Here is a 69,392-nt window from a genome sequence, read left to right on the forward strand (position 1 = left end):
CCCTCCGTCTCATGCAGGAATTCTAAAATGTTCCATTGGCTGGTAGTTATTTTTCTTGGCAGACAGATTAGTAAACAAACTTCTGTAATACCCATAGAAGAGAAACTAGGCTAGCTGCGAATATAACAAAACCAGGCCTAGGATGAGATTAAAATGTTTACGTTCCTATGGCAAAACATGCGCTGGGAAAACCAAAATGCAAGGGGAGAACGTGCGCCAACATTCATTAGAATTAATTATCTGAAATGTTTTTTTTTTTTAAATCAACACTATTTAAAAACGTTACCTCTCTTTAATCCACAATGATGTAAAATGTTCAAAGGTGAAATTACATCCTAGTGGTGCATCTATAAAGATACTGAAATGTTGTGGAAAGGATGAGAAAGCCCAGAGATTTCAGATATTTATTCCTCAGAATAAAAAATAAAGCTGTTTATTTGAAGAAGAAAAAAATGTAGACTTTTCATAAATATCCATCCTATCTCAACATAACCTCTAGCTTATACATAAGCCCCATGTTACTGAGACGTGGGTTTAAAACCAGAACAATGAAGAGAGAACCATCAGAGGAATGCAAGCCAGCATACGGTGAGCCTGGCTCTTCTGTGGGGTAGGTCCTCAGTGACTATCTCACTTAACTATAAACAGCAATTAAAAACACACCAGAAAAATAAAATACTTTTAGATCGGAGATGGAGATAATTACATGACATATCAACATCGTCACTATTCACACAGTTCTATATCTGACTACAGCTGAATCATATGTGATCCAGTTGAATCGGCGGGCTGACTCCAGGCCTGAAAGAGTAACGTTAGGTTCTGGGTTAGGGGTCAGGGCAGAGGTCGTTGTCCAATGTTCTAATGATGATGATCTGCTCTATATTTTCGGCGGGGGAGACTGGGGAAGAGAAGGAGAGGGAAGATGTATGCAGCTGCTCCACTAGAACACAGAGAGGGTTAGGGCTCAAGTTAGGTGTCTCGGGCTCAAGGTTGTCTGGCTCCTCGGGGTCTGTGTTGTCTGGTTCCTCAGGCACAGGGCTGGGCGCATCACGGGAGATCATTCCCTGGTGATCAATAGGAATGTTGTGGTGGAGAGCAACTTCTGGAACATCCACTGGAGAACACACACACACACACACACACACACACACACACACACACACACACACACACACACACACACACACACACACACACACACACACACACACACACACACACACACACACACACACACGTTAAAGAGATTGAACGAGATCTTAAGCACTTACAAACTTGTAACATATTGTACGCGTTGGAATCCGTAACATATCATGCGAATTGCAGAACGTAACATATCATACAAAATGGATGACGTACACAATAGTAAACCATTTTCAGGGGCCTGTTTTGGCTCGTGAGCACTACTTTCAAAACTACTAGCTGAAATGATACAACACCTTTATAACATAGATACAGTGCATTTGGAAAGTATTCAGACACCTCCACCTTTTCTACATTTTGTTAACCCCCCCTCACCAATCTACACACAACACCCCATAATGACGTATTATTGAACATGTACATTTAAAAAAACAAAATTTTACATAAGTATTCACACCCTTTACTCAGTACTTTGTTGAAGCAGTGATTACAGCTGAGTATTCTTGTATGACGCTACAAGCTTGGCACACCTGTATTTGGGGAGTTTCTCCCATTCTTCTCTGCAGATCCTCTCAAGCTCTGTCAGGTTGGATGAAGAGTGTCGCTGTACAGCTATTTTCAGGTCTCTCCAGAGATGATCAATCGGGTTCATGTCCGGGCTCTGGCTGGGCCACTCAAGGACATTCAGAGACTTGTCCCAAAGCCACTCCTGTGTTGTCTTGGCTGTGAGCTTAGGGTCATTTTCCTGTTGGAATGTGAACCGTCGCCCCCAGTCTGAGGTCCTGAACGCTCTGGAGCAGGTTTTCATCAAGGATCTCTCTCTTTCCCTCGATTCAGACTAGTCTCCCATTCCCTGCCGCTGAAAATCATCCACACAGCATGATGCTGCCACCGCCATGCCGTAGGGATGGTGCCATGTTTTCTCCAGACGTGACGCTTGGGATTCAGCCGAAATAGTTCAATCTTTGTTTCATCAGACCAGAGCATCTTGTTTCTCATAGTCTGAGAGCCCTTCGGGTGCCTTTTGGCAAACTCAAAGTGGGCTGTCATGTGACTTTTACTGAAGAGTGGCTTCCTTCTGGCCACTACCATAAAGGCCTGATTGGTGGAGTTCTGCAGAGATGGTTGTCCTTCAATTTTAGAACAAGGCTGTAAACGTAACAACATGTGGAAAAGGTCTGAATACTCTCTGAATGCACTGTATAGTGCCTTGCAAAAGTATTCAGAACCCTTGGATTTCTTCACATTTGAGGCAATATCTCTCGCTGCCAAATGTGCTTCTAACATGTACGTATTCAGCCCCTTCAGTCAAGAAGCGAATACTATATTTTAGCAATTACATTTTTAAATACATTTTTTTGAACAAAAGTATTGTGTAGATTTTGGACAATGTATTTATTTTTTAATCCCACTTTGTAACACAATAAAATAAAGAATAATTTTACAAGGCAGTGTAGATGGTAAAAAAAGATAGAAGACACAGACAGACAGAATCTCACCTAAGTGTTGTCTCTCTTGGTGTTTCTTCAGGCTGCTCATGCCAGCGTAGGTGTTTCCACACAGCTCACATGTCACACGCTGCTTAACAGCTGGATCTCCACCTACACACACCGCACATATCCCCTCATTCTCTACAACTAGGGCCAGGAGTCTTTCCTGGTCAAGTCACATAGTCATGAAAAGCAAAGGGCCATATCTATAAACTCCAAATAAGCTATCCCTCCTTCTTCATCCTGTTAAATACCTACACCCCTCTCTCCTCTTCCCTCTCTCTCCAACCTGTTTCCTCCTCACTCTCTCCAACCTGTGTTTCCTCCCCACTCTCTCCAACCTGTGTTTCCTCCCCACTCTCTCCAACCTGTGTTTCCTCCCCACTCTCTCCAACCTGTGTTTCCTCCCCACTCTCTCCAACCTGTGTTTCCTCCCCACTCTCTCCAACCTGTGTTTCCTCCCCACTCTCTCCAACCTGTGTTTCCTCCCCACTCTCTCCAACCTGTGTTTCCTCCTCACTCTCTCCAACCGGTGTTTCCTCCTCACTCTCTCCAACCTGCGTTTCCTCCTCACTCTCTCCAACCTGTGTTTCCTCCTCACTCTCTCCAACCTGTGTTTCCTCCTCACTCTCTCCACTCCAGGGCAGAAACCCTTCTAGAACACAGTAGATATACTAATAACTAACAGACAGTGATGTATTTGACAGCTGGACACTTCGTGCTTGTCACTCACTCCGTTGCTGTTACTATTTCTTTACCTAAGCTGCTCAACCATGTCACTCCCCACTTTAGCACATTCCATAGTCTATACTGTATACTCTTACTGTGATATATTGCAAACATTACTATTTTCTTCTTTTACTACTTTTTATAACTTGTATTTGTTTTATAAATGTGTATTGCACGGTTGAGGAGAGTTTGTAACTAAGCATTTCACTGTGCCATTTACACCCTGTATCCAGTGCACGTGACCAAAAACTTTGATTTGATCTTTTCCCTTGGATGAAGTCAACGTTGTCGGTTCTCACATGTGCGCGTTATGTAGACTCACCGGTGTGGGTGCGAGAGTGTTTGTTGAGTTCTCGTTTGGTAATGAAGGCCCTCTGACACACCAGACATTCGTGTGGCGCTTCACCTGGAAAACACACAGACAACCACAGGTCAGAGAAGACAGGGACCCCTGCTCGCTCACACACTTACACTCTCCTTGCCTCAGTGGGTTACCTGTGTGTTTGCGTTTGTGTGTGATGAGAGAAGAAGAGACGGAGAAGGCCACCCCACAGGTGTCACATTGGTAAGGTTTCTCTCCTGTGTGGACCCTAATGTGATAGGTCAGAGTGCTGGCCTGGGCAAAACCCTTCCCACACCGTTCACACACATACGGCTTCTCTCCACTGTGCTTCCTATATGGACACACACACACACACAGTTAGATAGTTGAACTCACATTCGGCTTCTCTCCACTGTGCTTCCTATATACACACACACACAGTTAGATAAGTCTCTCAGTGTTGCTGCTTGTTATAGACCCCCCTCAGCCCCCAGCTGTACCCTGGACACTATGTGTAAATTAATTGCCCCCCATTTATCTTCAGAGTTCATAGTGTTAGGTGACCTAAACTGGAATATGCTGAACATATTATGCCGTCCTACAATCTAAGCTAGATGCCCTCAATCTCACACAAATTATCAAGGAACCTACCAGGTACAACCCTAAATCTGTAAACAGGGACACCCTCATAGATATCATCCTGACTAACCTGCCCTCTAAATACACCTCTGCTGTCTTCAACCAGGATCTCAGCGATCACTGCCTGCGTCCGTAATGGGTCTGCGGTCAAACGACCACCCCTCATCATTGTCAAACGCTCCCTAAAACACTTCAGTGAGCAGGTCTTTCCAATCGACCTAGCCCGGGTATCCTGGAAGGATATTGATCTCATTCTGTCAGTAGAGGATGCCTGGTTATTCTTTAAAAAGTGCTTTTCTCACCATCTTCAATAAGCATGAAAAATGTTGAACTAAGAACAGATAAAGCCCTTGGTTCACTCCAGACTTGACTGCCCTTGACCAGCACAAAAACATCCTGTGGCGTACTTCATTAGCATCGAATAGCCCCCACGATATGCAACTTTTCAGGGAAGTTAGGAACCAATATACACAGGCAGTTAGGAAAGCAAAGGCTAGCTTTTTCAAACAGAAATTTGCATCCTGTAGCAAACTCCCCAAAATTCTGGGACACTAAAGTCCATGGCGAATAAGAGCACCCCCATCCAGCTGCCCACTGCACTGAGGCTAGGAAAGACCACCGATAAATCTATGATAATAGAGAATTTTCAATTAGCATTTTTCTACGGCTGGCCATGATTTCCACCTGGCTACCCCTACACAGGCCAACAGCTCTGCACCCCCCACAGCAACTTGCCCAAGCCTCCCCCACTTCTCCTTCACCCATATCCAGATTGCTGATGTTCTGAAAGAGCTTCAAAATCTGGACCCCTACAAATCAGCTGTGCTAGACAATCTGGACCCTCTCTTTCTAAAATTATCCGCCGCAATTGTTGCAACCCCAATTACTTGCCTGTTCAACATCTCGTTTGTATCGTCTGGAATCCCTAAAGATTGGAAAGCTGCCGTGGTCATCCCCCTCTTAAAAGGGGGAGACTCCAGACCCAGACTGTTACGGACCTATATCTATCCTACCCTGCCTTTCTAAAGTCTTCGAAAGCCAAGTTGACAAACAGATCACAGACCATTTCGAATCCCAATTCTCCGCTATGCAATCAGGTTTCTGAGCTAGTCATGGGTGCACCTCAGCCACGCTCAAGGTCCTAAACGATATCATAACCACCATCAATAAAAGACAATACTGTGCAGCTGTATTCAAAGACCTGGCCAAGGCTTTAGACTCTGTCAATCACTACATTCTTATCAGCAGACTCAACAGCCTTGGTTTCTCAAATGACTGCCTCGTCTGGTTCATCAAGTACTTCTAAGATAGAGTTCAGTGTGTCAAATCGGAGGGCCTGTTGTCCGGACCTCTGGCAGTCTCTATGGGGGTGCCACAGGGTTCAATTCACGGGCCGACTCTTTTCTCTGTATACATCAATGATGTCGCTCTTTCCGCTGGTGATTCTCTGATCCGCTTCTACGCAGATGACACCATTCTGTTGGAGGTCGGACGATTAATTAGGAGTGATTTCAAGTTTTCATAACAAATCTGTAATCAACATTTTTGGACGCCAATTACATTGTACTCCCCAAGGAGACTGCGTGGTAGGCTGACCATGTGTTACGCGAGTGCAGCAAGGAGCCAGGGTAAGTTGCTAGCTAGCATTAAACTTATCTTATAAAAAACAATCAATCAATCTTAACATAATCACTAGTTAACTACACATGGTTGATGATATTACTAGTTTATCTAGCTTGTCCTGCGTTGCATATAATCAATGCGGTGCCCGTTAATTTATCATTGAATCACAGCCTACTTCTCCAAACGGGTGATGATTTTACAAGAGCATTTGCCATAAAAACACTGTCATTGCACCAATGTACCGAACCATAAACATCAATGCCTTTCTAAAAAATCAATACGCAAGTATATTTTTTAAAACCTGTATATTTAGTTAGAAGAAATTCATGTTAGCAGGCAATATTAACTAAGGAAATTGTGTCACTTCTCTTGCGTTCTGTGCAAGCAGAGTCAGGGTATATGCAGCAGTTTGGGCTGCCATAATGTTGTAATTGTCATTATTACAAATACCGATTAATCGGTATCAGCTTTTTTTGGTCCTCCAATAATCATTTTCAGTGTTGAAAAATCACAATCGGTCGACTTCTACATTCTGTATACTTCTGGTCCTTCTTTGGACACTGTGTTAGCAAACCTCCTGACGAGCTTCAATGCCATACAACACTCCTTCCGTGGCCTCAAACTGCTCTTAAATGCAAGTAAAACTAAATGTATGCTCTTCAACCGATCGCTGCCCGTACCCGCCTGCCCGTCTAGCATCATTTAAAAAATAGCCTTCAACACTCTACTCAGTAAATTGGATGTAGTCTATCACAGTGCCATCTGTTTTGTCACCAAAGCCCCATATACTACCCACCACTGCGACCTATATGCTCTCGTTAGCTGACCCTCGCATCATATTCGTCGCCAAACCCACTGGCTCCAGGTCATCTATAAAAGTCTGTTCTCTGTAAAGCTCCACTTTATCTCAGCTCACTGGTCACCATAGCAACACCCACCTGTAGCTCACGCTCGAGCAGGTATATTTCACTGTTCATCCCCAAAGCATACTCCTCTTTGGCCGCCTTTCCTTCCAGTTCTCTGCTGCCAATGACTGGAATGAATTGCAAAAAACACTGAAGCTGGAGACTTATATCTCCCTCACTAACTTTAAGCATCAGCTGTCAGAACAGCCTATCAATCATTGCACCTGTACACAGCCCATCTGTAAATAGCCCACCCAACTACCTCATCCCCATATTGTTTTTTTTTTCTTTCTCCTTTGCACCCCAGTATCTCTATTTGCACATCATCTTCTGCACATCCATCACTCCACTGTTAATGCTAAATTATAATTATTTCACCACAATGGCCTATTTATTGCCTTACCTCCCTAATTTTACTACATTTGCACACACTGTATATAGATTTTTCTATTGTGTTATTAACTGTACGTTTGTTTATTCCATGTGTAACTCTGTGTTTGTGTTGGACTGCTTTACTTTATCTTGGCCAAGTTGCAGTTGTAAATCACAACTTGTTCTCAACTGGCCTACCTGGTTAAATAAAAGGTTTTTAAAAAAGGAAAAAGATAAACACAAATAGGCCATCTTTCCACACAGTCCTCCTACCTGCTGTGGATCTTGTAGTTAGATGAGGTAGTGAACTGCAGCCCACATTGTTCACAGGTGTAAGGCTTCTCTTCTCCATGGTACATTCTACAGTGAGCCACCAACTGACACTTCTGGGTAAAACCCTTGTCACACTGAGAACATGCAAAAGGCTTCTCTCCTAGAAAGGCAGAGAGACAGTTAGGGTCCCACCTGTGTGTATTTGTGTGTCTCACCTGTGTGTATGTGTATGTGTGTATCTCACCTGTGTGTATGTGTATGTGTGCATCTCACCTGTGTGTATGTGTATGTGTATGTGTGTATCTCACCTGTGTGTATGTGTATATCTCACCTGTGTGTGTGTGTATGTGTATGTGTGCATCTCACCTGTGTGTATGTGTATGTGTGCATCTCACCTGTGTGTATGTGTATATCTCACCTGTGTGTATGTGTATGTGTGTATCTCACCTGTGTGTATGTGTGTATCTCACCTGTGTGTATGTGTATATCTCACCTGTGTGTATGTGTATATCTCACCTGTGTGTATGTGTATGTGTGTATCTCACCTGTGTGTATGTGTATGTGTGTATCTCACCTGTGTGTATGTGTATGTGTGCATCTCACCTGTGTGTATGTGTGTATCTCACCTGTGTGTATGTGTATGTGTGTATCTCACCTGTGTGTATGTGTATGTGTGTATCTCACCTGTGTGTATGTGTATGTGTGTATCTCACCTGTGTGTATGTGTATATCTCACCTGTGTGTATGCGGAGGTGTGTATCTCACCTGTGTGTATGTGTGTATCTCACCTGTGTGTATGCGGAGGTGTGTATCTCACCTGTGTGTATGTGTGTATCTCACCTGTGTGTATGTGTATGTGTGTATCTCACCTGTGTGTATTCGGAGGTGAATCTTGAGCTGGTTTCCCTGTGTGAAGGCTCGGGAACAGAAGAGACACTGGAAAGGTTTCAGTCCTTTATGGATCCTCATGTGTCTCCTCAGACTACTGATCTCAGAGAACTCATTGTTACACTCCGCACACACCGGCTTCTCTTTCACTTTCACCTGTTGGTTCTTCAACCCAGCCTTTCCCTTATCATCATTTCGCTCATTCACCTCTCCATCGCTCGATCTGTTCTCCTTCAGTTTCCCTCTTCCTCTGCCCCTCCCTCTCTTTCCTCCTCTCCTCTCTCCACTACTCATCCTATTCCTCTTAACAAGTTTCAGTGACGATGGGCTGAGGTCAGTCTGGTTCTCCTCGACGATCTGAGGGTCTGATGCTTCTAACGACAGATCCCTTCCCCTGCCTCTCCCCCTGCCTCTCCCCCTGCCTCTCCCCCTCTGGGGCTGGGTGACTTTTGCGTCATCTGGGATGTCGTCATGGGTAGCTGATGTTTGGTTACTTGGCAAGGTTTGGTTTTCAGGTGAGGTCTGGTTTCTAGGTGTGGCCTTGGGCTTTCTTCCCTTCCTCTTCCTGGCTCCTCTCCGGGGGGATGTTGGGGGGCTTGGGGAGGGAGGGGTGTACTCTGGATCTTCCCTCTCTTCCTCTTCCCCCCTCATTCCTTCCCTCTCCTCATCCTTCTCTACAGAGCCCACTCCAGAAAGGCAGGACAGAGGTTCGATTACTTCTGGGCTGGGGGGTAAGAGAGGGGAGGAGGGTGAGGGAGCGGAGGGGGTGTGTGGGGCTGACTCTATCCTCGTCTTCTGTTGGCTGTCTGTTTTGTCTTTCAGGAGATGCTCCGCCTCCCTCATCCCCAGGAACACTGCTGCTCTCAGCACGGCCTCAGACTCCTCACTGTTATGGTCAACCACAGATAAACGAGCGCAATAACAACAGATGAACAACAATAATGTATTATACATAGTTATTGTGATACTAAAATTGTGGTGTAGTCATATTATTCAGGGGAATTGGTGAATAGGGGAGCTTACACACCTTTTGATTTGGTGAATAGTATTACCACACCTATTGCTAAATTAGCCTTGTACACACCAATGTAGTTATGTACTGACCTGTCAGTGTGTAGTTCTCCAGTATAGATGTATTTCAGCAGGGTGTCCAGGGCCTGCTCACTGACAAACTCAGGGTTAAGGGTCGTGACCCGGTGACCTCTGTCAGGCAGTGCCGAGAAGAACCCGCTGAATGCCGCCAGGACATTACGGTGCGCTCGGAACAGTGTGTCGCCCACAACGACCGTGATGTCACACAGAACGTTGCTTTCCCGCTGCCAACGCAGCTGCTCCAACAGGTGCTCGCTGTGGGCCTGCTGTGACATCACTGCTTCACGCCAGGGTCAAACTGCCTGGAGGATAATTCATTTCAATGGGGTTGTTTAACTATTAGTGCTTTACCTATACTAATAAAACTTTATGTCATAGGAGGTTGGGTGTAATTTTTCACTGACAGGGCCAACCTCTGGCAGTATTTAAAGCTTATTTAATGTATTTAATGCTATTTTAATATATTATTTAATGCTATATTTAATGCAGTATTTAATGCTAATTTAATATATTACTACCAGTCTTTTTACAACCTTGTCCCATGTTACTGTTTCACTTCATTTTAAAAATGTTTATTTAACTAGGCAAGTAGATTAAGAACAAATTCTTATTTAAAATACGGCCTACCAAAATGCCTCCTGCGGGGACAGGGACCAGGGATTAAAAATAAATACAATGAAAATATAGGACAAAACACACATCAAAACAAGAGACAACACAACACTACATAAAGAGAGACCTAAGACAACAACATAGCAAAGCAGCAACACAACATGGTAGCAGCACAAAACATGGTACAAACATTATTGGGCACAGACAACAACACAAAGGGTAAGAAGGTAGAGACAATAATACATCACACAAAGCAGCCACAACTGTTAGTAAGAGTGTCCATGATTGAGTCTTTGAATTAAGAGATTGAGATAAAACTGTCCAGTTTGAGTATTTGTTGCAGCTCGTTCCAGTCGCTAACTGCAGCGAACTGAATAGACGAGTGACCCAGGGATGTGTGTGCTTTTGGGGGGGGGGCTTAAGAGAGTTTTATAAATCAACCACTGGTTCTTGTGCCTGGTATACAGAGATGACCAGTTTACAGAGGAGCAGAGTGCAGTGATGTGTCCTATAAGGAACATTGGTGGCAAGCATTCATCAAGAATATTTAAAACATTTGTACATGTCCATCTTTTCTCTACCAAAATATTTGTTTTATCTATTCATCTAGCTATTGCCATTGTTCTTGTTGGTTGTTTACTTGTCTCTCCCCCAGCAGTATTATAGCGACATTTACATAAATACACATACTCACCCTTTATAATAGCGTTATTGTTTGGTTGAAAATACCAGGTGTTGTTCTGTTGGGATGAAATTAAGTGATTGAAATTAATACACATTACGGAAACACTCATCTCATTGTACTTTGTAGCAACACAGTAGATCCCAGAGTAACGTTAACGTTATGAAAATAAAAGTTCATCACGAATCCTACAATGGCTTACTGCACCCACAGGAATCTGCGCAAATCAGCTACATTTTATTTTACCATGATTATATCAAATGACATTGATTCAATAACTATTATTGTATACTGGGCAGATAAACGTTTACGGAGCTTGAAACCATTTACTTAATGTGACGTTTAGCTAGGTTAGGCCCACTTGGTTATCGAGGATGAGCGCGCTAACGTTAATAACAACGGGCTCTTATTTCGAAATGCGACGAGTACGCGGTAAACTACGTGGGGAAGTTTTAAAATAACCGGGCATTCGGTTGCGTAATCACACGGATACGTATACCATTGAAACATGTTAAATGTAGAAATTAAGCATAGAAACGTGTGTAAAATGACAATACCTTATAATCCCTTTGATTGAGTAGCCATTTTATGATGACGTCAAGGCACGACTAATCTCGCGAAGTTTGGAACGAGAGAGCAATAAGTATATTATTTATTTTATTTAACCTTTATTTAACTAAAACAAATTAATATTTACAGTGACGGCCTACCAATAGGCCCCCTGTGGGGACGGGGGGCTGGGATTAGAAATAAATATAGGACAAAACACACATCACGACAAAAGAGACCTAAAGCAACAATATAGCATGGTAGCAGTACAAAACATGGTATAAACGTTATTGGGCACAAACAGCACAAAGGGAAAGAAGGTAGAGACAACAATACATCACACAAAGCAGCCACGGCTGTCAGTAAGAGTGTCCATGATTGAGCCTTTGAATGAAGAGATTGAGATAAAAACTTGATTTACAGCTCATTCCAGTCGCTAGCTGCAGCACCATACTAAATGGCGTCTTTTTGTGAATTTTGAAGCATATTTGTAATTTTAAACAAACGCTTCATAATTCATGAAGGTGATTTTAATTTAATGATATCATAGAACAAAACGTATAAGATCTCCTAAGCCTGTGTTAACCTATAAACTTATTTTCTGCGTTTATCCCAAAACTATTCTTTCCCCTGAATGAACCAGAGGTAAATCATTTGCGGGATTTAAGATTATAAAGTGCCGAGCTCTAAATACATTCTCGTCACTTTTTTTGTTACATCAACATTTTGACATGAAATGGAAAGACAAACACGTTACCACCACATATAGAACAATGTTCCAAATATTTCACAAGATGTATAAATATTAAGCATCCGGATTGCGTTTCCACTCACTACCAAAGATGGTGATGAGAAGAAGCCCAGTGGGAGATGGAGCGAGATGAGATATTTTGGCCAACATTCTTCAAATTTTCTCATCAATGAAAAATTTGATCTCCATAGTTTTCTGTTTCCAAAACGGCCTTTTGTATACTTTACCAAAGTTTTAAAAATGTCTTTGTTTCGGAGTGCAAGGGCAATTTGAGTTATTGTACTTGCACTTCAAAGTAGGCGTCCCCTAACGGGCATATGCAAATAGATGCCAGAACACGCCAATAGAAACTCACGAGCTCGTGCTTAGCTCTGACCGCCTCCTTGCTTGTTCTACCCACTATGATTAATTTATTCCCATTGGAGACGACAGGCTCTAGTCTATCTTGGGTTAGTTATCAAAAATCTTTGACCTTACTGTACAAGTCTCTTTATTTAAATGTAAATAATATTTGAAATTCAAACCAGGGAAATCAAGAATGTTACGAATAAAATAATTAAATGACAGAGTAGACCATGACGTGGCAGTGAATTTCTGTACTGTACAGAACAAATTAGACAAAAAATAACAAAACAATAACAACATTGAGTCCAACCTTTAAAATGTCCATTTAAAATGTGCATAACAAATAAACAAATACACATGGTAAAATCTTCTCTACCTTTTCCATTTAAAATACAACTAGTTGTCCATGTATGATGCCGTATTCCAGTTTATTTAGTTTTATTTCACCTTTCACCTAGTTGACAGCAGCATAGCAGCCTGGAAGGGTTGATTATCAGGGTTTGAGTTGTATTATTGTGTGTGTGTGTGTGTGTGTGTATTCATGTTTACGTGTGCGTGTGTGTGAATGTTAGTAGTTATGTAGGTAGATATGCGTATAGGTTGATAAGTAGATAATAATTCCATTCCAGCCATTACAATAAGCCTCCTATAGCTCCCCCCACCAGCTCCCTCTGGTGTGTATTACAGCGGGGGGAGGCCTATGTGGTGCACATTGCAGTATGGCTGTATGAGGTATCTGGCTGTAGACCAGAAAGTGTTGGTGAAGCCAAGTCCTGTACAGTGGTCGTAGCAGCCGGGGACCATGGAGACCAGGACACCCAGAGGAACCAGGAAACCCAGGGTGAAACCTCCTGCTGCTCGGACACCTCTCACCATATCTGACCACACACCACTCTTCTCCTCTAGCATCTGTTTCTCCTCCTTAACCACCTCCTCTTTCTTCTCATCCGCCTGTCTTTCTACCCTCTCCTCCACTCTCTGCTCCTCCCCTATCTTCTCCTCCCTCTGCATCTCATCAGAGGAGTTCTCCTGGGGTAGGAAGTGAACACACGCATTTAGCAACAGTGTCTCTCCCCCAGGGTGTGTGTGTGTATGTGTGCAAAGCTGTAGGACAGGCTCATTGTGAAACTGGAAAGGAATTAATGGAACGGTATCAAACATGTGGAACCACATGTTTTAATCTGTTCCATAAATTCCATTCCAGCCATTACGGTCAGCCTGTCCTCATTCACTGGTGCGAAAACACTCTCCCAGCTAATTGATCAGCACACAGCGGAGACAAACTCAGCCATGATCAGTCGTGTGTGTGTGTGTGTATGTGACCCACCATCATGCATGGCAGTAGACCCAGTTCCTCTGCTAGAGAGATGGAGCGCTGAGTGGCTGCAGACAGAGTTCCATCTAACGCCATGTAACCCCCCTCTCCTCCATTACTACAGACAGAGAAAGACATGAGGAAAGAGAGAGAGGGTATGAGCGATTACAAACGTGACAAAATTAGAGTGTGTGAGGGATGATATGATTGTGTGTGTATGTATGTGTGTGTAGTGTGTGTAGTTACATTAGGGCCTCTGCCAGTTGGCTCTGCAGATCCTTCATCTTCTCCTTCAGATCCTGAGAACAGAGAAACACACACACATAAAGCCCCGAGTGTATATCAGGCATATGTAAAATGTCTGTGTGTGTGTGTGTGTGATGTACCTGTGCAATGGAGGAGTACTCTGTAAGGGACTGCCCCAGCTGCTCAACTACAAAGTCCTTCTGAAGGAGACACGTGCACAGAGAGTTATGTTGAGCAAAGGCTAGCCAGCTAATAGACTGCAACGGACCACATTTAAACTGGCAATCCATGTGGCATGCCTAAAGAAAAACTTGTACATTTATTGGGTATTTAGGGCATAATTCAAATGTAAACATCATCTTCAATACGTAGGTTTCGCCTACCTTACGTAGGACCTCATCCCTGTGATCCAAAGCGAGTCTGCTCTCCTCGAGTCGAAGCTGTTTCTCACACACACGTTACTAGTTACTAGTAGGGCTGGGAAAAGTCCTGCAGCCTCCCAGGACCAAAATACCCCCCCTCTGATCTGGTGGTAGGATACCCGAGTGTGTGTGTGAGAGTTACCTGTAAGGCTTGTAGAGCCTGGCTGAGGTTAACGATCTTCTTCTTGTCAGTGGCTCTGTCTGGTATAATACGGGACATCTAGGGGTGAGAAACAGACAGACAGAACGAGAGAATAGAATAGAAAAGTTCTGTTATGTTTTGACAACAATGTGTATTATGCCTCCATATTGGCTGGCCAGTGAAACGTTCCATTTGTCTTTTCTAACAGGGTCAAAGGTCAAGAGTTAGGTCATCATACCTCACCGCCGATGGTTTCGATCTGGTCCTCCAAAATCTCCTTCTCTTTCTCCTGCCGGAACGAGGGATGAAAACCGTTGTATTTCTCACCATCATTTTATCAATACTTTCTTCCCAAGTTACTTCACATTTACCAATTAGCTCAGTTGGTGAGGTGATTGGTCAAATCAGATGTGTTCACTTGGGTGGTTTATTTGTCATATACAGTGCCTTGCGAAAGTATTCGGCCCACTTGAACTTTGCGACCTTTTGCCACATTTCAGGCTTCAAACATAAAGATATAAAACTGTATTTTTTTTGTGAAGAATCAACAACAAGTGGGACACAGTCATGAAGTGGAACGACATTTATTGGATATTTCAAACTTTTTTAACAAATCAAAAACTGAAAAATTGGGCGTGCAAAATTATTCAGCCCCTTTATTTTCAGTGCAGCAAACTCTCTCCAGAAGTTCAGTGAGGATCTGTGAATGATCCAATGTTGACCTACATGGCTAATGATGATAAATACAATACAATACAATAAATACAAGTCCGTTAAAAGCGCAGAGCATCATGAAGAACAAGGAACACACCAGGCAGGTCCGAGATACTGTTGTGAAGAAGTTTAAAGCCAGATTTGTATACAAAAAGATTTCCCAAGCTTTAAACATCCCAAGGAGAACTGTGCAAGCGATAATATTGAAATGGAAGGAGTATCAGACCACTGCAAATCTACCAAGACCTGGCCGTACCTCTAAACTTTCAGCTCATACAAGGAGAAGACTGATCAGAGATGCAGCCAAGAGGCCCATGATCACTCTGGATGAACTGCAGAGATATACAGCTGAGGTGGGACACTCTGTCCATAGGACAACAATCAGTCGTATATTGCACAAATCTGGCCTTTATGGAAGAGTGGCAAGAAGAAAGCCATTTCTTAAAGATATCCATAAAAAGTGTTGTTTAAAGTTTGCCACAAGCCACCTGGGAGACACACCAAACATGTGGAAGAAGGTGCTCTGGTCAGATGAAACCAAAATTTAACTTTTTGGCAACAATGCAAAACGTTATGTTTGGCGTAAAAGCAACACAGCTCATCACCCTGAACACATCATCCCCACTGTCAAACATGGTGGTGGCAGCATCATGGTTTGGGCCTGCTTTTCTTCAGCAAGGACAGGGAAGATGGATGGAGCCAAATACAGGACCATTCTGGAAGAAAACCTGATGGAGTCTGCAAAAGACCTGAGACTGGGACGGAGATTTGTCTTCCAACAAGACAATGATCCAAAACATAAAGCAACATCTACAATGTAATGGTTCAAAAATAAACATATCCAGGTGTTAGAATGGCCAAGTCAAAGCCCAGACCTGAATCCAATCGAGAATCTGTGGAAAGAACTGAAAACTGCTGTTCACAAATGCTCTCCATCCAACCTCACTGAGCTCGAGCTGTTTTGCAAGGAGGAATGGGAAAAAATGTCAGTCTCTCGATGTGCAAAACTGATAGAGACATACCCCAAGCGACTTACAGCTGTAATCGCAGCAAAAGGTCGCGCTACAAAGTATTAACTTAAGGGGGTTGAATAATTTTGCACGCCCAATTTTTCAGTTTTTGATTTGTTAAAAAAGTTTGAAATATCCAATAAATGTCGTTCCACTTCATGATTGTGTCCCACTTGTTGTTGATTCTTCACAAAAAAATACAGTTTTATATCTTTATGTTTGAAGCCTGAAATGTGGCAAAAGGTCGCAAAGTTCAAGGGGGCCGAATACTTTCGCAAGGCACTGTATATACAGTTGAAGTCGGAAGTTTACATACACTTAGGTTGGAGTCATTAAAACTCGTTTTTCAACCACTCCACAAATTTCTTGCAAACAAACTATAGTTTTGACAAGTCGGTTAGGACATCTACTTTGTGCACGACACAAGTAATTTTTCCAACAATTGTTTACAGACTGATTATTTCACTTACTGTATCACAATTCCAGTGGGTCAGAAGTTTACATACACTAAGTTGACTGTGCCTTTAAACAGCTTGGAAAAATCCAGAAAATGATGTCATGGCCTTAGAAGCATCTGATAGGCTAATTGACATAATTTGAGTCAATTGGAGGTGTATCTGCGGATGTATTTCAAGGCCAACCTTCAAACTCAGTGCCTCTTTGCTTGACATCGTGGGAAAATCAAAAGAAATCAGCCAAGACCTCATAAAAAGTATTGTAGACCTCCACAAGTCTGGTTCATCCTTGGGAGCAATTTCCAAATGCCTAAAGGTACCACGTTTATCTGTACAAACAATAGTACGCAAGTATAAACACCAAGGGACCATGCAGCCGTCATACCGCTCAGGAAGGAGACGCGTTCTGTCTCCTAGAGATGAACGTACTTTGGTGTCGAAAAGTGCAAATCAATCCCAGAACAACAGCAAAGGACCTTGTGAAGATGCTGGAGGAAACCGGTTATCGACATAACCTGAAAGGCCGCTCAGCAAGGAAGAAGCCACTGCTCCAAAACCGCCATTAAAAAGCTAGACTACGGTTTGCAACTGCACATGGGGACAAAGATCGTACTTTTTGGAGAAATGTCCTCTGGTCTGATGAAACAAAAATAGAACTGTTTGGCCATAATGACCATCGTTATGTTTGGAGGAAAAAGGGGGAGGCTTGCAAGCCATGAACACCTTCAGAACATGGTACCGTGAAGCACAGGGGTGGCAGCATCATGTTGTGGGGGTGCTTTGCTGCAGGAGGGACTGGTGCACTTCACAAAATAGATGGCATCATGAGGTAGGAAAATGATGTGGGTATATTGAAGCAACATCTCAAGACATCAGTCAGGAAGTTAAAGCTTGGTTGCAAATGGGTCTTCCAAATGGACAATGACCTCAAGAATACTTCAAAGTTGTGACAAAATGGCTTAAGGACAACAAAGTCAAGGTATTGGACTGGCCATCACAAAGCCCTGACCTCAATCCTATAGAAAATGTGTGGGCAGAACTGAAAAAGCGTGTGCGAGCAAGGAGGCCTTACAAACCTGACTCAGTTACACCTGCTCTGTCAGGAGGGATGGGATAAAATTCACCCAACTTATTGTGGGAAGCTTGTGGAAGGCTACCCAAAACATTTGACCCAAGTTAAACTATTTAAAGGCAATGTTACCAAATACTAATTGTGTATGTAAACTTCTGACCCACTGGGAATGTGACAAAATAAATAAAAGCTGAAATAAATCATTCTCTCTACTATTATTCTGACATTTCACATTCTTAAAATAAAGTGATCCTCAGTGACCCAAGACAATGAATTTTTACTCAGATTAAATGTCAGGAATTGTAAAAAAACTCAGTTTAAATGTATTTGGCTAAGTTGTATGTAAACTTCCGACTTCAACTGTATATATAGGGACCTAGTCAGTTGTGAAATGTGTCTTCCGCATTTAACCCAACCCCTCAATCAGAGGTGAGTTGGGCTGCCTTAATCGAAATCCACATCTTCCGTGCCCAGGGAACAATGGGTTAACTGCCTTGCTTAGGGGCATAATGACAGATTTACCTTGTCAGCTCGGCGATTTGATCCAGCAACCTTTCAGTTACTGGCCCAATGCTCTAACCACTAGGCTACCTGCCGCCCCTTTAACATATATATATATATATATATATATATATATATATATATATATATATATATATATATATATATATATATATATATATATATATATACGTTTCCACAGGAGGTTGGTGGGACCTTAATTGGGAAGGATGGGCTCGTAGTAATGGCTGGAGCGGAATCAGTGGAATAGTATCAAATACATGGTTTCCATGTGTTTGATGCCATTCCATTTGCTCCGTTTCATACATTATTATGAGCCGTCCTCCCCTCAGCAGCCTCCACTGATGGTTTATTGTTTACTATTGCTGTACACCACTTCCTGGTTAACCACCAGTTGTTTGATGTAGGCCTCCAGATTGCCCGTAGCATCGTCTTTCTCAACCAATAGGCTCCGGATCTCCTCCAGCTCGTCCATCAGCTGCTCTGCATCATGGATCGACTGCTTCATCCTGACAAACACAAATAATGATGAACAGCCTGACTGATTGATGGTTACATTTGACTTGGTTGTGCAGGGCAGTGTGTGTGGTTGCTAATATGGTTACCCTTTGACTTGGTTGCGCAGGGCAGTGTTCTCGGTGCGTAGCAGTGTGTTGTTGTCATCGGCTACCTCTACTGTTCTCTGCAGCTCTGAGTTCAATTGCTTCAGTCTGCTTCGGGAATACACCAACTCTGCTAGAACATCACGCCTCTCCTCTGAACTCCTAGAAACACACAATTTAGAAAGTAGTAAGTACACAAACTGCTATCACAACAGCCTTGATAATCTGGACCTATCATGGTCTAAACACACCAACACAGTTTTGAAGAGGGCACGACAAAGCCTCTTCGCCCTCAGGAGGCTGAGAAAATTTGCCGTGAGCCATCAGATCCTCAAAAGGTTCTACAGCTGCAGCATTGAAAGAATCTTGACTGGCTGCATCACCTCTTGGTATTGCAACTGCTTGGCATCTGACCGCAAAGCGCTACAGAGGGTATTGCGTACAGACAAGTACATCCCTGGGGCCAAGCTCCCTGCCATCTATACCAGGCGGTGTCAGAGGAAGGCCCTAAAAATAGTGAAAGACTTTAACCACCCAAGTCATAGACTGTTCTCTCTGCTAGCGCACGGCAAGCGGTACCGGAGCGCCGAGTCTGGGACCAAAAGGCTCCTTAACAGCTTCTTTCCCCAAGCCATAAGACTGCTGAACAGTTCATCAAATTGCTTCCCGGACTATTTGCATTGACCCCCCCCCATTTGTACTGTCTCTATGCACACTGATTGAACTATACCCATTCTACACTCTCACACGCACACATATTGAAGCCACAGACACACTTTCACATACGCTGCTGCTACTCTGCTTATTATCTCTACTTTTTTATTTTATTTTTTTTATTTTTTACATCTATGCATAGTCACTTCACCCCTACCTACATGTACAAATTACCTCAACAAACCTGTACCCCCCCGCACACTGACTCGGTACCGGTTCCCCCTGTATATAGCCTCGTTATTGTTATTTTATTGTGTTACTTTTTATACTTTTTTACTTTAATTTGGTTTAAAAAATCTGGAACTCTTCTTGAACTGCACTGTTGGTCAAGGGCTTGTAAGTAAGCATTTAACGGTAAGGTCTACACTTGTTGTATTTGGCACATGTGAAAAATAAAGTTTGATTTGATTATTATATATCCTGATTGCCTAGTCATGTTTACCCCTACCTACATTTACATATTACATTACCTCACCTTTGCAACCTCGTAGCAAATTATTCTTTCTTTTTAACTGTGCATTGTTGGGAAAGGGCTCGTGAGTAAGATTTCACAGAAAAGTCTACACTTGTTGTATTCGGCACATGTGACAAATACAATTTGATTTGCTAAGAGTCGTCTGGGTGTAAGGCCCTTACAGGTCTGCAGAGTTGAGGATCCTCTCTTCCTCTGACACGTACAGCCTGACCGACTCATCATTCTGCTTCCCCTCTGAAACACACACAAAACATCAAAACAGACACCCACACCCCTCTGTCCCACACCCCAACACACACACACACCTTTTAATTGGTCGTAAAGAGCAGCCAATTACATTTACATTTAAGTCATTTAGCAGACGCTCTTGAAAAACTCACCTTCATAATCATAGCCATCATCTTCCACTGAGTCTGACCTAAAGACACACACACACAGAGCAGCGAAATGTGTGGACACACAGATTTGAGCAGATAGATGAAAGCTATGGCTATGGCTATAACTGTGTGTGTGTATGTTCACCTTAGCTGGTCTGAGCTGGTATATAAATCCCTCCATCTGGGTCCCCTGGTGCTACCTAGACAGGGGACAGAAAAGAGGAGGGACCATGTGTTACACACATACTTCCCTGATCTGTCAATGAATCTGACTACTACTGCATGGTTGACACCTCAAGAGCCCAGTTCCACCTCACTTCCCACTCTCTGAGCTGAGACCCCACTTCCACCCCACTTCCCACTCTCTGAGCTGAGACCCCAGTTCCACCCCATTTCCCATTCTCTGAGCTGAGACCCCAGTTCCACCTCACTTTCCACTCTCTGAGCTGAGACCCCAGTTCCACCCCACTTCCCACTCTCTGAGCTGAGACCCCAATTCCACCCCACTTCTCACTCTCACAACCGAGACCCAGTTCCACCCCACTTCCCACTCTCACAACCGAGAGCCCAGTTCCACCCCACTTCCCACTCTCACAACCGAGACCCCAGTTCCACCCTACTTCCCACTCTCTGAGCAGAGACCCCAGTTCCACCCCACTTCCCACTCTCACAACCGAGACTCCAGTTCCACCCCACATCCCACTCTCACAACCGAGAGTCCAGTTCCACCCCACTTCCCACTCTCACAACCGAGAGCCCAGTTCCACCCCACTTCACCACTCTCTGAGCTGAGACCCCAGTTCCACCCCACTTCCCACTCTCTGAGCTGAGACTCCAGTTCCACCCCACTTCCCACTCTCTGAGCTGAGACTCCAGTTCCACCCCACTTCCCACTCTCTGAGCTGAGACTCCAGTTCCACCCCACTTCCCACTCTCTGAGCTGAGACCCCAGTTCCACCCCACTTCCCACTCTCTGAGCTGAGACTCCAGTTCCACCCCACTTCCCACTCTCTGAGCTGAGAAGGTAAATAATACAAATTGGACAAAATTGTATATTGTCCTACGAGTCGGTACTCACCATTAGAAGAGGGTGTGACCACTAACCCACCGTCATCCTCCCATTGGCCAGCCTCGGCAGGACCACGATACCGGCCCTGCGGCTCATCCTCCCATTGGCCAGCCTTGGCAGGCCCCTGGTACCGGCCCTGCCACTCATCCCCCCGTTGTCGTGAACCCCGGTGACCTCGGTGGAGAGACGGGAGGTCGAGCACCGAGCATGATGTCACACCGTGGGAGGCACAATCCAATAGACCCAGCTGCTGCAGCCGCCCCGCCTACATTAGAACCACAACAACTTAATCTTGAAAGGCTTTATGTCTACACACACATCTCTGAACGTGCTAACAAATAAATGGTTGTTAAGATAAATGGCAGACTACTAGTACAGTATTCAGGTGAGCTTTATTGACATGAAACTGAAATAACCCAATGCTGCCAAAGCAATACACTATTTTTTATTTTTGTGTTGACACAATATGAACAAATTCTAGCTATAACTAGATATTACCTCAATGGGGAAGGAGACGGTCCTGCGCAGCATTCTCCCTCAAAGCCCCAATGCCGCTAGAAATCTCTGTCCCCCTTGAGAGATTCAGACTATTTCAGACTATTTATTTTTTTCAAATAAAATCAGTTCAAACAGTGTGCTGTTACAAATGACAAATCATGAAGTAAATACAGATCGGTAGCTATCTACTAGGAGAGCTAGATCATTCATGAGCTTGAAAAACAATTCCAAATAAATAGGTTCAGTTCATGTAGGCGTTTATGACGTCACAGTATAAACATCACCCATGCCGTCACACTGACAACCACGCCTCCAAAGACTAAGCTAAAAAATAGCAATCATTTAAAAAAAACTAAGTTAAGTAGTTACTGTAGATAGCTAACTGTCCGTCCTTTTCATCAGGAAAATGTGATCAGTTTTCAGCTCCTATTATAGCAATGTTGTTGCTTATCTTTCTTAGTTAGCGACCAAGCTAACTTAAGCTAAAGCGGGATCGCAAACTGACTAGCTACTGTAATAGCTAGCTAATTGATATTTTTCAATCAAGTAGCTAGCTAACAACAGTGACGTAATACATTATTGGCAGATTAAATTATTTGTTGACACATTTATTTGTTTTACCTATCTAGCTAGCTAATTATTGCAGTTTCATTTACCTACCCAACTACTCTCCTATGACCTCCGTCTCCCTCACCAAAGCAGTGCGCACGAGCAACTATAACTTCAGCCAATCAGTGATCGGTTTCCTTATCAATGCACTCACTGGACTGACCCCTATGTTTTCTGTTTTAGGAAGTCAATTGGGATGGCTGACGCTAGGTCAACGATTTTTATAACTAAACCAAGACATACGACAGCTTGTCGTTTCCAATGGGAACAAATTAGTCATAGTGGGCAGAACAAGTAAGGAGGCGGATAGAGCCAAGCACGCGCTAGCGAGATCCTATTGGCGCGTTCTAGTATACATGAAAATATTTCCGTTAAAAAACGTCTACTCTGTGAAGTGCGCGTGTTTTACAACTCAATTCGCATTTGCACTCCTGAACAGCGCGATTTTTTATCAAAGGGTAAAGTCTACAAAAGTCTACAAAACTTAGTCCACTCCGTACATAACATATTCTAGTTTTGGGAGCAGAAAACTGTATTGAGATAAAATGTTTAATCGATGAGAAAATGTGCAGTATGTATGGCCAAAATCCATCTCGTTCCCATCTTCTACCACTGTTCGCCAGTGGGTTTCCTCTCACTACTAGTGGCAACGCCAACCGGATGCTTCACATTTATACTTCCAGTGAAATATCTGTTTCATTGTTCTATCTGTGGCTTTATATTGTATTGAGAAGCCACCCACCCACCTGTTGGGCATATTGGCACTTCCCAGAAGGAGCAGTCCTCCATAGAAATAAATGGAATTCTACAGTATTTCAATTAAATGTTTCAAGGACAAAATTACATGTATTTAAGTATTTTTGTTGTTGTAATGGAGACAGTAATTTTAGTCATCAACAAATGTTTATATATATATTTTTTTGGGGGGGTTATATTTTAGGTCACATAATATCATTTAAAAGTATGCATTAAGGTGTCTGTAATATAATAAATGTGGCAAAAATGAATGTAGACATTAATAAATGCATTTCCGTAGCTTCCTAAATACATTTTACAATGGTGGGGGAGTCCCAATATGGAGGCTCGGTGTCTTCAATACAGAGCCTTCTGTTAGTCATTTAGCGTGTATATATATATATACAAACATCTCCAATCCAAAGTTAAATCTAGAATTGGCTTCCTATTTCGCAACAAAGCATCCTTCACTCATGCTGCCAAACATACCCTTGTAAAACTGACCATCCTACCAATCCTCGACTTTGGCGATGTCATTTACAAAATAGCCTCCAATACCCTACTCAACAAATTGGATGCAGTCTATCACAGTGCAATCCGTTTTGTCACCAAAGCCCCATATACTACCCACCATTGCGACCTGTACGCTCTCGTTGGCTGGCCCTCGCTTCATACTCGTCGCCAAACCCACTGGCTCCATGTCATCTACAAGACCCTGCTAGGTAAAGTCCCCCCTTATCTCAGCTCGCTGGTCACCATAGCATCTCCCACCTGTAGCACACGCTCCAGCAGGTATATCTATCTGGTCACCCCCAAAACCAATTCTTTCTTTGGCCGCCTCTCCTTCCAGTTCTCTGCTGCCAGTGACTGGAACGAACTGCAAAAATCTCTGAAACTGGAAACACTTATCTCCCTCACTAGCTTTAAGCACCAACTGTCAGAGCATCTTACAGATTACTGCACCTGTACATAGCCCACCTATAATTTAGCCCAAACAACTACCTCTTTCCCAACTGTATTTAATTTATTTATTTATTTTGCTCCTTTGCACCCCATTATTTTTATTTCTACTTTGCACATTCTTCCATTGCAAAACTACCATTCCAGTGTTTTACTTGCTATATTGTATTTACTTTGCCACCATGGCCTTTTTTGCCTTTACCTCCCTTCTCACCTCATTTGCTCACATTGTATATAGACTTGTTTATACTGTATTATTGACTGTATGTTTGTTTTACTCCATGTGTAACTCTGTGTCGTTGTATCTGTCGAACTGCTTTGCTTTATCTTGGCCAGGTCGCAATTGTAAATGAGAACTTGTTCTCAACTTGCCTACCTGGTTAAATAAAGGTGAAATAAAAATAAATAAAAAAAAACGAATCCTAACCTTTACCCCAAACCCCTAAACCTAACTCCTAACCATACACCTAACCCTAATTCTAACCTTAACTGTCACCCTAACCGTAGACTAACCCCTATGCCTTTAATAGCATTTTTCCTTGTGGGGACCTTGAATTTTCCTTGTTTTACTATCCTTGTGGACTTCTGGTTCCCACAAGGATAGTAAAACCAAACACACACACACACACACACACACACACACACACACACACACACACACACACACACACACACACACACACACACACACACACACACACACACACACACACACACACACACACACACACACACACACACACACACACACACACACACACACACACAGTAACTACAAGTACATTCTCTTATGAAATAATTAAGTTATATTCAATTTGTTTTATTTTATTTGTTAATTTGAAGACTATTGGGGCCTAACTCACTGTGATTTTCCAGTAACAGAACGATAAGAGGAGACGAAAGCCTGAATCAGGGGTTAAATGACAGGACAGGCATCTACTCTCTCTCTCTTTCTCTCCCTCTCTGCCCTATCCCTCCAGAATGCACCCAAAGAGGAAACCGTCTCATGACAACAATTTCGCTAATCACCTGCCTTGTGCTGGGTGCCTCTCAGTGATGACTCAGACAGACACACAGACACACACTCACTCTCTGTCATCCCAAGACCTAAGCATCGCTGCAACTTTAGGAAATATACTCTGTTGAATATACATACTTCTGCAGCTAATATTTTTCCCTCGGGTGTGTAAAAAGAGCACAGGTAAGAACCATTTCTCTTATAGGTCTCTAGGTGGTGAACAAGTATTGTTTAGAAATATATTATGTAACATATTTGGGAGTCTAGAAATTCATGAGATAAAGTTAATAGCATACTGGTAAGAACTTATTATGAACTGTTGAATATTCAAATAACTGTTCGTTTTTTAACTTAATCTAAAACATGATGCATGCTTGGAACATAGGAATGTAAAGTGACTGTGTGACATCATGGGATGACATTTGGCATAATTCCTTTGTCAATGTCACAAAAGTCAATGTAAACCAACCATATTGAAATAAAGACTAGACTAGCTTACAGTGGAGTAAGTAAGTGTTTATGTAGTCCTGTAAGGCATCTGTTTAATAAAATGTATTATTATTATTAAGTGTACAGTATAACACTATGTTTTGACCTGTATTTTTATACAAACCATCTAATAGATTTAGGAGAAAAGCTTTCTATTTAATTCACACAGGCATCTTTGAGATGTTGTTTTCAATGTAGGATGAAGGTCGTTGAGGCTGGTATGTTTTGTATTCTGAGGGTTGGTCACAGTTCCCATAGGGGAACACACACACACACACACACACACACACACACACACACACACACACACACACACACACACACACACACACACACACACACACACACACACACACACACACACACACACACACACACACACACACACACACACACACACACACACACACACACACACAGTATTCCCATCATAGAAACACGTTCACAAGGAAGGGAACTGGAGGAACAGTTGTAGCTGTACAGGTGTCATGTAGTCTGTCTGCAGACTTTAATCACTCAGATGGCATGTCAAGGTACAACAGATGGAATGTAAAGCAAAGCATTTCAGATAGTCACTCTAACCTATTGTTAAGGTTACCTGTACTTCATAGGCATACAGCTGTACTATACCTTACGGCTTTACCGTTCTTCCCCCATAAGAAAAATGTTTCCTATATTTTGGATCCTCCTCCTCCTCCCTCTGGTCTCCGCCCAGACATTCCATTGGGGTCCATGCCCCACACCCAGTGTCCAACCCAACTTCAGCTTGCAGCAGGTAAACACACACACAAACACATACATACACAGAGCTTTTTTGTGATTTAAAGCGTACATTTTTAACAACCCCTCTCCTACCCTTATCAGTACCTGGGCACGTGGTATGAGATAGCGAAACTCCCAGCATCCTTTGAGAGAGGAAAATGCATCCAGGCCGATTACACTCTGAGGGGAGACGGCACCATCAGAGTCCTCAACTCCCAGTTCTAGTCAGTATTTATATGCGTGTGTATGTGTGTTTAAGTGTGTCTCAACTATGTCAAACTTTACCTCATACATAGACATTTAGAAGTTGACTGTCCTCCCTGAACTGAAAGCTAGTGTCAGGACCCGGTTACGAACCCGGGTCTCCGGAGTGAGAAACAGTCACTAAACCAACTGAGCCACGAATAGTCAGCAGAACCCAGAAGATGAGGCAGACACAGCAGTACTTGAGACGGTGTATTTAATGAAGTAAAAAGTGAAGTACTTCAGGAAAACATGTAACTCCACAACCTCAAAAGGAATTCCAAAAGAACAAAGGCAATCCTCCAAGACAAAAAGGCAAATCCACAAGGTGGAAGGCACAGCACAAAAAGCCTCAAAAAATACTCAAAAACAAACAAACAAGAACAAAAAAACAGAACTCCACAAGAGAGTCCACCGGGATCAACAAGAGCTCACAGAGTACTAGGGTTGGGTGCTAACATACTAACACAGAGCAAAGAACTGAGAAAAACAAAGGGTTTAAATACAATCAGGGGAAACGAGGCACAGGTGCAAATAATAATGGGGATCAAGGGAAAACAAAAGGTCAAAAGGCACAATGGGGGCATCTAGTGACCAAAAAACGGAACAACCCTGGCCAAATCCTGATAGCTAGTACTGTTTTCTCATAGACATGTTTTTTCTACAAGTGGTGACAGTGCATATCTCTGCCTCCAGTAAAGGTAAGGTGCGGACTGTGGAGGGGACAGCAGTGGTCCAGGACCCAAAAAAACCAGCCAAACTGGGAGTCAGCTTCTCCTACTGTGAGTCTCTACTGTCTATAACTCTATTACCATGACTATATCGAGTCTCTACTGTCTATAACTCTATTACCATGACTATGTCGAGTCTCTACTGTCTATAACTATATTACCATGACTCTACTGAGTCTCTACTGTCTATAAGTCTATTACAATGACTTTATCGAGTCTCTACTGTCTGTAACTCTATTACCATGACATACATTTACATTTACATTTAAGTCATTTAGCAGACGCTCTTATCCAGAGCGACTTACAAATTGGTGCATTCACCTTATGACATCCAGTGGAACAGTCACTTTACAATAGTGCATCTAAATCTTAAAGGGGGGTGAGAGGGATTACTTATCCTATCCTAGGTATTCCTTAAAGAGGTGGGGTTTCAGGTGTCTCCGGAAGGTGGTGATTGACTCCGCTATCCTGGCGTCGTGAGGGAGTTTGTTCCACCATTGGGGGGCCAGAGCAGCGAACAGTTTTGACTGGGCTGAGCGGGAGCTGTACTTCCTCAGTGGTAGGGAGGCGAGCAGGCCAGAGGTGGATGAACGCAGTGCCCTTGTTTGGGTGTAGGGCCTGATCAGAGCCTGGAGGTACTGAGGTGCCGTTCCCCTCACAGCTCCGTAGGCAAGCACCATGGTCTTGTAGCGGATGCGAGCTTCAACTGGAAGCCAGTGGAGAGAACGGAGGAGCGGGGTGACGTGAGAGAACTTGGGAAGGTTGAACACCAGACGGGCTGCGGAGTTCTGGATGAGTTGAAGGGGTTTAATGGCACAGGCAGGGAGCCCAGCCAACAGCGAGTTGCAGTAATCCAGACGGGAGATGACAAGTGCCTGGATTAGGACCTGCGCCGCTTCCTGTGTGAGGCAGGGTCGTACTCTGCGGATGTTGTAGAGCATGAACCTACAGGAACGGGCCACCGCCTTGATGTTGGTTGAGAACGACAGGGTGTTGTCCAGGATCACGCCAAGGTTCTTAGCGCTCTGGGAGGAGGACACAATGGAGTTGTCAACCGTGATGGCGAGATCATGGAACGGGCAGTCCTTCCCCGGGAGGAAGAGCAGCTCCGTCTTGCCGAGGTTCAGCTTGAGGTGGTGATCCGTCATCCACACTGATATGTCTGCCAGACATGCAGAGATGCGATTCGCCACCTGGTCATCAGAAGGGGGAAAGGAGAAGATTAGTTGTGTGTCGTCTGCATAGCAATGATAGGAGAGACCATGTGAGGTTATGACAGAGCCAAGTGACTTGGTGTATAGCGAGAATAGGAGAGGGCCTAGAACAGAGCCCTGGGGGACACCAGTGGTGAGAGCGCGTGGTGAGGAGACAGATTCTCGCCACGCCACCTGGTAGGAGCGACCTGTCAGGTAGGACGCAATCCAAGCATGGGCCGCGCCGGAGATGCCCAACTCGGAGAGGGTGGAGAGGAGGATCTGATGGTTCACAGTATCGAAGGCAGCCGATAGATCTAGAAGGATGAGAGCAGAGGAGAGAGAGTTAGCTTTAGCAGTGCGGAGCGCCTCCGTGATACAGAGGAGAGCAGTCTCAGTTGAATGACTAGTCTTGAAACCTGACTGATTTGGATCAAGAAGGTCATTCAGAGAGAGATAGCGGGAGAGCTGGCCAAGGACGGCACGTTCAAGAGTTTTGGAGAGAAAAGAAAGAAGGGATACTGGTCTGTAATTGTTGACATCGGAGGGATCGAGTGTAGGTTTTTTCAGAAGGGGTGCAACTCTCGCTCTCTTGAAGACGGAAGGGACGTAGCCAGCGGTCAGGGATGAGTTGATGAGCGAGGTGAGGTAAGGGAGAAGGTCTCCGGAAATGGTCTGGAGAAGAGAGGAGGGGATAGGGTCAAGCGGGCAGGTTGTTGGGCGGCCGGCCGTCACAAGACGCGAGATTTCATCTGGAGAGAGAGGGGAGAAAGAGGTCAGAGCACAGGGTAGGGCAGTGTGAGCAGAACCAGCGGTGTCGTTTGACTTAGCAAACGAGGATCGGATGTCGTCGACCTTCTTTTCAAAATGGTTGACGAAGTCATTTGCAGAGAGGGAGGAGGGGGGGAGGAGGATTCAGGAGGGAGGAGAAGGTGGCAAAGAGCTTCCTAGGGTTAGAGGCAGATGCTTGGAATTTAGCGTGGTAGAAAGTGGCTTTAGCAGCAGAGACAGAGGAGGAAAATGTAGAGAGGAGGGAGTGAAAGGATGCCAGGTCCGCAGGGAGGCGAGTTTTCCTCCATTTCCGCTCGGCTGCCCGGAGCCCTGTTCTGTGACTATATTGAGTGTTATATGACTATATTGAGTGTCTACTGAGTCTCTACTGTCTATAAGTTTATTACCATGACTCTATCGAGTCTCTACGGAGTCTCTACTGTCTATAAGTCTATTACCATGACTATATCGAGTCTCTAATGTCTACAACTCTATTACCATGACTCTATCGAGTCTCTACTGTCTATAAGTCTATTACCATGACTATGTCGAGTCTCTACGGAGTCTCTACTGTCTATAACTCTATTACTGTGACCCTATTGAGTCTCTACTGCCTATAACTATATTACCATGACTTTCGAGTATCTACTGAGTCCATACGGTCTATAACTATATTACCACGATTCTATCGAGTCTATACTGTCTTTAACTCTATTACCATGAGTCCTTACTGTCTATAACTCTGTTAGCAGGACTATATTGAGTCTCTACTCTCTATAACTATATTACCATGACTATTGAGTCTCTACTGAATGTCTACTGTTGCACAGGTCTTGTTACTCTAGTGTCCTGGATGAATTCAGCTCTGACTCATTGCCTGTGAGAGAGGGCAGTTAATCTGATAATGACATCATCCCTGTGACTCTGAGTCTGTCTTAATATTTATCCCCCTCGACCTCTTCTCCCTCCCCCCTCTCCAAACCTCTCTCAGTCACTCCCTACAGTCCGTACTGGGTGCTGAGTACAGACTATGTGAGTGGAGCGGTGGTGTACAGCTGTACTGACGTGTTGAGGATTTTCCATGTCGACTACGCCTGGATCCTGGGACGTTCCCGCTTCTTGCCCGCAAAGGAAGTAGAGTACGCCAGGCAGCTGCTGGCTAAAGAAAACATTGACACCTTCAAGATGAGTGTTACTGACCAAACAGGCTGCGACTAGATGGAGGTTTAGAGGTCAGCGGTTAGGGTTGTAGGGTTAAAGGGTTATTTATGTGTCCACTTCCCTAGTCCTAACACCGTAGACACTTCTCCCTCTACTCCCAATGCTCTATCCACATGTCATTTGAGCCCTACCTCTATAGATACAGACAGAAATACGCCCATCACATACTAGACCTAGTGTCCACCTCTCGTGTCTAATTAAGCAATAAGGCCAGAGGGGGTGTGGTATATTGCATGACGCATCTGGAGTGCCTGGACACAGCCCTTAGCCGTGGTATATTGGCCATGTACCACAAACCCCCGAGGTGCCTTATTGCTATTATAAACTGGTTACCAACGTAATTAGAGCAGTAAAAATAAATGTTTTGTCATACCCGTGGTATACGGTCTGATATACCTTGGCAGTCAGCCAATCAGCATTTAGGGCTCAAACCACCCATTTTATAATAGTTTATATACACTGACAGTTGGTCTTATAATCTTATCATCCAACATATCACTACCTACCATCTCATTTAGACTATCTATCACATGTATTTTATATTTAGAGACTTTATGGTCTGTAGTTGGAGATCTGTTAGTTTATAAGGTAGTTTGAATGATTAAATGTCTATCTATGTAACGATAGTGACGGTTTCTTCGTGGGATAAATAGAATGCTGACAGCATGAGTCAGTTCTCTGAGGGTTGGGCACGGTTCCTATAGGGGCAAACACACACACGCAGTATCCTCATCATAGAAAGATGTTCACAGGTAAGGGAACTGGAGGAACAGGTTTAGCTGAATAGGTTTCATGTAGTCTGTATATTAGTAATTAAAGTTTTGTTTTGAAGTGAAACTGATGACTGTCTTTTCTTCTGCAATAGTGTTTAGATTGCAATTGGGACAAACAATCTCTGCTACCCCCTCCTGAGCATTTAGTCAAACAGCAAGTACTGATGTGGCCACTATAAGGTGTGGTTGTGACGAGGGGGGTTATGTATGTGTGTGTGTGTGTGTGTGTGTGTGTGTGTGTGTGTGTGTGTGTGTGTGTGTGTGTGTGTGTGTGTGTGTGTGTGTGTGTGTGTGTGTGTGTGTGTGTGTGTGTGTGTGTGTGTGTGTGTGTGTGTGTGTGGGTGTGTGTACGCTTCTTGGGGGGGGACACGTGATCTTTACAACAGGATCGTGCTCCGTCATTTCTTCCGTGAGCTTTAGACTCCTCTGAACCCGAGACAGACAGCACCTCTGGCAAATCAAATCAAAGTTTATTTGTCACGTGCGCCGAACACAACAGGTGTAGTAGACTTTACAGTGAAATGCTTACTTACAGGCTCTAACCAACAGTGCAAGAAAGGTAATAGGTGACAATAGGTAAGTAAAGAAATAAAAACAACAGTAAAAAGACAGGCTGTATAGAGTAGCGAGACTATAACAGTAGCGAGGCTACATACAGGCACCGGTTAGTCAGGCTTATTGAGGTAGTATGTAAATGTAGATATGGTTAAAGTGACTATGCATATATGATAAACAGAGAGTCACAGCTGCATAAAAGAGATGTTGGGGGGGGGGCATACAATGCAAATAGTCTGGGTAGCCATTTGATTACCTGTTCAAGAGTCTTATGGCTTGGGGGTAAAAACTGTTGAGAAGCCTTTAGTAGAGTGGTAGTAGAGAGAACAGACTATGACTGGGGTGGCTGGGGTCTTTGACCATTTTTAGGCCCTTCCTCTGACACCTCCTGGTGTAGAGGTCCTGGATGGCAGGCAGCTTAGCCCCAGTGATGTACTGGGTCGTACACACTACCCTCTGTAGTGCCTTGCGGTCGGAGGCCGAGCAATTGCCATACCAGGCAGTGATGCAACCAATGCTCTTGATGTTGCAGCTGTAGAACCTTTTGAGGATCTAAGGACCCATGCCAAATCTTTTTAGTTTCCTGAGGGGGAATAGGCGTTGTTGTGCCCTCTTCATGACTGGCTTGGTGTGTTTGGACCATTCTAGTTTGTTGGTAATGTGGACACCAAGGAACGTGAAGCTCTCAACCAGCTCCACTACAGCCCCGTCGATGAGAATGTGGGCGTGCTCGGTCCTCCTTTTCCTGTAGTCCACAATCATCTCCTTAGTCTTGGTTACGTTGAGGGATAGGTTGTTATTCTGGCACCAACCGGCCAGGTCTCTGACCTCCTCCCTATAGGCTGTCTCGTCGTTTTCGGTGATCAGGCCCACCACTGTTGTGTCGTCTGCAAACTTAATGATGGTGTTGGAGTCGTGCCTGGCCATGCAGTCGTGGGTGAACAGGGAGTACAGGAGGGGACTGAGCACGCACCCCTGGGGGGCTCCAGTGTTGTGGATCAGCGTGGCAGATGTGTTGCTACCTACCCTCACCACCTGGGGGCGGCCCGTCAGGAAGTCCAGGATCCAGTTGCAGAGGAAGGTGTTTAGTCCCAGGATTCTTAGCTCGTGATGAGCTATGGTGTTGAACGCTGAGCTGTAGTCAATGAATAGCATTCTCACATAGGTGTTTCTTTGTCATGGTGGGAAAGGGCAGTGTGGAGTGCAATAGAGATTGCATCATCTGTGGATCTGTTTGGGCAGTATGCACATTGGAGTGGTTCTAGGGTTTCTGGGATAATGGTGATGATGTGAACCATGACCAGCCTTTCAAAGCACATGGCTAAGGACGTGAATGCTGTGGGTCTGTAGTCGTTTAGGCAGGTTGCCTTTGTGTTCTTGGGCACAGGGACTATGGTGGTCCGCTTGAAACATGTTGGTATTACAGACTCAATCAGGGACATGTTGAAAATGTCAGTGAAGACACCTGCCAGTTGGTCAGCACATGCTCAGAGCACACGTCCTGGTAATCCGTCTGGCCCCGCAGCCTTGTGAATGTTGACCTGTTTAAAGGTCTTACTCACGTCGGCTACGGAGAGCGTGATCACACAGTCGTCCAGAACAGCTGATGCTCTCATGCATGCCTCAGTGTTGCTTGCCTCGAATCAAGCATAGAAGTGATTTAGCTCATCTGGTAGGCTCGTGTCACCGGGCAGCTCACGGCTGTGCTTCCCTTTTGTGGTCTGTAATAGTTTTCAAGCCCTGCCACATATGACGAGCGTCGGAGCCGGTGTAGTATGATTCAATTTAAGCCTTGTATTGACGCTTTGCCTGTTTGATGGTTCGTCGCAGGGCATAGCAGGATTTATTATAAGCTTCCGGGTTAGAGTCCCGCACCTTGAAAGCGGCAGATCTACCCTTTAGCTCAGTGGAATATTGCCTGTGACCCATACCCTCAGTTATGTTACCTTCTTCTTGCTCTTCGTGGCTTTAGGCCGGGGTTGATGTAAAGCATTTTACGTCAAATTGTTTAGTAAATAGTGCCGACTTATTTGGAATCCAACACCCCTAGGTCTGTTCCATGTCGATTCTTGCCTGCACGCGCTTGTTGCCAGTGATGTCATCAGTCGTCTCCATGGTGTCCAGGGGGCCATTGGTGTCGACCTAAGATCAGACGGGCTGTGGCCTTAGAACAAACACACAGGCCCACAGACAGACAAACGTCTGTTTTACTATCCTAGTTAAGACCAAACATTTGATTCCCATTCAAAATCATATTTTCCCTAACCTAACACTTAACCTAATCCTAAACTTTACCCCAAACCCCTAAACCTAACTCCTAACCATACACCTAACCCTAATTCGAACCTTAACTGTCACCCTAACCGTAGACTAACCCCTATGCCTTTAATAGCATTTTTCCTTGTGGGGACCTTGAATTTTCGTTGTTTTACTATCCTTGTGGACTTCTGGTTCCCACAAGGATAGTAAAACCAAACACGCACACACACACACGCACACACACACACACACGCTTAGTAACTACAAGTACATTATCTTATGAAATAATTAAGTTATATTCAATTTGTTTTATTTTATTTGTTAATTTGAAGACTATTGGGGCCTAACTCACTGTGATTTTCCAGTAACAGAACGATAAAAGGAGACGAAAGCCTGAATCAGCGGTTAAATGACAAGACAGGCATCTACTCTCTCTCTCTTTCTCTCCCTCTCTGCCCTTTCTCTCCAGAATGCACCCAAAGAGGAAACCCGTCTCATGACAACAATTTCTCTAATCACCTGCTTTGTGCTGGGTGCACTCTCAGTGTTGACTCAGACAGACACACAGACACACACTCACTCTCTGTCATCCCAAGACCTAAGCATCGCTGCAACTTTAGGAAATCTACTCTGTTGAATATACATACTTCTGCAGCTAATATTTTTCCCTCGGGTGTGTAAAAAGAGCACAGGTAAGAACCATTTCTCTTATAGGTCTCTAGGTGGTGAAAAAGTATTGTTTAGAAATATATTATGTAACATATTTGGGAGTCTAGAAATTCAAATTCATGAGATAAAGTTAATAGCATACTGGTAAGAACTTATTATGAACTGTTTAATATTCAAATAATTGTTCGTTTTTTAACTTAATCTAAAACATGATGCATGCTTGGAACATAGGAATGTAAAGTGACTGTGTGACATCATGGGATGACATTTGGCATAATTCCTTTGTCAATGTCACAAAAGTCAATGTAAACAAACCATATTGAAATAAAGACTAGTCTAGCTTACAGTGGAGTAAATAGGTGTTTATGTAGTCCTGAAAGGCGTCTGTTTAATAAAATGTAGTATTATTATTAAGTGTACAGTATAACACTATGTTTTGACCTGTATTTTTATACAAACCATCTAATAGATTTAGGAGAAAAGCTTTCTATTTCATTCACACAGGCATCTTTGAGATGTTGTTTTCAATGTAGGATGAAGGTCGTTGAGGCTGGTATGTTTTGTATTCTGAGGGTTGGTCACAGTTCACAGTACACACACACACACACACACACACACACACACACACACACACACACACACACACACACACACACACACACACACACACACACACACACACACACACACACACACACACACACACACACACACACACACACACACACACACACACACACACACACACACACACACACACACACACACACAGTATTCCCATCATAGAAACATGTTCACAAAGAAGGGAACTGGAGGAACAGGTGTAGCTGTACAGGTGTCATGTAGTTTAATCACTCAGATGGCATGTCAAGGTACAACAGATGGAATGTAAAGCAAAGCATTTCAGATAGTCACTCTAACCTATTGTTAAGGTTACCTGTACTTCATAGGCATACAGCTGTACTATACCTTACGGCTTTACCGTTCTTCCCCCATAAGAAAAATGTTTCCTATATTTTGGATCCTCCTCCTCCTCCCTCTGGTCTCCGCCCAGACATTCCATTGGGGTCCATGCCCCACACCCAGTGTCCAGCCCAACTTCAGCTTGCAGCAGGTAAACACACACACACACACACACAAACACATACATACACAGAGCCTTTTTGTGATTTAAAGCGTACATTTTTAACAACCCCTCTCCTACCCTTATCAGTACCTGGGCACGTGGTATGAGATAGCGAAACTTCCAGCATTCTTTGAGAGAGGAAAATGCATCCAGGCCGATTACACTCTGAGGGGAGACGGCACCATCAGAGTCCTCAACTCCCAGTTCTAGTCAGTATTTATATGCGTGTGTATGTGTGTTTAAGTGTGTCTCAACTATGTCAAACCTTACCTCATACATAGACATTTAGAAGTTGACTGTCCTCCCTGAACTGAAAGCTAGTACTGTTTTCTCATAGACATGTTTTTTCTAAAAGTGGTGACAGTGTATATCTCTGCCTCCAGTAAAGGTAAGGTGGGGACTGTGGAGGGGACAGCAGTGGTCCAGGACCCAGAAAAACCAGCCAAACTGGGAGTCAGCTTCTCCTACTGTGAGTCTCTACTGTCTATAACTCTATTACCATGACTATATCGAGTCTCTACTGTCTATTACTATATTACCATGACTATGTCGAGTCTCTACTGTCTATAACTCTATTACCATGACTATGTCGAGTCTCTACTGTCTATAACTATATTACCATGACTCTACTGAATCTCTACTGTCTATAAGTCTATTACAATGACTTTATCGAGTCTCTACTGTCTGTAACTCTATTACCATGACTCTATCGAGTATCTACTGTCTATAAGTGTCACGACTCCGCCCGAAGTCACGACTCCGTTTGGGTGGCGCTCGGCGGTCGTCGTCGCCGGCCTACTAGCTGCTACTGATTATTTCCTCCCACTCCTTATGTGTTGATTGAGTACACCTGTTTTGAATTAGGTAGTAGGCTTTATTAGTCAGCCGGCCCGCAGAGTTCCTTGTGCGGGATTAATTATTGTGACCATCTGTTTTAGTGTACTTGTGTGCACGTCTATGGGTTTTGTGTTTTTCCCATTTTGTGGGTTTTCCCTAGACCGTTTAAGTCCCCCTGTTTAGGGGCATTTGTGTGTTCATTAAGCCCTGTGTGTTCGTGAGGGTTGGCTTATGTTCGCCGTTTGTCGGTGCATTAAAATAGCACTCACCTGAATTCTCTGCTTCCTGCGCTTGACTCCTCACCCATTACACTCAGATCGTTACAATAAGTCTATTACCATGACTATATTGAGTATTTACTGAGTCTCTACTGTCTATAAGTCTATTATCATGACTATATCGAGTCTCTAATGTCTACAACTCTATTACCATGACTCTATCGAGTCTCTACTGTCTATAAGTCTATTACCATGACGAGTCTCTACAGAGTCTCTACTGTCTATAACTCTTTTACTGTGACTCTATTGAGTCTCTACTGCCTATAACTATATTACCATGACTTTCGAGTATCTACTGAGTCCATACGGTCTATAACTATATTACCACGATTCTATCGAGTCTATACTGTCTTTAACTCTATTACCATGAGTCCTTACTGTCTATAACTCTGTTAGCAGGACTCTATTGAGTCTCTACTCTCTATAACTATATTACCATGACTATTGAGTCTCTACTGAATGTCTACTGTTGCACAGGTCTTGTTACTCTAGTGTCCTGGATGAATTCAGCTCTGACTCATTACCTGTGAGAGAGGGCAGTTAATCTGATAATGACATCATCCCTGTGACTCTGAGTCGGTCTTAATATTTATCCCCCTCGACCTCTTCTCCCTCCCCCCTCTCCAAACCTCTCTCAGTCTCTCCCTACAGTCCGTACTGGGTGCTGAGTACAGACTATGTGAGTGGAGCAGTGGTGTACAGCTGTACTGACGTGTTGAGGATTTTCCATGTCGACTATGCCTGGATCCTGGGACGTTCCCGCTTCTTGCCCGCAAAGGAAGTAGAGTACGCCAGGCAGCTGCTGGCTAAAGAAAACATTGACACCTTCAAGATGAGTGATACTGACCAAACGGGCTGCGACTAGATGGAGGTTTAGAGGTCAGAGGTTAGGGTTGTAGGGTTAAAGGGATATTTATGTGTCCACTTCCCTAGTCCTAATGCCATAGACACTTCTCCCTCTACTCCCAATGCTCTATCCACATGTCATTTGAGCCCTACCTCTATAGATACAGACAGAAATACGACCATCACATACTAGACCTAGTGTCCACCTCTCATGTCTAATTAAGCAATAAGGCCAGAGGGGGTGTGGTATATTGCATGACGCATCCGGAGTGCCTGGACACAGCCCTTAGCCGTGGTATATTGGCCATGTACCACAAACCCCCGAGGTGCCTTATTGCTATTATAAACTGGTTACCAACATAATTAGAGCAGTAAAAATAAATGTTTTGTCATACCCGTGGTATACGGTCTGATATACCTTGGCAGTCAGCCAATCAGCATTTAGGGCTCAAACCACCCATTTTTTAATAGTTTATATACACTGACAGTTGGTCTTATAATCTTATCATCCAACATATCACTACCTACCATCTCATTTAGACTATCTATCACATGTATTTTATATTTAGAGACTTTATAGTCTGTAGTTGGAGATCTGTTAGTTTATAAGGTAGTTTGAATGATTAAATGTCTATCTATGTAACGATAGTGACGGTTTCTTCGTGGGATAAATAGAATGCTGACAGCATGAGTCAGTTCTCTGAGGGTTGGGCACGGTTCCTATAGGGGCAAACACACACACGCAGTATCCTCATCATAGAAAGATGTTCACAGGTATGGGAACTGGAGGAACAGGTTTAGCTGAATAGGTTTCATGTAGTCTGTATATTAGTAATTAAAGTTTTGTTTTGAAGTGAAACTGATGACTGTCTTTTCTTCTGCAAAAGTGTTTAGATTGCAATTGGGACAAACAATCTCTGCTACCCCCTCCTGAGCATTTAGTTAAACAGCAAGTACTGATGTGGCCACTATAAAGTGTGGTTGTGACAAGGGGGGTTATGTGTGTGTGTGTGTGTGTGTGTGTGTGTGTGTGTGTGTGTGTGTGTGTGTGTGTGTGTGTGTGTGTGTGTGTGTGTGTGTGTGTGTGTGTGTGTGTGTGTGTGTGTGTGTGTGTGTGTGTGTGTTGTAGAACCTTTTGAGGATCTAAGGACCCATTCCAAATCTTTTTAGTTTCCTGGGGGGGAATAGGCTTTGTTGTGCCCTCTTCATGACTGGCTTGGCGTGCTTGGACCATTCTAGTTTGTTGGTAATGTGGACACCAACGAACTTGAAGCTCTCAACCTGCTCCACTACAGCCCCGTCGATGAGAATGTGGGCGTGCTCGGTCCTCCTTTTCCTGTAGTCCACAATCATCTCCTTAGTCTTGGTTACGTTGAGGGATAGGTTGTTATTCTGGCACCAACCGGCCAGGTCTCTGACCTCCTCCCTATAGGCTGTCTCGTCGTTTTCGGTGATCAGGCCTACCACTGTTGTGTCGTCTGCAAACTTAATGATGGTGTTGGAGTCGTGCCTGGCCATGCAGTTGTGGGTGAACAGGGAGTACAGGAGGGGACTGAGCACGCACCCCTGGGGGGCTCCAGTGTTGAGGATCAGCGTGGCAGATGTGTTGCTACCTACCCTAACCACCTGGGGGCGGCCCGTCAGGAAGTCCAGGATCCAGTTGCAGAGGAAGGTGTTTAGTCCCAGGATTCTTAGCTCGTGATGAGCTATGGTGTTGAACGCTGAGCTGTAGTCAATGAATAGCATTCTCACATAGGTGTTTCTTTGTCATGGTGGGAAAGAGCAGTGTGGAGTGCAATAGAGATTGCATCATCTGTGGATCTGTTTGGGCAGTATGCACATTGGAGTGGGTCTAGAGTTTCTGAGAAAATGGTGTTAATGTGAGCCATTACCAGCCTTTCAAATGCCCTTTATGGCTACGGACGTGAGTGCCACGGGTCTGTAGTCATTTAGGCAGGTTGCCTTTGTGTTCTTGGGCACAGGGACTATGGTGGTCTGCTTGAAACATGTTGGTATTACAGACTCAATCAGGGACATGTTGAAAATGTCAGTGAAGACACCTGCCAGTTGGTCAGCACATGCTCAGAGCACACGTCCTGTAATCCGTCTGGCCCCGCAGCCTTGTGAATGTTGACCTGTTTAAAGGTCTTACTCACGTCGGCTACGGAGAGCGTGATCACACAGTCGTCCAGAACAGCTGATGCTCTCATGCATGCCTCAGTGTTGCTTGCCTCGAATCAAGCATAGAAGTGATTTAGCTCATCTGGTAGGCTCATGTCACCGGGCAGCTCACGGCTGTGCTTCCCTTTTGTGGTCTGTAATAGTTTTCAAGCCCTGCCACATATGACGAGCGTTGGAGCCGGTGTAGTATGATTCAATCAAAGCCTTGTATTGACGCTTTGCCTGTTTGATGGTTCGTCGCAAGGCATAGCAGGATTTCTTATAAGCTTCCGGGTTAGAGTCCCGCACCTTGAAAGCGGCAGATCTACCCTTTAGCTCAGTGGAATATTGCCTGTAACCCATACACTCAGTTATGTTACCTTCTGCTTGCTCTTCGTGGCTTTAGGCCGGGGTTGATGTAAAGCATTTTACGTCAAATTGTTTAGTAAATAGTGCTATATGTGCAATCCATGTTAAAGTGTCATAATAAGTATGCAGTATTGAAGATAACTGACTGGCAGATAACTATGACTAATTGCTTTATTCAGTAAGGACAGATTGCTGCATCCATAAGGCGAGGTCTGTTTTGAATGCTGCATGTGTACAAAGAGCACTGTGTGTTTGTGTGTGTGTGTGTGTTCCTGTAAACCCAGTGAGGAATAATATTTGAGGAGGATGGAAATTTCTTCAGGTATCCCAGGACTGTCATTTTTACGGACTCTCAATCGAGTCTTTGTGTATGGAATACTTGGTACGCTTCAGAATGCTAAACTCCCATCTCCCATCTCTCTCACTCGCCATCCTACAGATGCTAGACACACACACACACACACACACACACACACACACACACACACACACACACACACACACACACACACACACACACACACACACACACACACACACACACACACACACACACACACACACCTTCTGTAACATGTACTGATAGGATCTACATGGTTCTTATATTATGTAGACTTCCTTGGGGTTGTTGTGAGTCAGTGAGTGTTGTGATTTGTTTCTGTCTGTGTGTTTGTAGTTCCATACAATGAGCCTCCGGCAGTCCCCTACTGGCCCTACACCACCTCAGACTTCTGGCACTACGTAGAGTACTTTAGGTCCATTGGAGCCTACAAGCACATCAACTAAATGGCCCGGGCATTCTAAGCTCAAAAACACTTGGGAGACACACTGGGATATGGGACCAACGAGGGACACGACCACTGAGGAGAGAGAGGAGACGGACGGACGGACGGACGGACGGACGGGGGGGTACGATAGAGGAGAATAGAGAGGAGAGAGGGTGGGGAGAGGGTCAGGAAGGGGGGGGAGAATGAGGAGAGGATGGACGGAGAAAAAGAGGCCCCATAAGGTTATGTAATATTGTATATTGAAATAAATTTTTAAAATATGAGGCTATATAAGCAAATGTATTTTAACTTATCATGAAATATATGAACGCGTCTCACATACCTGAAAAAAACATGAATTCCAACGGCTATAATATAAAACGTTATATAAATGTAATGTGCAATATCAATTAAATTTGACCAGAAATCGGATCTCATTGTCATAACTTACCATATTTGATGTGGATACTTGCAAGGATTGAAATGTAATAGGAATTTTTACAATGATAACGTTATTTTACAATCAGTTATAGGTTTCCCATCCTTGGGTATGTAACTCCTTTCATCACCTGGAGGTTTGTACCATATTTGACCTAGTTTTACCTAAGTCTGTAGGAGCTGTACCTGGCTATCTCCTGTAGCCTACCTTTGCTTCAATCTGTACACCCAAACGACCGTTGGTTCCTTGTGAAAGTCCAGGGCATTATACTGTTACCAAAGCAGGAAGTGGTGTTACACGGAAAAGGGTCCGGTTTCTATTGTTTACGTTGCCAGAGAACATCTAGCTTGACAGCTAGCTAATATTCATTACGGTACCTAGTCAAAAACAGGAAGTATCATGAAACCAGCGGTGGACGAGATGTTCCCTGAAGGCGCCGGGCCTTTTGTGGATCTAGACGAGGTTAGTAATCATCTGGGGACACGAGAGAATCGCCGACCTAGCATAGCTACAGTAACTCCATCGCTAACCTAGCCACCTAACCAGCTAACGTTGGCGACTGATAGTCAAAACGGCTGCTGTTAATGAAGAGCGGCGACGCTCGGTCTGAATATTAACATACATCACTTGCGGTACGGTTTAGGAAGCATAATGACTTTATGTTTCATATCAACAATAACAAAAATGAGGGGCATGTTACGAAAGCCGAATCGCAAGTGGTGATTATTGACGTTTCTAAACGTTAGAACACAGCGTTGAGATTGTAGTTCACATGAGCCACTTGTGGGCGAAGCTGGGGGATGAAAACTGTATGGAGAAGGCAGAGTGCTGCCGAGAGTTTTCGAGAACTAGATGTGCATGCCCAGTAACACAGTCATGTCCGCGGTGGACCGGCTCGTACATAAAACATCCTACATTCAGGCTTCAAAGGCATCAATTCTATCGTTAACTAGTTTTTTTTTTTTGCCCTCAGCTTCTCCCACGAATGAAGGATGTTTTATGTACGAGTCGGTCCACGGAGGACACGAGTGTATTACCGGGAATGCACAGCAACCCCAGACGATAGTTCATGGGTGTTAGGCTACAGCACAGACCGTTTAAAAAAAACGAAACTGTTTGTAGACTTAACTGTCTTTGATTTCTAGCTGATGTGTATTTCTTACTTGGCTTAAATGGCATACATTGTTTTAAAATTGTTCCTGTGTGTCTGATTCTTCAGGCAGGGGGCAGCAGCGGTCTGCTCATGGACCTGGCAGCAAATGAGAAAGCAGTGCACTCAGACTTCTTCAACGGTCAGTCAGACACACACACACACACACACACACACACACACACACACACACACACACACACACACACACACACACACACACACACACACACACACACACACACACACACACACACACACACACACACACCGTAGAGGCTAGGTGGGGCTGGAGGCTAAACTAGAGCAGTGTTTCTCAAACCTATCCTTGAGTATCCAATTTCACTTATTTGTTCTATTCCAATACTACCATACGTGATTTAAACTAATCGAGTGCTGATGAGTAGTTGACCAGTTGAATCAGCTGTGCTGGTGGAGAGGTTGGGGGGAACGCTGGGCTAGACTGGGTAGAGAAGCATCTTGTGGGCTCGGGAGGGGTCTTATGAAAGTGCTCAGTGTGTGTTTGCTTTGCCAACAGGGCCGTCTCACAGAAACTAACATGTCTTTTCCCTGTAAACTTAAATTAACAACACACACCACACAGTGTAGCTAATGTGTTTTCCATCTGGCAGTGTTAGCCACGGGACAAACAGTTTATGGCTCAGCAACACATGACCTAGAAAGTGATCATTAAAAAGAGGAGAGGTTAAGAGAAGGAATGGTTAAAGGGATACTGCAGGAGGAATGGTTAAAGGGATACTGCAGGAGGAATGGTTAAAGGGATACTGCAGGAGGAATGGTTAAAGGGATACTGCAGGAGGAATGGTTAAAGGGATACTTCAGGAGGAATGGTTAAAGGGATACTTCAGGAGGAATGGTTAAAGGGATACTTCAGGAGGAATGGTTAAAGGGATACTTCAGGAGGAATGGTTAAAGGGATACTTCAGGAGGAATGGTTAAAGGGATACTTCAGGAGGAATGGTTAAAGGGATACTGCAGGAGGAATGGTTAAAGGGATACTGCAGGAGGAATGGTTAAAGGGCTACTGCAGGAGGAATGGTTAAAGGGATACTGCAGGAGGAATGGTTAAAGGGATACTGCAGGAGGAATGGTTAAAGGGATACTGCAGGAGGAATGGTTAAAGGGATACTGCAGGAGGAATGGTTAAAGGGATACGTCAGGAGGAATGGTTAAAGGGATACTGCAGGAGGAATGGTTAAAGGGATACTTCAGGAGGAATGGTTAAAGGGATACTGCAGGATTTTTGGCAATGAGCATCCTAACACTAGTTAGCGTTGGCTTGCAGAACTACCAAGATACAGAGATATGACAATGGTATCCACCAGTTCATCTGACTCTGGGGACGTAGATAAAGGGCCTCATTGCAAAAAAAACGAAGTATCCCTTTAAAGAAGATATAGAGGAGGAGTAGAGAGAAGAGGAGAGTAGGGAACGGATAGGAGTAATGTCAGGAGGAGATGAGCAGGGAAAGGAGGAGAAGAGAAGGGGAGCAGGGAAAGGAGGAGAAGAGTAGGGGAGCAGGGAAAGGAGGAGAAGAGAAGGGGAGCAGGGAAAGGAGGAGAAGGGAAGGGGAGCAGGGAAAGGAGGAGAAGAGAAGGGGAGCAGGGAAAGGAGGAGAAGAGAAGGGGAGCAGGGAAAGGAGGAGAAGAGAAGGGGAGCAGGGAAAGGAGGAGAAGAGTAGGGGAGCAGGGAAAGGAGGAGAAGAGAAGGGGAGCAGGGAAAGGAGGAGAAGAGAAGGGGAGAAGGAAAAGGAGGAGAGGAGGATGATAAAGGGTTTTATGGTTCCTGTTAGACTGAAACCCAGCAGGACACCTAGCCAGCCTGCCGCTTTGAACACACTCAAACACACCACGTATCACATAGGCACTCACACACACCACGTATCACACAGGCACTCACACACACCACGTATCACACAGGCACTCACACACACCACGTATCACACAGGCACTCACACACACCACGTATCACACAGGCACTCACACACACCACGTATCACACAGGCACTCACACACACCACGTATCACACAGGCACTCACACACACCACGTATCACACAGGCACTCACACACACCACGTATCACACAGGCACTCACACACACCACGTATCACACAGGCACTCACACACACCACGTATCACACAGGCACTCACACACACCACGTATCACACAGGCACTCACACACACCACGTATCACACAGGCACTCACACACACCACGTATCACACAGGCACTCACACACACCACGTATCACACAGGCACTCACACACACCACGTATCACACAGGCACTCACACACACCACGTATCACACAGGCACTCACACACACCACGTATCACACAGGCACTCAGGCTCACCCAGCAGAAAAACACATTCCCATGTGTTTCTGTGGTGTCAGTGATTTTTGGCTTTTGAGTGGTTGTAGCTCCTGTAAAGCAGCACATTTGTTAACACCAAACCTCTCCTATCCTTAGGGAACCTAAAGTCCTAAGGCATTACCTACTAAATACTGACCTACAGTACTACTGCATGACCTGTCATGAGTCAGACTACAAACTGGACTACTATTTTAGAATGTTTTTAAACTTCAGCATGCATATACTGTATCATGTCATTCAGCAGATAGAGCTGTCAATCAATCACATCAGAAACTCACTGTGTTCTTTCTCTCTGTCTCAGACTTTGAGGATCCGTTTGATGATGAGGATCTGCAGTGAATGAGGAAGACCCTATATACCCATGATTACGTGTGTGTGTGTGTGTGTGTGTGTGTGTGTGTGTGTGTGTGTGTGTGTGTGTGTGTGTGTGTGTGTGTGTGTGTGTGTGTGTGTGAGACATTAAGATCGTAAGAACTGTAAAACCAGAACCATTTCCATGTTGGAATTGCTTTTGAAGATCCGCCCTCATTTCCACTGTGTTTGTTAAATAAAGCCTTTTCTAGAAAGCAGGTGTGGGTGAATTCTATGCATTCCATAGACTGGCGAAATGATCAGTGTTGCCGTCGTGTTTCAATGTGCTGCGGCAGGTCTGTAGGCGCTGAGAAACACCTGTTAGTGGAGGAATAATGAGATACGCCATAACATCACATACTCACGCATACCTAGAATATTTATATCAACATCCCCAGCTAACATGACCACTACACAGATATCTATTGTACAGCAACACTACAAATCATGTGGAGCAGTGGTATTTAAAGTCGGGGTAGCGGGGGAACTGCAGTAGGGTTGCCTCATTTCTTTTCCCCAATTTCGTGTTATCCAAGTTTTAGTAATTACTATCTTGTCTCATCGCTACAACTCCCGTACGGGCTTGGGAGAGACGAAGGTCGAAAGCCACGCGTCCTCTGAAACACAACCCAACCAAGCCGCACTGCTTCTTAACACAGCGCGCATCCAACCCGGAAGCCAGCCGCACCAATGTGTTGGAGGAAACACCGTGCACCTGGTTAGCGTGCACTGTGGGAGTCGCCCAGCTACAATAAATGCGGCCTCATGATATGTGGTTTGCACAAAGTCCAGTGTAGTTCCTTGATGGCCATCGTGGTATCGGCTTGAGGGAATATACACTGCTCAAAAAAATAAAGGGAACACTAAAATAACACATCCTAGATCTGAATGAATGAAATATTCTTATTAAATACTTTTTTCTTTACATAGTTGAATGTGCTGATAACAAAATCACACAAAAATTATCAATGGAAATCAAATTTATCAACCCATGGAGGTCTGGATTTGGAGTCACACTCAAAATTAAAGTGGAAAACCACACTACAGGCTGATCCAACTTTGATGTAATGTCCTTAAAACAAGTCAAAATGAGGCTCAGTAGTGTGTGTGGCCTCCACATGCCTGTATGACCTCCCTACAACGCTTGGGCATGCTCCTGATGAGGTGGCGGATGGTCTCCTGGGGGATCTCCTCCCAGACCTGGACTAAAGCATCCGCCAACTCCTGGACAGTCTGTGGTGCAACGTGGCATTGGTGGATGGAGCGAGACATGATGTCCCAGATGTGCTCAATTGGATTAAGTTCTGGGGAACGGGCGGGCCAGTCCATAGCATCAATGCCTTCCTCTTACAGGAACTGCTGACACACTCCAGCCACATGAGGTCTAGCATTGTCTTGCATTAGGAGGAACCCAGGGCGAACCACACCAGCATATAATCTCACAAGGGGTCTGAGGATCTCATCTCGGTACCTAATGGCAGTCAGGCTACCTCTGGCAAGCATATGGAGGGCTGTGCGGCCCCCCAAAGAAATCCAACCCCACACCATGACTGAACCACCGCCAAACCGGTCATGCTGGAAGATGTTGCAGGCAGCAGAATGTTCTCCACGGCGTCTCCAGACTGTCACGTCACATGTGCTCAGTGTGAACCTGCTTTCATCTGTGAAGAGCACAGGGCGCCAGTGGCGAATTTGCCAATCTTGGTGTTCTCTGGCAAATGAAAAACGTCCTGCACGGTGTTGGGCTGTAAGCACAACCCCCACCTGTGGACGTCGGGCCCTCATACCACCCTCATGGAGTCTGTTTCTGACCGTTTGAGCAGACACATGCACATTTGTGACCTGCTGGAGGTCATTTTGCAGGGCTCTGGCAGTGCTCCTCCTTGCACAAAGGCGGAGGTAGCGGTCCTGCTGCTGGGTTGTTGCCCTCCTACGGCCTCCTCCACGTCTCCTGATGTACTGGCCTGTCTCCTGGTAGCGCCTCCATGCTCTGGACACTACGCTGACAGACACAGCAAACCTTGCCACAGCTCGCATTGATGTGCCATCCTGGATGAGCTGCACTACCTGAGCCACTTGTGTGGGTTGAAGACTCCGTCTCATGCTACCACTAGAGTGAAAGCACCGCCAGCATTCAAAAGTGACCAAAACATCAGCCAGCATAGGAACTGAGAAGTGGTCTGTAGTCAACACCTGCAGAATCACTCCTCTATTGGGAGTGTCTTGCTAATTGCCTATCATTTCCACCTGTTGTCTATTCCATTTGCACAACAGCATGTGCAATTTATTGTCAATCTGTGTTGCTTCCTAAGTGGACAGTTTGATTTCACAGAAGTGTGATTGACTTGGAGTTACATTGTGTTGTTTAAGTGTTCCCTTTATTTTTTTTGAGCAGTGTACATGGATCTGACTAAAACTGAAAATAATTATCTTGGGAGGTATTCTAGGTTGGGTGAACAAAAGGACTTGAGTTTCAGTACGTTACCACAATCATACCATGAGAAGTTAATCATAAAACATACACCACCGAGTTCAACGTGTGTGTGTGTGTTCGAGACTTACACGATGGCATCAACACAGGGTGGCATGGAGTTTTGGATGTGGTATCCTTGCAGTCTAAATTTGATGTAAGAGTCAGACACTCTTGTGCAGCAACTTGTGGTTACCTTAGTTGGCCGACGAAGTGAGAGAGAAAGGGAGACAGAGAAAGAGAAATAAAAGATTTAGACAGGCAGCACAATTCTGTTCTTTTGTTTTTACTAATTGGTATTTTTGACCAATCAGATCAGCTCTGAAAAAGCTCTGATGTGAAAGAGATCTGATGTGATTGGTCAAAAGACCATTTAGTGGAAAAAATACATGAGAATGGGCTGCCTTTTTAAACGCAGCCTCTGATCGCTAAACTAACCATCAACATGGTGTGTTTTTAGTTTGTATTTATTATGGATCCCCATTTGCTCTTCCTGGGGTCCAGCAAAATTAAGGCAGTCTATACAATTTCAAAAACATTACAATACATTCACAGAAGGCAAAGGGTGGCTATTTGAATAATCTAAAATCTAAATATATTTTGATTTGTTTCACACTTTTTTAGTTACGTCATGATTCCATATGTGTTCCATATAGTTTTGTTGTCTTCACTATTATTCTACAATGTAAGAACAAATAAAGAGAAACCCTTGAATGAGTAGGTGTTCTAAAACTTTTGACTGCTACTGTATATACTTTCTTTTTTGGGGGGGACGGGTCAACATTTAGAATACAGATTATTGTATGGGACAATAAACAAATATTTTTGAGAAAGATAATTAGAAAAATAAAATATTGAGTAAATGTATTTATTTGTTTATTTTCATTTTGATAATAGATGAAAATTCACTGAATTTATTTGTTGATGTAAAAATACATATTTACTGATTTTAAGGTTGTGCCATTAGATTTGTAGTGGGATGGGGGCACAAGAAATTATTGGGGAAGAAATCCCCACTGAAAAAGTTTTAATAGCACTGATGTACAGGGTGGTATAATCCAGTAATCCGGTTTGTAATCCACTGATGTAGAGGGTGGTATAATTCAGTAATCCAGTTTGTAATCCACTGATGTAGAGGGTGGTATAATCCAGTAATCCAGTTTGTAATCCACTGATGTAGAGGGTGGTATAATTGAGTAATCCAGTTTGTAATCCACTGATGTAGAGGGTGGTATAATTCAGTAATCCAGTTTGTAATCCACTGATGTAGAGGGTGGTATAATCCAGTAATCCAGTTTGTAATCCACTGATGTAGAGGGTGGTATAATTGAGTAATTCATTTTGTAATCCACTGATGTAGAGGGTGGTATAATCCAGTAATCCAGTTTGTAATCCACTGATGTAGAGGGTGGTATAATTCAGTAATCCAGTTTGTAATCCACTGATGTAGAGGGTGGTATAATTCAGTAATCCGGTTTGTAATCTACTGATGTAGAGGGTGGTATAATCCAGTAATCCAGTTTGTAATCCACTGATGTAGAGGGTGGTATAATTCAGTAATCCAGTTTGTAATCCACTGATGTAGAGGGTGGTATAATTCAGTAATCCAGTTTGTAATCCACTGATGTAGAGGGTGGTATAATCCAGTAATCCAGTTTGTAATCCACTGATGTAGAGGGTGGTATAATCCAGTAATCCAGTTTGTAATCCACTGATCTAGAGGGTGGTATAATTGAGTAATCCAGTTTGTAATCCACTGATGTAGAGGGTGGTATAATCCAGTAATCCAGTTTGTAATCCACTGATGTAGAGGGTGGTATAATTCAGTGATCCAGTTTGTAATCCACTGATGTAGAGGGTGGTATAATTCAGTAATCCAGTTTGTAATCCACTGATGTAGAGGGTGGTATAATCCAGTAATCCAGTTTGTAATCCACTGATGTAGAGGGTGGTATAATTCAGTAATCCAGTTTGTAATCCACTGATGTAGAGGGTGGTATAATTCAGTAATCCGGTTTGTAATCTACTGATGTAGAGGGTGGTATAATCCAGTAATCCAGTTTGTAATCCACTGATGTAGAGGGTGGTATAATCCAGTAATCCAGTTTGTAATCCACTGATGTAGAGGGTGGTATAATTCAGTAATCCAGTTTGTAATCCAATTCCAAATTTGCCTTGAGGCCACGGACGGGTATGTGATGCCGCAGTGAGACTCGCTTCCAAAGCAACTACAGAACAGGGAATCCAAAGCTTCCATAGTGGGAAAACAAACATGGATTTTTCAAACAAAAGGTCATTTCAGAGGTTATATTCCATCGATGATCAAAGTCAAAGCCATCCGATTTAAACTGTAGACAAAAGGTAGACTAGTAGCAGCTTTCTAAGTCTTGACGTAGAGTAGTGGTCAAGAAACTGTACGTTACTGCCATACCTGAGGCCTAGTAGACCCATACCTACGAAAGCCTAAATAGCTCAAGGGAAGGGGAACATGGGATAAAAGGGCTGTGCCCAGGAAAGGCTCCACAATGCTTTTAAATACCCATGATAACCATGATAGAAAAACCAAAAACACAACCATACTCCATAATTCATTATGAAATATTTATACTTACATTCAATAATACTATTATTATAAATGGCGCAAAACAATGAATATAGCACAAATAAAGAAAATGGGAATTTAGGTCCAACAGGTGGCAAAATATTTTTTACATTTTGCAATACACCAGGGCTGTTTTCATTACTGCACACTGTAACAAAATGTCTCGCAGCAGAAAATGATTTCTTATTGGACATGTTCAGGTCGTCACTCCCCATTTCAGCCTGTTAGCTTCAGTTTTGTTCCTAATGAATACGACCCTGATGTAAGGATCTTTTATATGGTACTCCATTATTATACCTATATTGACCACTACTAAGAAAGGTGCTGAACACACAGAGATTTTGTTTCTGTAAATGTTTTTTCTATGGGTTTCGGATAAATTGACAGATAACAGAGAGTAGAGCTATCTGTGATATTTCTGCAACTTTTTCCATCGTTTTACGTACATAAAATGTTGAAATGTGATTTTTTTTTTGGGCGAACCGCATGGATACAAAAATGACAAATGCATAAATGACATCCATCACCACGTGGCTGCGATTTAGTTGGAGTGACTTGTGAGTCCCACAAGTGAGTTTACACAAGTGTGTGTGTAAACCCTTTGTAACAGGGCAGATGTGTCTGAACAGTAGAACTAAGGAGGAAACTGTAGATGATGATAATTCCTGATGGTTAGACCAGCTGTCAGCGTGCCAACAGGGCTGTCTAACAGTGGCTAACAGGCAGGTTTTTGGGCCTCCCTCCTACAAAATGGGGTTCTGGGAAGTGCTTATGTGGCACCTTTGTCCTCCTTCCCCACTCATTATTTCCTCTGTTTTTACATGTTTCTCTCTCTCTTTTTCTCTGTCTCTCTCTCTGTCTGTCTGTCTCTCTCTCTCTGTCTCTCTCTCTCTGTCTGTCTGTCTCTCTCTCTCTGTCTCTCTCTCTCTGTCTATCGCTCTGTAATTACGTAGTCTGATTGGTCAGGTGGCTGAGCTGACAGCAACCAATAGCAGCTCTGGTAGCCCCCCCCCCCGATCCCCCGGGAAGGTGTGTGTGTGTGTTAATGATTAGGGGTCCGTTTAAAACGAGATGGAACCATTTGTGGGGGCACAGTCTGTCAGCAGGGCCAGAGGGACAGGGCGCACCAGGAGACTCACACACACTTGAACATCCAGCCTCTGAACTGATGAACCGGGCCAGGCGGCTTCGTCTGATCCAGCCTCTGAACTGAACCGGGCCAGGCGGCTTCGTCTGATCCAGCCTCTGAACTGAACTGATCCAGCCTCTGAACTGGGCCAGGCGGCTTCGTCTGATCCAGCCTCTGAACTGAACCGGGCCAGGCGGCTTCGTCTGATACAGCCTCTCCTCAAGATCCAACAGAAAATCAACTCCACACAGTACAGGTAAGACAACCGGTTCAGTACAGGTAAGACAACCGGTTCAGTACAGGTAAGACAACCGGTTCAGTACAGGTAAGACAACCGGTTCAGTACAGGTAAGACAACCGGTTCAGTACAGGTAAGACAACCGGTTCAGTACAGGTAAGACAACCGGTTCAGTACAGGTAAGACAACCGGTTCAGTACAGGTAAGACAACCGGTTCAGTACAGGTAAGACAACCGGTTCAGTACAGGTAAGACAACCGGTTCAGTACAGGTAAGACAACCGGTTCAAGGTTTCGGTTGTTTGTTAACACCTTAAATATCACATATTGATCAAAACTGACCTGATGTCTGTCAGGTTGGTGAGTCAATCTCTAAAGTATGAGATTAGATTGGTCTGATCAACAGAGAGATGGGGACCAGAGAGACTCTTGGTCAGGATTACGTTCAGTTCAAGGTTAGGTTTAAGTCCAGTTTAAGATCAAAGTTAGAAAGTTGAAGTGCTCTGCCTCTGAAACACCTCTAGCCTGTGTAGGAGAGTCAACCAGCAGAGCAGCCTAAACCCCCGGATGAGACTCAGGCTTGCAGACAGAACACCCTCTGAGGCTGCAGTTTAGACGGGTGGAATTAGACCCACTGGTGGCTATAGCCTGGAGACAATGTTTTTTTTTCTTGTGTCAAGCAAGACATCGAAAGATTGATTTAGTCCGACCAGGACACTGGGTAAAAGGCAGCACTTTATTTTACAGTAAGTTGTTTTTACAGTGGTAGGTATTTAACTGTAATTGTCCATAGGAGAGGTGGAGGCCATGGCTGGTGGGAGGAGAGCATCGTTCTCTGGTGTGCTCACTGTTGCTCTGCTAGCCACCATACTGCTGCCTGGTGAGTCACATGCATGTACTCAATCAAACATAGTTAAGGTCAGGATGGATGAATGACTTTGTGATGGATGGGGTTTCTGATGGATGGGGTCCTGTGTGGCTCAGTTGGCAGAGAATGGTGTTTGCAATGCCAGGGTTGTGGGTTCAGTTCCCACTGGGGATCACTACGGGGAAAATGTATGAACTTACTGTAAGTCACTCTGGAAAAGAGTGTCTGCTACATGACCTAAATGTTCAAATTGATTGTCGACCTCACCTATCCTCAAGCCCTAGTTGAATCAGGTCTGGGATACAACAACAATGTGCATTGTCCACTCAGAGACCAGCGTCTGATAATGACCTGTTATTATAACATGAAGTCCTTTATGTAACTGCCTCCAGCCCAGGTGTTTCTGGTCATGTGATGACATGACTGACAGTTCCCCTCAGGGGCGCTCTATACGGAATCTGTCTCTCAAATAGACCCATAATTCTAACCTTAACTAACCATCATGTATTTACAAGGAGGGAGACAGGGGGAAGAGGAGAGGAGAGGGAGGGAGGGAAGTTGGGTGCGTTCTTTCAGCGTTACAACTCTTGTAAAAGATTATTACCTGTCAGCATCAGAGTCCCGCTCTCTCCTGCACCCCCTCCCCTCCCCTCTCCTCCCCTCCCCTCCTCCATCCTGTAAAGACGGTTGTTTCCAGATGTTCCCGTCTTTTACTGGCTCCTTAAATATAATACAGCGGATACACAGCAACATTTACCCAGACAGACCTCCATCCATCCATTCATCTCTCTCCCTCCCCCACATCCCTCCATCCATCCATCCATTCATTCATCCATTCATTCATTCATCTCTCTCCCTCCCCCACTTCCCTCCATCCATCCATCTCTCTCCCTCCCCCACATCCCTCCATCCATCTCTCTCCCTCCCCCACATCCCTCCATCCATCCATCCATCTCTCTCCCTCTCTCTTCCCCTTTCTCTCTCTCTCTACCTCCATCCCTCTGAAAACTGTTAACACCTCTTCCCTGTGGAGATGAAAGAGCATGCATGTAGAGCTGTGTACTGTTTCCGATACACACACACACACACACACACACACACACACACACACACACACACACACACACACACACACACACACACACACACACACACACACACACACACACACACACACACACACACACACACACACACACACACACACACACACACACACACACACACACAGGTAGCTGGCCCAGTAGGGGTCCACTGTTACAGGCTCACCTATAAAATCTACAAAGAGCTGTAGTCACCGACCCTCCAGGCACTACCAGTTACCCTTGCCCTGTAAACCCGTGTGTGTGTTTAATCACACACATCTCCACACAGTGTGCTATTAGTGTACGCAAGCGTTTTTGGCGTCTGCAGCTGACGTTGGCAACATCTGGCTCTGACAGTGTGTGTGTGTGTGTGTGTGTGTGTGTGTGTGTGTGTGTGTGTGTGTGTGTGTGTGTGTGTGTGTGTGTGTGTGTGTGTGTGTGTGTGTGTGTGTGTGTGTGTGTGTGTGTGTGTGTGTGTGTGTCCTCAGAATTCCTGTCGGCAGGGCCGGTGGTTCAGATGCTCAAAGGAGATGGTAAATATGGGACTACCTAACAAACACACTTAACACACTTTACATACACAACAATGTTTGATGCTTGATGTGTCTCCAGTAGGGGATGCCACTGAGGAGACAGCGGTTGCCATGGCGTCACCAAGGAGGCTTGTCCGTAACCGTAGAAACATCAGCTGGTACAAGCAACACTCAGACTTCTGGAGCTGGTACAAATACTTCACGGACAATGGAAACACGGAGGCAGTGAGTACACTCTGAGGAGTTTGGGGGGTTATCTATGTTGGCCTCATACCTCTAACCTCGTATACCTCTAACCTTATTCTCATATACCTCTAACCTCGTATACCTCTAACCTTATTCTCATATACCTCTAACCTCATATACCTGGTCCCAAGAGACCAACACTAACTAACCACCCAACATCAGAGTTGATTATCGTCTGCTTAGAGAATAAAAGGGATATTGTGTTTGAGAATGACATGGGAACCTGGGGGAACTCCGCAGGTATCTCTCTTCATGTTCTTGCTTATTTCCTAGCTTTTGCTTTCATCTTTACAAACCTCGTATATACCTAGTCCTTTTCTTTAATACCTCTAACCTCATATACCTCTAACCTCATATACCTCTAACCTCATATACCTCTAACCTTATACCGCTAACCTTATATACCTCTAACCTCATATACCTCTAACCTCATATACCGCTAACCTCATATACCTCTAACCTCATACCTATATTCTCATATACCTCTAACCTCATATTTCTCTCTATCCCCAGGTCCAGGAGCTGGACAAGGTCTACCTGGCCTACCTCCAGAATAAGAACCGAGCCGAGGGCCGTCGCTCCTACAAGGCCTACCTGGGTCACCTAGGGGACATCTACAAGGCCTGCGCCGACTCAGAGGACCCAAACTGTGTGGCCTCTGCAACCAACCGGCCCAAACCTGAACCCAAGGCCCCTCCCAAGCCCGTCCCCGCCCCTGTCAAGGCCTGTGACCCCTACAGGTCAGTCATGTTCATTTATGTCTGTGTTATATCATTTTATGCTCATTAATTTATTCTAATCTAATCTCCTGTGTAGGGACCCGTATTGTCTCTATGCCGCTCTGGCACGAGCCAAGAGCCAGCCCCCACCTTCCCCCGCCCCAGTCAAGGCCCCAGCCCCCCTGTATGCACGCTCCCCTGTGGCCATTAAAGACCCTCATTCTGGGTACTACTACTACTCCCCTGCCGTGCAGTCCTTCCTCTCCAAGGTACAGTATTACTGCTACTACTGTACTGCTACTACAGTATTACTACACTTGTACTGCTACTTGGTCCTTCTGTAGCTCAGTTGGTAGAGCATGGCGCTTGTAACGCCAGGGTAGTGGGTTCGATCCCCGGGACCACCCATACGTAGAATTTATGCACACATGACTGTAAGTCGCTTTGGATAAAAGCGTCTGCTAAATGGCATGTATTATTATTATTATTACTACTGTACTGCTACTACAGTATTACTACACTTGTACTGTGCTACTACTGTACTGCTACTACAGTATTACTACACTTGTACTGCTACTATTGTACTCCTACTACAGTATTACTACACTTGTACTGCTACTACTGTATTGCTACTACAGTATTACTACACTAGTACTGCTACTACTGTACTGCTACTACAGTAGTTGGCTGGCCCTCTCTAGTCCCTCTAGGCTCAGTCACTGGTCTACTTTTATTTACAAAGCCTTTACACACCACTGCACTTTGTATACCAGGTTTGGCTGGTCTTCTCTAGTCCCTCTAGGCTCAGTCACTGGTCTACTTTTATTTACAAAGCCTTTACACACCACTGCACTTTGTATACCAGGGTTGGCTGACCTTCTCTAGTCCCTCTAGGCTCAGTCACTGGTCTACTTTTATTTACAAAGCCCTTACGCACCACTGCACTTTGTATACCAGGGTTGGCTGACCTTCTCTAGTCCCTCTAGGCTCAGTCACTGGTCTACTTTTATTTACAAAGCCTTTACGCACCACTGCACTTTGTATACCAGGGTTGGCTGACCTTCTCTAGTCCCTCTAGGCTCAGTCACTGGTCTACTTTTATTTACAATGCCTTTACGCACCACTGCACTTTGTATACCAGGGTTGGCTGACCTTCTCTAGTCCCTCTAGGCTCAGTCACTGGTCTACTTTTATTTACAAAGCCTTTACGCACCACTGCACTTTGTATACCAGGGTTGGCTGACCTTCTCTAGTCCCTCTAGGCTCAGTCACTGGTCTACTTTTATTTACAAAGCCTTTACGCAACACTGCACTTTGTATACCAGGGTTGGCTGACCTTCTCTAGTCCCTCTAGGCTCAGTCACTGGTCTACTTTTATTTACAAAGCCTTTACGCACCACTGCACTTTGTATACCATGGTTGGCTGACCTTCTCTAGTCCCTCTAGGCTCAGTCACTGGTCTACTTTTATTTACAAAGCCATTTGGGGTTTACTACCTTTTTATTTGGGCATTTTTATTGTTCAGAAATGTGGTGGGTCGTCTCTCCGTTCGCTGGACTTTATCCTGCTAACTGTTCCAAATGTCCCAACTGAATTTGGTAAAGGGGCTTTTATGTACTCTGTGCCATCGTCTTGGAACGCCTTACAAAATACTTTTAAACTGGAAGAACTTGTCCCGATTGGTGTTTTTAAATCATTGATGAAGGATTTTGAGGCTGATTCCCTGACCTGTCAATGTTTTTAATCTGCTGTTTTTTGATTTTGTTATGTTCTTGTGAATTCAATGGTTTTTACTAGATTACTTGTAGTTTTTCATGTTGTCTGTCTGTAATTTTTGTAATGACTTGGTGCTGCCTATCTTGGCCATGATGCCCTTGAAAAATATATTTTAAATCTCAATTAGCCCTTTCTGGTTAAATAAAGGTTAAATATATATATCTTTTTTAAACAGTATTACTACACTATTACTACCACTACTGTACTGCTGTAAATGAACGTAGATAGTTTTTTATTCCCGTCCAGGAGCAGAAGTCGGAGCTGCTGCGTATCTGTTCAGCGGAGGACGTGGAGTGTCTCCAGTTCCACCTGAGAGCTGCTTTTGGCCACAAGTCCTCCGCTGGGCCGCTGCCCTCCTACGCCCACCTGGGCTGTGACCCGAAAGACCCCGCTTGTAAACCCCAGCTGGTCCAGAAAGGCCCCTCCGGCCTCTTCCTCCGTTACCCCAACTGTGACCCCAGAGACCCTCGCTGCGCCTACGCTGCATCACTACAGGTAAGATCATCATCATCATTATTACTATTATTTTAGCTATTATCATTTTATTATCATGATCATGACTGTCCTTCCATCCCCAGGCACCCCGTGCCCCCGCCCCCTACGCCCCGGCGGGTCCTGGTTCCTGCAACCCTCTGTTTGAGGACGGCTGTAACCCTCTCACCGCCACAAAGTTTGCCACGGCACCGGAGAAGTTCAAGGAGGAACACAGAGACGATCCCGCCGCAATGCGCGCCGCGGCCCCAGCCCCTGAGCAAAGCAGTGACCCATTCACTATGTACAGGGATGCTTATGCTAATGCTAACCGCCAAGCCAATGCTCCCAGCGCTCCAGCTAGCGACCCATATGCCATGTACCGCCAAGCTATTGCTAACGCTCAAGCTAACGACCCAAACAGCATGTACAAACAAGCTAATGCTAACGCTAATACTAATGATCCCTTTGCAATGTTTCGTGAAGCCGCAACCTCCATGCACAGACGTACCCACCCCTCCCCCCAGGGGCAGGCCCCCGTCCCGCCTCCCCGCTATGAGGAAGCCCCCCAGGAGGATCGCCACCCGTTGGGCCCCCGAGGAAAGACCAAGGAGGGCTACGAATGCTACATTGGCTATGACCAGGAGTGCTACCCAATAACCCGCACAGAGCCGCGTTCTGGTGCCCACCGTAACACCGCCTACCCCGCCGAGCCCTACGAGCCACATCTCAACGCTGATGGATCACGGAACGGAGTCCTGGAGCCTTCCGACCCCGACTGTGACCCAGAGTATGACACCAACTGCCGCCTGCGCCGTTACCAAACCCAGGAGGAGCTGCTGCCATACGCCAACGCCCAGGCTGAACACCATGGGGGGCCAGAGGCAGAGCCCAGCCAGGACCACAGTTACAGCCAGGGAGAGCCAGAGAGAGACAGCGAGGCAGAGTCAGAGCCATACCAGAGTGGCCAGGAGGAGACCTACGGGACTTATCCCCCTCCCTCGCAGGGGCTGTCGTACGGGTCCTACCCCTCACCCCAGCGGGGAATGCCCAGCTTCCAAGACATGCTGAGAGGATACGGAGACCAGTACCCTGAACAGGACGACCACAGAGCATACGCTGCTGACTACAGCAAAAAATAAGTAAACACACACACTGCATAAACAAAGACACACTACATATACCATAAAGACTACGACAATAAAAACTAACACCAGCTAAAATGGGAGCAGATGACACTATTTAATACAAAATAATAATAAAAGACTGATTGAAGTCTGACACACACATGTCATGTACGCACGCGCAAACAGGCACGCACACACACGCAGTACAGTGCTCTTAGCAGTAGGAGTTTCTCTCCACTAGATGTTTTTAGATGTTTTATCTGGCAGTTTGTTAGCTTTCATTGATTGATTGACAATAATTGACAATTGATTGAGCCCCTCCTTATTTAATAAATTCTCGCAGCTCCGCTTTGCTTCTGTATCTACAAACCTCACATGCTTTTTGTGTTTGTTTTTGTTCATGATGTATTATGTAAAGTTCCCCCCCTCTATGAATATTTTAAATAAAAGCTTTGAAAAACGTGTATTTTACTCTTTATGTCCATGTTCCTGACACCTATTGGCCATCGATGGTAATATTCTCTACTGACCCCTATAGGTCACCAGTGGTAATATTATCTACTGACCCCTATAGGTCACCAGTGGTAATATTATCTACTGACCCCTATAGGTCACCAGTGGTAATATTATCTACTGACCCCTATAGGTCACCAGTGGTAATATTATCTACTGACCCCTATAGGTCACCAGTGGTAATATTATCTACTGACCCCTATAGGTCACCAGTGGTAATATTATCTACTGACCCCTATAGGTCACCAGTGGTAATATTATTTACTGACCCCTATAGCGCAACAGTAGTAATATTATTTACTGACCCCTATAGGTCACCAGTGGTAATATTCTCTACTGACCCCTATAGGTCACCAGTGGTAATATTATCTACTGACCCCTATAGGTCACCAGTGGTAATATACTCTACTGACCCCTATAGGTCACCAGTGGCAATATTATCTACTGACCCCTGCAGGGTAGCCTAGTGGTTAGAGCGTTGGACTAGTAACCAGAAGGTTGGGGAAGGCCCACCCTCCTCAATTAAGGTGCCACCAATCCCCTGTGACTCATATTCCGTTAGGAATTCACATAACAGTCTTAATAATCTGCACAGGAGTAGACAAGATAGAAACTACTGTAGTCTGTACACAGAACCCAGCATAGATCACCTGGGACGGCAGGGTAGCCTAGGGGCGGCAAGGTTGCGAGTTCAAACCACCGAGCTGACAAGGTACAAATCTGTTGCTCTGCCCCTGAACAGGCAATTAACCTAGGCCGTCATTGAAAATAAGAATTTGTTCTTAACTCACTTGCCTAGTTAAATAAAGGTAAAACATTTGTTTTTTAAATAGGCCAACGGTGGTAATATTATCTACTAACCCCTATACACTTATAAAACATTACGGTACTTCATATACCTAAATTGATGTTGACTCCTTTAAAATTCACCTGGAGATAGCGAGTGCACACGTTGGGGAGAAGGGTACAGAGCAAATTAACAGAGAGAAAATCTCTCCTCCCCCAACACTCCCACCTCTCCCTCAACCCACAGAAAGATTTTTAAAAAAACACTGTTTGAAACATCAACTCAACTTTCTCAATCCAAGAGGACTCAGACACAGTAACAACAGCTGTGAGACCAGAGGGAAAACACTCACACAGCTCTGTGTGTGTTTGTGCAGCAGATTGATCTTTATCATTACAGAACTAGACTGAGATGATAATAAACACACGCTGGCCCTTTGGGCTGGAGTCCAGCTGGAAACACTGACAGACAAAAAAAATAAGAGGGAGAGAGTGAGGATGGGGAGGGAGGGATAGTGTGAAGATGGGGAGGGAGGGAGAGAGTGAGGATGGGGAGGGAGGGAGAGAGTGAGGATGGGGAGGGAGGGAGAGTGTGAGGATGGGGAGGGAGGGATAGTGAGAGGATGGGGAGGGAGGGAGAGTGTGAAGATAGGGAGAGTGTGAGGATGGGGAGGGAGTGAGAGTGTGAAAATGGGGAGGAAGAGAGTGTGAGGATGGGGAGGGAGAGAGGGAGAGTGTGAGGATAGGGAGGGAGGGAGAGTGAGAGGATGGGGAGGGAGGGAGAGTGAGAGGATGGGGAGGGAGGGAGAGTGTGAAGATGGGGAGGGAGGGAGAGTGTGAGGATGGGGAGGGAGTGAGAGTGTGAAAATGGGGAGGAAGAGAGTGTGAGGATGGGGAGGGAGAGAGGGAGAGTGTGAGGATAGGGAGGGAGGGAGAGTGAGAGGATGGGGAGGGAGAGAGAGAGAGTGTGAAGATGGGGAGGGAGAGAGAGTGTGAAGATGGGGAGGGAGGGAGAGTGTGAAGATGGGGAGGGAGGGAGAGTGTGAGGATGGGGCGGGAGGCAGAGTGTGAGGATGGGGAGGGAGGGAGAGTGTGAAGATGGGGAGGGAGGGAGAGTGTGAGGATGGGGAGGGAGGCAGAGTGTGAGGATGGGGAGGGAGGGAGAGTGTGAAGATGGGGAGGGAGGGAGAGTGTGAGGATGGGGAGGGAGGGAGAGTGTGAAGATGGGGAGGGAGGGAGAGTGTGAAGATGGGGAGGGAGGGAGAGTGTGAGGATGGGGAGGGAGGCAGAGTGTGAGGATGGGGAGGGAGGGAGAGTGTGAGGATGTGGAGGGAGGGAGAGAGTGTGAGGATGGGGAGGGAGGGAGAGTGTGAGGATGGGGAGGGAGGCAGAGTGTGAGGATGGGGAGGGAGGGAGAGTGTGAGGATGGGGAGGGAGGCAGATTGTGAGGATGGGGAGGGAGGGAGAGAGTGTGAGGATGGGGAGGGAGGGAGAGTGTGAGGATGGGGAGGGAGAGAGAGTGTGAAGATGGGGAGGGAGGGAGAGTGTGAGGATGGGGAGGGAGTGAGAGTGTGAAAATGGGGAGGGAGGGAGGGAGAGTGAGAGGATGGGGAGGGAGGGAGGGATAGTGAGAGGATGGGGAGGGAGGCAGAGTGTGAGGATGGGGAGGGAGGCAGAGTGTGAGGATGGGGAGGGAGGGAGAGTGTGAGGATGGGGAGGGAGGCAGAGTGTGAGGATGGGGAGGGAGGGAGAGAGTGTGAGGATGGGGAGGGAGGGAGAGTGTGAGGATGGGGAGGGAGAGAGAGTGTGAAGATGGGGAGGGAGGGAGAGTGTGAGGATGGGGAGGGAGTGAGAGTGTGAAAATGGGGAGGGAGGGAGAGTGAGAGGATGGGGAGGGAGGGAGGGATAGTGAGAGGATGGGAGGGAGGGAGAGTGTGAGGATGGGGAGGGAGAGAGTGTGAGGATGGGGAGGGAGAGAGGAAGAGTGTGAGGATAGGGAGGGATAGTGTGAGGATGGGGAGGGAGGGAGAGTGAGAGGATGGGGAGGGAGGGATAGTGAGAGGATGTGGAGGGAGGGATAGTGTGAGGATGTGGATGGAGGGAGAGTGTGAGGATGGGGAGGGAGAGAGTGTGAAGATGGGGAGGGAGGGAGGGAGAGTGTGAAGATGGGGAGGGAGGGAGAGTGTGAGGATGGGGAGGGAGAGAGAGTGTGAGGATGGGGAGGGAGGGAGGGAGGGAGAGTGTGAAGATGGGGAGGGAGAGAGAGTGTGAGGATGGGGAGGGAGAGAGAGTGTGAAGATGGGGAGGTAGGGAGAGTGTGAGGATGGGGAGAGAGTGAGAGTGTGAAAATGGGGAGGGAGGGAGGGAGAGTGAGAGGATGGGGGAGGGAGGGAGGGATAGTGAGAGGATGGGGAGGGAGGCAGAGTGTGAGGATGGGGAGGGAGGGAGAGTGAGAGGATGGGGAGGGAGGGATAGTGTGAGGATGGGGAGGGAGGGAGAGTGAGAGGATGGGGAGGGAGGGAGAGTGAGAGGATGGGGAGGGAGGAGAGTGAGAGGATGGGGAGGGAGGGAGATTGTGAGGATGGGGAGGGAGAGAGAGAGAGTGTGAAGATGGGGAGGGAGAGAGAGTGTGAAGATGGGGAGGGAGGGAGAGTGTGAAGATGGGGAGGGAGGGAGAGTGTGAGGATGGGGCGGGAGGCAGAGTGTGAGGATGGGGAGGGAGGGAGAGTGTGAAGATGGGGAGGGAGGGAGAGTGTGAGGATGGGGAGGGAGGCAGAGTGTGAGGATGGGGAGGGAGGGAGAGTGTGAAGATGGGGAGGGAGGGAGAGTGTGAGGATGGGGAGGGAGAGAGAGTGTGAAGATGGGGAGGGAGGCAGAGTGTGAGGATGGGGAGGGAGGCAGAGTGTGAGGATGGGGAGGGAGGGAGAGTGTGAGGATGGGGAGGGAGGCAGAGTGTGAGGATGGGGAGGGAGGGAGAGAGTGTGAGGATGGGGAGGGAGGGAGAGTGTGAGGATGGGGAGGAGAGAGAGAGTGTGAAGATGGGGAGGGAGGGAGAGTGTGAGGATGGGGAGGGAGTGAGAGTGTGAAAATGGGGAGGGAGGGAGGGAGAGTGAGAGGATGGGGAGGAAGGGAGGGATAGTGAGAGGATGGGGAGGGAGGCAGAGTGTGAGGATGGGAGGGAGGCAGAGTGTGAGGATGGGGAGGGAGGCAGAGTGTGAGGATGGGGAGGGAGGGAGAGTGTGAGGATGGGGAGAGAGTGAGAGTGTGAAAATGGGGAGGGAGGGAGAGAGAGTGAGAGGATGGGGAGGGAGGGAGGGATAGTGAGAGGATGGGGAGGGAGGCAGAGTGTGAGGATGGGGAGGGAGGCAGAGTGTGAGGATGGGGAGGGAGGGAGAGTGAGAGGATGGGGAGGGAGGGATAGTGTGAGGATGGGGAGGGAGGGAGAGTGAGAGGATGGGGAGGGAGGGAGAGTGAGAGGATGGGGAGGGAGGGAGAGTGAGAGGATGGGGAGGGAGGGAGATTGTGAGGATGGGGAGGGAGAGAGAGAGTGTGAAGATGGGGAGGGAGAGAGAGTGTGAAGATGGGGAGGGAGGGAGAGTGTGAAGATGGGGAGGGAGGGAGAGTGTGAGGATGGGGCGGGAGGCAGAGTGGAGGATGGGGGGAGGGAGAGTGTGAAGATGGGGAGGGAGGGAGAGTGTGAGGATGGGGGGATGGGGAGTGGAGGATGGGGAGGGAGGGAGAGTGTGAAGATGGGGAGGGAGGGAGAGTGTGAGGATGGGGAGGGAGGAGAGTGTGAAGATGGGGAGGGAGGCAGAGTGTGAGGATGGGGACGGAGGCAGAGTGTGAGGATGGGGAGGGAGGGAGAGTGTGAGGATGGGGAGGGAGGCAGAGTGTGAGGATGGGGAGGGAGGAGAGAGTGTGAGGATGGGGAGGGAGGGAGAGTGTGAGGATGGGGAGGGAGGAGAGTGTGAAGATGGGGAGGGAGGGAGAGTGTGAGGATGGGGAGGGAGTGAGAGTGTGAAAATGGGGAGGGAGGGAGGGAGAGTGAGAGGATGGGGAGGAAGGGAGGGAGTGTGAGGATGGGGAGGGAGGCAGAGTGTGAGGATGGGAGGGAGGCAGAGTGTGAGGATGGGGAGGGAGGCAGAGTGTGAGGATGGGGAGGGAGGGAGAGAGTGTGAGGATGGGGAGGGAGGGAGAGTGTGAGGATGGGGAGGGAGAGAGAGTGTGAAGATGGGGAGGGAGGGAGAGTGTGAGGATGGGGAGGGAGTGAGAGTGTGAAAATGGGGAGGGAGGGAGGGAGAGTGAGAGGATGGGGAGGGAGGGAGGGATAGTGAGGATGGGGAGGGAGGCAGAGTGTGAGGATGGGGAGGGAGGCAGAGTGTGAGGATGGGGAGGGAGGGAGAGTGTGAGGATGGGGAGGGAGGGAGAGTGTGAGGATGGGGAGGGAGGGAGAGTGTGAGGATGGGGAGGGAGGGAGAGTGAGAGGATGGGGAGGGAGGGAGATTGTGAGGATGGGGAGGGAGAGAGAGAGTGTGAAGATGGGGAGGGAGAGAGAGTGTGAAGATGGGGAGGGAGGAGAGTGTGAAGATGGGGAGGGAGGAGAGTGTGAGGATGGGGCGGGAGGCAGAGTGTGAGGATGGGGAGGGAGGGAGAGTGTGAAGATGGGGAGGGAGGGAGAGTGTGAGGATGGGGAGGGAGGCAGAGTGTGAGGATGGGGAGGGAGGGAGAGTGAAGATGGGGAAGGAGGGAGAGTGTGAGGATGGGGAGGGGGGAGTGTGAAGATGGGGAGGAGGCAGAGTGTGAGGATGGGGAGGGAGGCAGAGTGTGAGGATGGGGAGGGAGGGAGAGTGTGAGGATGGGGAGGGAGGCAGAGTGTGAGGATGGGGGAGGGAGGGAGAGAGGTGTGAGGATGGGGAGGGAGGGAGAGTGTGAGGATGGGGAGGGGGAGAGAGAGTGTGAAGATGGGGAGGGAGGGAGAGTGTGAGGATGGGGAGGGAGTGAGAGTGTGAAAATGGGGAGGGAGGGAGGGAGAGTGAGAGGATGGGGAGGAGGGAGGGATAGTGAGAGGATGGGGAGGGAGGCAGAGTGTGAGATGGTAGGGAGGCAGAGTGTGAGGATGGGGAGGGAGGCAGAGTGTGAGGATGGGGAGGGAGGGAGAGAGTGTGAGGATGGGGAGGGAGGAGAGTGTGAGGATGGGGAGGGAGAGAGAGTGTGAAGATGGGGAGGGAGGGAGAGTGTGAGGATGGGGAGGGAGTGAGAGTGGAAAATGGGGAGGGAGGGAGAGTGAGAGGATGGGGAGGGAGGAGGGAGTGAGAGGATGGGGAGGGAGGAGAGTGTGAGGATGGGATGGGAGAGAGAGTGTGAAGATGGGGAGGGAGGGAGAGTGTGAGGATGGGGAGGGAGAGAGTGTGAGGATGGGGAGGGAGAGTGTGAGGATAGGGAGGGATAGTGTGAGGATGGGGAGGGAGGGAGAGTGAGAGGATGGGGAGGGAGGGATAGTGAGAGGATGTGGAGGGAGGGAGTGTGAGGATGTGGATGGAGGGAGAGTGTGAGGATGGGGAGGGAGAGAGTGTGAAGATGGGGAGGGAGGGAGGGAGAGTGTGAAGATGGGGAGGGAGAGTGTGAGGATGGGGAGGGAGGCAGAGTGTGAGGATGGGGAGGGAGGGAGAGTGTGAAGATGGGGAGGGAGGGAGAGTGTGAGGATGGGGAGGGAGAGGAGTGAAGATGGGGAGGGAGGCAGAGTGTGAGGATGGGGAGGGAGGCAGAGTGTGAGGATGGGGAGGGAGCAGGGAGGGATAGTGTGAGGATGGGGAGGGAGGGTAGTGAGAGGATGTGGAGGGAGGGAGTGTGAGGATGTGGATGGAGGGAGAGTGTGAGGATGGGGAGGGAGGCAGAGTGTGAAGATGGGGAGGGAGGGAGAGTGTGAGGATGGGGAGGGGAGAGAGTGTGAAGATGGGGAGGGAGGGAGAGTGTGAGGATGGGGAGGGAGTGAGAGTGTGAAAATGGGGAGGGAGGGAGAGTGAGAGGATGGGGAGGGAGGGATAGTGAGAGGATGGGAGGGAGTGAGAGTGTGAGGATGGGATGGGAGAGAGAGTGTGAAGATGGGGAGGGAGGGAGAGTGTGAGGATGGGGAGGGAGAGAGTGTGAGGATGGGGAGGGGGAGAGTGTGAGGATAGGAGGGATAGTTTTGAGGATGGGGAGGGAGGGAGAGTGATGGGGAGGGAGGGATAGTGGAGGATGTGGAGGGAGGGAGTGTGAGGATGTGGATGGAGGGAGAGTGTGAGGATGGGGAGGGAGAGAGTGTGAAGATGTGGAGGGAGGGAGGGAGAGTGTGAAGATGGGGAGGGAGGGAGAATGGAGGATGGGGAGGGAGAGAGAGTGTGAGGATGGGGGAGGGAGGGAGGGAGAGTGTGAAGATGGGGAGGGAGGGAGAGTGTGAGGATGGGGCGGGAGGCAGAGTGTGAGGATGGGGAGGGAGGGAGAGTGTGAAGATGGGGAGGGAGGAGAGTGTGAGGATGGGGAGGGAGGCAGAGTGTGAGGATGGGGAGGGAGGGAGAGTGTGAAGATGGGGAGGGAGGGAGAGTGTGAGGATGGGGAGGGAGAGAGTGTGAAGATGGGGAGGGAGGCAGAGTGTGAGGATGGGGACGGAGGCAGAGTGTGAGGATGGGGAGGGAGGGAGAGTGTGAGGATGGGGAGGGAGGCAGAGTGTGAGGATGGGGAGGGAGGGAGAGAGTGTGAGGATGGGGAGGGAGGGAGAGTGTGAGGATGGGGAGGGAGAGAGAGAGTGTGAAGATGGGGAGGGAGGGAGAGTGTGAGGATGGGGAGGGAGTGAGAGTGTGAAAATGGGGAGGGAGGGAGGGAGAGTGAGAGGATGGGGAGGAAGGGAGGGATAGTGAGAGAATGGGGAGGGAGGCAGAGTGTGAGGATGGGAGGGAGGCAGAGTGTGAGGATGGGGAGGGAGGCAGAGTGTGAGGATGGGGAGGGAGGGAGAGAGTGTGAGGATGGGGAGGGAGGGAGAGTGTGAGGATGGGGAGGGAGAGAGAGTGTGAAGATGGGGAGGGAGGGAGAGTGTGAGGATGGGGAGAGAGTGAGAGTGTGAAAATGGGGAGGGAGGGAGGGAGAGTGAGAGGATGGGGAGGGAGGGAGGGATAGTCAGAGGATGGGGAGGGAGGCAGAGTGTGAGGATGGGGAGGGAGGCAGAGTGTGAGGATGGGGAGGGAGGGAGGGATAGTGTGAGGATGGGGAGGGAGGGAGAGTGAGAGGATGGGGAGGGAGGGAGAGTGAGAGGATGGGGAGGGAGGGAGAGTGAGAGGATGGGGAGGGAGGGAGATTGTGAGGATGGGGGGGGAGAGAGAGAGAGTGTGAAGATGGGGAGGGAGAGAGAGTGTGAAGATGGGGAGGGAGGGAGAGTGTGAAGATGGGGAGGGAGGGAGAGTGTGAGGATGGGGCGGGAGGCAGAGTGTGAGGATGGGGAGGGAGGGAGAGTGTGAAGATGGGGAGGGAGGGAGAGTGTGAGGATGGGGAGGGAGGCAGAGTGTGAGGATGGGGAGGGAGGGAGAGTGTGAAGATGGGGAAGGAGGGAGAGTGTGAGGATGGGGAGGAGAGAGAGTGTGAAGATGGGGAGGGAGGCAGAGTGTGAGGATGGGGAGGGAGGCAGAGTGTGAGGATGGGGAGGGAGGGAGAGTGTGAGGATGGGGAGGGAGGCAGAGTGTGAGGATGGGGAGGGAGGGAGAGAGTGTGAGGATGGGGAGGGAGGGAGAGTGTGAGGATGGGGAGGGAGAGAGAGAGTGTGAAGATGGGGAGGGAGGGAGAGTGTGAGGATGGGGAGGGAGTGAGAGTGTGAAAATGGGGAGGGAGGGAGGGAGGGAGAGTGAGAGGATGGGGAGGAAGGGAGGGATAGTGAGAGGATGGGGAGGGAGGCAGAGTGTGAGGATGGTAGGGAGGCAGAGTGTGAGGATGGGGAGGGAGGCAGAGTGTGAGGATGGGGAGGGAGGGAGAGAGTGTGAGGATGGGGAGGGAGGGAGAGTGTGAGGATGGGGAGGGAGAGAGAGTGTGAAGATGGGGAGGGAGGGAGAGTGTGAGGATGGGGAGGGAGAGAGAGTGTGAAGATGGGGAGGGAGGGAGAGTGAGAGGATGGGGAGGGAGGGAGGGATAGTGAGAGGATGGGGAGGGAGGAGAGTGTAAGGATGGGATGGGAGGAGAGTGTGAAGATGGGGGAGGGAGGGAGAGTGTGAGGATGGGGAGGGAGAGAGTGTGAGGATGGGGAGGGAGAGTGTGAGGATAGGGAGGATAGTGTGAGGATGGGGAGGGAGGGAGAGTGAGAGGATGGGGAGGGAGGGATAGTGAGAGGATGTGGAGGGAGGGATAGTGTGAGGATGTGGATGGAGGGAGAGTGTGAGGATGGGGAGGGAGAGAGTGTGAAGATGGGGAGGGAGGGAGGGAGAGTGTGAAGATGGGGAGGGAGGGAGAGTGTGAGGATGGGGAGGGAGGCAGAGTGTGAGGATGGGGAGGGAGGGAGAGTGTGAAGATGGGGAGGGAGGGAGAGTGTGAGGATGGGGAGGGAGAGAGAGTGTGAAGATGGGGAGGGAGGCAGAGTGTGAGGATGGGGAGGGAGGCAGAGTGTGAGGATGGGGAGGGAGAGTGTGAGGATAGGGAGGGATAGTGTGAGGATGGGGAGGGAGGGTAGTGAGAGGATGTGGAGGGAGGGATAGTGTGAGGATGTGGATGGAGGGAGAGTGTGAGGATGGGGAGAGTGTGAAGATGGGGAGGGAGGGAGAGTGTGAAGATGGGGAGGGAGGAGAGTGTGAGGATGGGGAGGGAGGCAGAGTGTGAGGATGGGGAGGGAGGAGAGTGTGAAGATGGGGAGGGAGGGAGAGTGTGAGGATGGGGAGGGGGAGGATGGGGGGAGAGGGAAGGGGGAAGGAGGGAGAGTGTGAAGATGGGGAGGAGGGAGTGTGAGGATGGGGAGGGAGAGGAGTGTGGATGGGGAGGGAGGCAGAGTGTGAGGATGGGGAGGGAGTGAGAGTGATGAGGATGGGGATGGGGGAGGCAGAGTGTGAGGATGGGGAGGGAG

At 46.5% G+C, this 69,392-nt stretch overlaps 6 protein-coding genes across 13 annotated transcripts; 4 read left to right on the forward strand and 2 right to left on the reverse strand.

The window, feature by feature from the left end:
- Positions 1–390: 390 nt before the first annotated feature.
- Positions 391–12,396, reverse strand: LOC124039529 (myoneurin-like). 7 transcript variants are annotated; one of them, XM_046355605.1, is made up of 9 exons: positions 12,157–12,396; positions 10,786–10,831; positions 9,492–9,777; positions 8,369–9,273; positions 7,500–7,659; positions 3,861–4,039; positions 3,688–3,771; positions 2,646–2,747; positions 391–1,117 (listed from the first exon to the last, which is right to left on the reverse strand). In XM_046355605.1, the coding sequence occupies exons 3-9, from the start codon at positions 9,752–9,754 to the stop codon at positions 828–830; spliced, it is 1,983 nt and encodes a 660-aa protein (XP_046211561.1). In that variant the 5' UTR covers positions 9,755–9,777; positions 10,786–10,831; positions 12,157–12,396; the 3' UTR covers positions 391–827. The 7 variants fall into 7 exon arrangements, with proteins under 7 accessions (XP_046211561.1, XP_046211556.1, XP_046211555.1 ...); XM_046355600.1 differs by having other exon boundaries at positions 9,492–9,781; XM_046355599.1 differs by lacking the exon at positions 12,157–12,396 and adding an exon at positions 11,331–12,070 and having other exon boundaries at positions 9,492–9,781.
- A 148-nt stretch (positions 12,397–12,544) lies between these two features.
- On the reverse strand, positions 12,545–23,077 carry LOC124039530 (golgin IMH1-like). The gene is made up of 15 exons (XM_046355607.1): positions 22,712–23,077; positions 22,052–22,125; positions 21,563–21,818; positions 20,630–20,684; positions 20,488–20,525; positions 20,269–20,341; positions 18,922–19,080; positions 18,708–18,825; positions 14,782–14,832; positions 14,544–14,621; positions 14,363–14,419; positions 14,120–14,179; positions 13,980–14,032; positions 13,746–13,851; positions 12,545–13,447 (listed from the first exon to the last, which is right to left on the reverse strand). Exons 2-15 carry the CDS (start codon positions 22,082–22,084, stop codon positions 13,100–13,102), a joined length of 1,485 nt encoding a protein of 494 aa, XP_046211563.1. The 5' UTR covers positions 22,085–22,125; positions 22,712–23,077; the 3' UTR covers positions 12,545–13,099.
- Positions 23,078–25,375: 2,298 nt separating this feature from the next.
- On the forward strand, positions 25,376–31,620 carry LOC124039533 (apolipoprotein D-like). The gene is made up of 5 exons (XM_046355610.1): positions 25,376–25,556; positions 26,523–26,637; positions 26,727–26,848; positions 27,564–27,649; positions 30,554–31,620. Exons 2-5 carry the CDS (start codon positions 26,527–26,529, stop codon positions 30,778–30,780), a joined length of 546 nt encoding a protein of 181 aa, XP_046211566.1. The 5' UTR covers positions 25,376–25,556; positions 26,523–26,526; the 3' UTR covers positions 30,781–31,620.
- Positions 31,621–32,064: 444 nt separating this feature from the next.
- LOC124039532 (apolipoprotein D-like) lies at positions 32,065–38,985 on the forward strand. Its single transcript, XM_046355609.1, has 6 exons — positions 32,065–32,132; positions 34,840–35,062; positions 36,039–36,153; positions 36,253–36,374; positions 36,549–36,634; positions 37,919–38,985. Exons 3-6 carry the CDS (start codon positions 36,043–36,045, stop codon positions 38,143–38,145), a joined length of 546 nt encoding a protein of 181 aa, XP_046211565.1. The 5' UTR covers positions 32,065–32,132; positions 34,840–35,062; positions 36,039–36,042; the 3' UTR covers positions 38,146–38,985.
- Positions 38,986–42,130: 3,145 nt separating this feature from the next.
- LOC124039534 (COP9 signalosome complex subunit 9-like) lies at positions 42,131–54,546 on the forward strand. Of its 2 annotated transcripts, XR_006839600.1 has the most exons (4): positions 42,131–42,323; positions 43,081–43,153; positions 45,708–45,859; positions 54,505–54,546. XR_006839600.1 is itself a non-coding variant. In XM_046355611.1 (3 exons), exons 1-3 carry the CDS (start codon positions 42,261–42,263, stop codon positions 45,743–45,745), a joined length of 174 nt encoding a protein of 57 aa, XP_046211567.1. In that variant the 5' UTR covers positions 42,131–42,260; the 3' UTR covers positions 45,746–45,975. The 2 variants fall into 2 exon arrangements, 1 of the variants encoding a protein (XP_046211567.1); XM_046355611.1 differs by lacking the exon at positions 54,505–54,546 and having other exon boundaries at positions 45,708–45,975.
- On the forward strand, positions 52,126–59,478 carry LOC124039531. The gene is made up of 7 exons (XM_046355608.1): positions 52,126–53,075; positions 54,637–54,681; positions 54,761–54,906; positions 55,441–55,667; positions 55,744–55,915; positions 57,669–57,917; positions 58,001–59,478. The coding sequence occupies exons 1-7, from the start codon at positions 53,003–53,005 to the stop codon at positions 59,033–59,035; spliced, it is 1,947 nt and encodes a 648-aa protein (XP_046211564.1). The 5' UTR covers positions 52,126–53,002; the 3' UTR covers positions 59,036–59,478.
- Positions 59,479–69,392: the final 9,914 nt, after the last annotated feature.

The sequence above is a fragment of the Oncorhynchus gorbuscha genome, linkage group LG07 (assembly GCF_021184085.1).
Source record: "Oncorhynchus gorbuscha isolate QuinsamMale2020 ecotype Even-year linkage group LG07, OgorEven_v1.0, whole genome shotgun sequence".
Taxonomy (NCBI): domain Eukaryota; kingdom Metazoa; phylum Chordata; class Actinopteri; order Salmoniformes; family Salmonidae; genus Oncorhynchus; species Oncorhynchus gorbuscha.

Excerpts from the sequence above, each read along its gene's own strand:
- LOC124039533 (XM_046355610.1), top strand. The coding sequence starts at position 26,527 with ATGTTTCCTATATTTTGGATCCTCCTCCTCCTCCCTCTGGTCTCCGCC. Across the intron at positions 26,638-26,726 it reads CCAACTTCAGCTTGCAGCAG|TACCTGGGCACGTGGTATGA; the intron begins GTAAACACACAC and ends TACCCTTATCAG. Across the intron at positions 27,650-30,553 it reads GGGAGTCAGCTTCTCCTACT|TCACTCCCTACAGTCCGTAC; the intron begins GTGAGTCTCTAC and ends AACCTCTCTCAG.
- LOC124039531 (XM_046355608.1), top strand. The coding sequence starts at position 53,003 with ATGGCTGGTGGGAGGAGAGCATCGTTCTCTGGTGTGCTCACTGTTGCT. Across the intron at positions 54,907-55,440 it reads ACAATGGAAACACGGAGGCA|GTCCAGGAGCTGGACAAGGT; the intron begins GTGAGTACACTC and ends CTCTATCCCCAG. Across the intron at positions 57,918-58,000 it reads CCTACGCTGCATCACTACAG|GCACCCCGTGCCCCCGCCCC; the intron begins GTAAGATCATCA and ends TTCCATCCCCAG.
- LOC124039530 (XM_046355607.1), bottom strand. The coding sequence starts at position 22,084 with ATGCTGCGCAGGACCGTCTCCTTCCCCATTGAG. Across the intron at positions 14,033-14,119 it reads AGTACTCCTCCATTGCACAG|GATCTGAAGGAGAAGATGAA; the intron begins GTACATCACACA and ends CTCTGTTCTCAG. Across the intron at positions 13,448-13,745 it reads GTCTACTGCCATGCATGATG|GAGAACTCCTCTGATGAGAT; the intron begins GTGGGTCACATA and ends TTCCTACCCCAG.
- LOC124039529 (XM_046355603.1), bottom strand. The coding sequence starts at position 9,754 with ATGTCACAGCAGGCCCACAGCGAGCACCTGTTGGAGCAGCTGCGTTGG. Across the intron at positions 3,772-3,860 it reads ACACAAACGCAAACACACAG|GTGAAGCGCCACACGAATGT; the intron begins GTAACCCACTGA and ends TGTGTTTTCCAG. Across the intron at positions 2,748-3,687 it reads ACACTCTCGCACCCACACCG|GTGGAGATCCAGCTGTTAAG; the intron begins GTGAGTCTACAT and ends CGGTGTGTGTAG.
- LOC124039534 (XM_046355611.1), top strand. The coding sequence starts at position 42,261 with ATGAAACCAGCGGTGGACGAGATGTTCCCTGAAGGCGCCGGGCCTTTT. Across the intron at positions 42,324-43,080 it reads CTTTTGTGGATCTAGACGAG|GCAGGGGGCAGCAGCGGTCT; the intron begins GTTAGTAATCAT and ends CTGATTCTTCAG. Across the intron at positions 43,154-45,707 it reads GCACTCAGACTTCTTCAACG|ACTTTGAGGATCCGTTTGAT; the intron begins GTCAGTCAGACA and ends TCTCTGTCTCAG.
- LOC124039532 (XM_046355609.1), top strand. The coding sequence starts at position 36,043 with ATGTTTCCTATATTTTGGATCCTCCTCCTCCTCCCTCTGGTCTCCGCC. Across the intron at positions 36,375-36,548 it reads GTCCTCAACTCCCAGTTCTA|TAAAGGTAAGGTGGGGACTG; the intron begins GTCAGTATTTAT and ends CTCTGCCTCCAG. Across the intron at positions 36,635-37,918 it reads GGGAGTCAGCTTCTCCTACT|TCTCTCCCTACAGTCCGTAC; the intron begins GTGAGTCTCTAC and ends AACCTCTCTCAG.